Source organism: Jaculus jaculus, chromosome X (assembly GCF_020740685.1).
Source record: "Jaculus jaculus isolate mJacJac1 chromosome X, mJacJac1.mat.Y.cur, whole genome shotgun sequence".
Lineage (NCBI taxonomy): Eukaryota > Metazoa > Chordata > Mammalia > Rodentia > Dipodidae > Jaculus > Jaculus jaculus.
In genome coordinates this window covers 45151300-45223388 of record NC_059125.1, presented here as the reverse complement: position 1 = coordinate 45223388, position 72089 = coordinate 45151300, and positions in this window count along the sequence as shown.

Genomic DNA, 72089 nt, shown 5'->3' with positions numbered 1-72089 from the left:
ACCATGCAACGATTATCTTTCTGTGATTGGGTGAGTTTATTGAGAATGATATGTTGGTTTGCATGTTTAGTAGTTTAATTATAACATGTGAGGAGAGGTTCTTTCCAGGTTTTGACTATTTGGTGTTCTAAAACCTTCTTTTATCTGCATTGGCATTTATTTCCCAATTTAGGGAAAAATTTCTTCTATGATTTTGTTGAAAATGCCTACTAAGCCTCTGAACTGAAATTCCTGACCTTCTACTATACCCTGAATTTTATATTTGATCTTTTCATAGTGTCCTGGATATCTTAAAATTTGCATTCGTACCTTCCTATTACCTTGTCTTTCTCTTTGTTGGACTGTATTAGGTCTGCCACCTGGTCTTCTAGTTTAGATATTCAGGTCTCTTCTTCATCCATTCTCCTGGTGAGACTTTCATTGAGTTTTTTATTTGACTGACTTCAGAGCTAGAATTTTAGCCTGATTATTCTTCAGTATTTCTATTTTCTTATTCATGTCATGTAATTATCTCCTTATTTCATTAAGCTGGTTTCCTGTGTTCTTTCCAGAGTTGCTTGACTTCTTTAACTCCTTTATTTTCTTCTTTGATTCCTTTGATTTATTTGAGTTTAGATACAGTCATTTTTTTGATGTCTTTGTTAAACATTTCATGTAAAATGGCCTCATTGGTGATGATTTCTGATGGATTTATAATTTTTGGTGGGATTGTATTGCCTTGATTCTTTGTGTTTCTTGAATTATAATGTAGCAAATTTTCATCCTGAATTGATTTTGATGTGTGGGTTTTCTGCTTATCTGCAGTGTTCTTAGAGGTGGAGATCCACCTTTATATACTTTCAGAATATCAGATTAAGGTACAAACTGTAGCTCTTGTACCCCAATCCAACTGAAGAAATAATCCTAACTGTTGAGTTTGCTTCATAAGCCAAGTATTCTGGTGAACTGGTTGGGACAATTTACTGGCAAATTCTAAACTTCAACTGAGCCATATGCCCATTCAATAAAAAACCAGCAGAGAGTATTAAATTATGAGAATTAAAACAGTCTTATAAAGCCAAAATTCCTAAAGGTATGTGTTGCTCTTCACCCTTAATCTTTCATCTTGTAGGTAGAGAATTCTGTTTTGAATTGGGTTCCAGGTCAGCCTGGATCTGATTCATACCCTGCCCCCAATAATGACAGAAGCAAAAGAGAAAGGCCCTATAAATCTGAAAGCATCAAAGGCAACAATATTCAATACCCAAACACAGCATTTTTGAAGATGGTAAAGCCAACCAAGAATTTGTAACCCACAACCTGCTCTGACATGGAAATAGAAATTAGTACTAACATTGCACATGTATGTACATTTTTTTTTGTCAATTGGCCTCATTACCTTTGGGGGTGGCTTCAAATATTACCAATGCTGAGAACCCACCTTGATCCCTCTGTGTTGTGTGGCGGAGCTGGAGTTCTGATCAGCTGTGCTGTATGCACTGCCACAGGGGGCTGAATGCCAGAGGTTAGCAATTCTGATGGATATGGAATGGGAGAGTGCAGAAAGCTTAGAGTTGCTCATGCAGTTTTGCCTATATCCCTTTCAGTAGCTCTGTAGTTGATTTCAGCTGTATTTCCTTCAGATTTCTTGACTTTGCAAAGAGGCTGATGAGGTTGAAAAATCCCATTGTTTGGTCTCTGTTGCTTCCATTTGGCTTGCTTGGTGCCAGGTGTGTGCACAGATCTGAGATTAATCTTTATCACTATGTTTGGTTTCTTAGAAACTCTTTTCTTTGGCTTGTAGGAAGTTGTCTTCCTGAAAGTTCAAATGGTCACCTTTCTATGAGTGCATGTCTGGTATATATCTAATTTTCTTTTTGTAAGGACAAAATTCATATTGGATTAAGGACACCATAACAATACAATTAAAATTTAATCATCTTTTTAAAGGAGCCATCTCTAAATGCCAGTACATTCTGAGGTACTAGTGATTAGGGCTTGAACATATGAATTTTGGTATGATGCAGATAATCTAAAAACACTGACTTTTGTGTCAACTCCTCCTTTGTTTATATGTGCATACATTCATGTATGTATATACATAAACATGATATAAATTTGCCAGTTTTTTACAAGATGCATATAATGGAACAAAGATTACATTCCATTGGGATATATTTCTGTCATATCTAGTTATATTTTAAGATTACTTTACTGTAGCACTTTATTACATGAATGTGATATTTTATTCTTGTATTCTACTATTAATGACATTTTATTGTATTTTTGATATTATGGACATTGATCCACACTTTCTTATCAGCATTCCAAGAAGTTCCTCAAGGTATTTATGTCATGAGATTTGTATAAGGTCAATTTTACTCAGGTTGCTCTTTCTTTCTGGGTCTATTTTAGTATTTCCCCTCAGCTTTAGTAGCTTCTTACTAGATTGACTGTCTTCTCAATCTTTCTTTCATGAAACTTCAATTTTTAGCTAGAATCAGGGACATGTAGAATATATATTATATTTATTCACTTTTAAATTAGCATACAAAACAATGAGATTCATTACACATTTCCTACATGTGCTTTGTTTATTCACTCCCACATCATTACTCTTGATCTACTCTCTCCTTTGCTGAATGAAAGCATTCAGCATTCAGTGAAGAATTTGGGACGGCTTCTTACACAAAGCTCATTGCTGGAATTGTATAGTTTTTTTGCTCTTTCTGCTAACTGGAATGCAAATAAAGTAACAGAGGTCCAGCAACCACCTTCAAATTTATGTATGGGAGCCAAGTACACAGAAGACCAAGAAATCCTGGTTCCCTAAGAACACGTTAAACTTCCATATAAGCCCCAGGTTTCTAAATTCATGCTCTGTTACTGTGGGAGAATAAATCTTGGTTAATTGGAGCTATTTTTTTCACTTTCTATACTTATCACTAGAGAAAATTCCTAAATGAATCTACTTGCAAATTTAACTTGTTAATCTATACCTGATACTGGTGTTACAAAAATATTTTGTATTTCTGTTTTCAGTTGGTTATCTCACAGATGGGGCCATTTCTTTGTTTTAATATTTTTATTTATTTATTTTAGAGAGAAAAAGAAAGAAAGAGGTAGATAGAGAGAGAAAGACAGAGAGAGAGTATGTGTGAATGGGAGGGCCAAGGCCTCCAGCCACTGCAAATGAACTCCAGATACATGTACGACCTTGTGAATCTGGTTATATCAGTACTGGGGAACAGAACCTAGGTCCTTAGGCTCTGCAAGCAAGTGCTTTAACCATCAAATCATTGCTACAGCCCCACGATATGGCAATTTCTTGATACTCTTTAGTGAAAAAGTTAATTTCAAAATGTCAGTTATGTCCCCAAGCAATGAGAGATCATTGACAGGCATACTTGACAGTCCTGATAAGATCATAGCAATGATTCTTTATCTATCAAGAAGCTTCTTGCAAAACAACTACTTCTATACAATGAATTATTATCTGAAAATTTGTAATTAATCTTATGCACAAATTTCCCATTTGTTTATAACTTCCCCCAGTCCAATCCTTTGAGTCTTCTTAGAATTAACTATCATTAATTTTTAGTCACTGTATAGCTCTGAATATAGGTTTCTTAAGCAACATATTTTTAGAATTACTTGCTTTTGAATATATAAATTACAGCTTACTATATTTTGTCTTTTGTGATCTACATTTTTGTCTCAAAATTATGTTTCCAAGATTTATCTATGATTTAATGAGTTGCTAAAATCTTGATTTAGGGTATAATTAGCAGCCATAATAGATAACCCTTCAAATTTCAGTATTTCAACTCAATAGTTTCCCTCCTGTATAATGTTGAAAATGTATGTTTTAATAGTGGATGGCTCTCATCCAAGTGGTGAATAAGCAACTTATTATTTCTTTACCTTTTCCTCTTCTATTTTTAACATATGGCTTCCATCATTGCCAAGCTGCTGGAGGAAAACAGTGAAGGATATGTATAGGATGCTTTCATGGGTAAAGTCTGGAAGTGACATTGATTACTTCCTCTCATGTTCCATTTATGTAAGTTCATTTATATGGTGCGATAGACATGAGGGTATGTTGCTCATACTTCCCTCCACAGTATAAACTTCTAGGAGAGAAGCAGTGATCTAACAGCTTCCAGCTTAGTATCATCCGGATCTGCCAAGTATTTGCATTGAGGCCAAGATTTTCCTCAGCAGTTTGCAGCTAGTTACTGAGCCCAGTTCAGAATTCACCTGTGAGCAATCTTTATGCTAGGACTCAACATTGGAGTGGCCCAAGCTTTCTCAGAGCTGAAGTACAGCTTGAGGGTTTCCAAATCCACTCTCTTTTTGTTCCTTTCTCATTTCACAGGGGTCAGCTAGCATCCCAATCTGGGCTTCTCTCTACCTATAATTGCTCCTTCTGCCCTTTGTTATTCACAGGGCCTCCCTCAATAAAACTCACATATTTCTAATCTCATTTTTCAGTTGGCTTTCCAGAGGACCAAAACAGACAAGTATGACCATACATAAATACAAGGGAAGCAATAAAATGATTTTTTCTATGTGCCCCAGAAGAAGAAGAACTAGCTTCAGTGAACCATCAATCAATATCTGCTATCATTTAGCTCATTAATTCCCACTGTTGTATGATTGTCCCTTTGTGAATATATCACAATCTATTTTATTCATCCTAATGTCGGTGAACCTTTGGGTCATTCAGTGCCATACACACACACACACACACACACACACACACACACACACACACAAGAGTTTCTTTTAGCTATATGTACTTACATGTGGAATTCCTATAGTATTATACATGTACATGTCCATGTTTGTAATATAATGAACAATTATTCTGTAAAGAAATATATGTAATCAGAGATGGAGAGATGGCTAAGAGGTTAAAGGCACTTGCTTGCAAATGCTGCTAACTCAGGATTCAATTTCCCAGTGCCTACATAAAGCCAGATACCAAAAAGTATGCAGGTGTCTGGTGTTTGCTTTCAGGTGCAAGAAACCTTTGCCTGGATATGCATGCATGCATGCAAATAAGTAAGTCAAAAATATAAAAGAAGCTGTATCCATTATACTCATTGCAGCAATGCACAAGGACTTCCTTTGATCCATGAATTTCCTTTCTTGTGTTTTATTATACTTCTAATTTTTGCTGTTATTGATGTGATACCACATAATATTAAGTTAAATACTGTTTTTCCTCTTTACTTACAGTTTCTAGGATTGTATATAGATGATTTATAAGAAGAACTACCTAGTATAGCTAGACATTGTCATTTCTGTTCACACATCCATTTCAAGAAGAATGGGTGTGTTTTTCTTAACTGATACTGTGCATCACCTTTTGCTTCCACACAGACAGCTCTTCACTTTGTATTCCTTTTTAATTCTTCCCTTCTTAGCAATTTCACCTGATGCTTTATTTTGACTAATATTGATCTCAAAACCTTCTTCCTTTAACTAAAACCTATTCTAAAACATGGGAGTAGCTAGATAGCCACCATGGATGCAAGTAATGAATATATGCAAAATAGCATAATTTTTCATTACCAGCACTCATGGAATACAAACACATATATAGACACGCAGACATGTGTGCATAAGATATATATATAGATAGATAGATAGATAGATATAGATATAGATACATGAATATACCCATGTACATTCTATATCAAATATAGATATGCATTATATATTTATAAAATATATACATTTAATTCATGTATATTCAAGGCACTAATTATTGAGACCATATTAGTATAGCATTCAATGTGAAGCCTTGGAATTTGTTGACAGAAAAAGAGATACTAAACTACAAGAGTTTCAGCTTTAGAGACACTTCCACCCTGGCCAGCTGTTAGAGGCTGTCACTTCTTTGCATTGTTTAGATGTATCATTGAACAAAATTGGAAACTTTCTTCACCCATATGTTGAGAAAAAATTTTAAGGGAAGTTTTCTGTTAGGTAGACTTTTATATTGTTATGTTTGTGGTCAAACTTAATTCCTTCTCCTCATGTCAAAGGCCCAAGTTTTGGAGCCACTGAAAAGTTAAAAGATTACAACATTATTAGAGATTGTCACTGCATGGGAGAGAGTCATAAACATTAGAAGAATGTAAGGGAAGCAGTTGGCCAATGCCTAAGGTAATGTCATGAGAGATAGAGCCCTCATAAGTGTGTCTTATGAGAGTTGCCACCTCCCTGGAGTTCAAAGCCAATAGGCTAGAACAGAAATTTAAACTAAGTCACAAGAGAATTGTAACCTCACCATGGCCCACTTTTTAATGGCATACTAGGCCTTTTCTTAACCTTTATTTCCTACAATGTATAGCAATGAATGCAGAATTGAATGTGTTTTTAAGAGTAGAACTTGGGGATGGAGGGATTGCTCAGTGGTTAAAGGTTCTTGCTTGCAAAGCCTGTTGGTCTTGGTTCAGTCTGTCAGTACCCATGAAAAGCCAAGGTGCACAAAGTCACACATTTTTCTAGAGTACATTTTCAGTGGCAAGAGGTCCTGGCACACCAGTATACACATTTTATCTCTCTTTCTATTAGATACATAAATGTTTTAGAAAATTAAAAAGAGTAGAACTTGTGCTACACCTCAGACCCCTAGAATTCCTTCCATACAAGCTGACAAGGACACATTCTTTTCACTTAGAAAAGAGAAAACACTTTAAGTGATTATGGTATTCACTTTATAAAATTAAAAGAACTTTTCAAGCCATAAAAACTTGAATCATGGGTTTAAGAGATGGCTTAATGGGTAAAGTGTTTGCCTACAAAGCTTAAGTCCCCAGATTTAATTTCCCAGTAGCCATCTAAGCCAGATGTACAATGTAGCTCACAATTCTGGAATTTGTTTGCAATGGCTAGAGGCCTTAGTGTTCCCCTTCTCTCCCTCTCTCAAATGAACAAATTCTAGGACTTCCAGGTAAGTGGACATCATAGGAGCCATGCCAAACCAGCATTGGGAGGGAAATAAGAAAAAACAGCAAAGTAAACTCTTCTGAAAAATGAAGGTATATAATGCATTACCAAGCACAGCAGACAAACAAGAGAGATTAGATCTTCCAGAAAGTAGGAAATTGGCTAGAATCCCACCAAGGCACCAGTGGCCCAGGTCCAAACAGGAGCTTGCCCACCCAACTGTTACCAAGATTCAGGAGCAGAAACCAAGTGAGGGGATATTCTGCTAGCATCAGCCTCAGCAAAAAGTCGAGAAATATGAAGGGGAAGACAGCAGAGACCAGCTGAGCAGCTGTTGAAGGAGAACATAAACAGGACCAGCTGAACAACTCCAGTACAACTCCAGGCATCCTGCACTCTCTCATCCCCCAATTGTCAGGGCCATGAAGCTCCATAAAACTCATTCATCACCTGGCCACAAGGAATCCAGCACAGGTGTTTAGAACACCAGATCCAGAGGACAACACGGGTGGCCACTCAGCATTGGTGAGATTGGAAGCCATCCCAAAAGGTAACAGGGCCGACTGACAAAAATGCAGGTACATAGCCCTGCACTGGAGGTGTTAATCTATTTTTCCATGTCAGGGCAGGATATAGATTACATATTCTTGGTTGGCTTTACCATTCTCAAGTAAGCTGCATTTGGGGGTTGACTATTGCTGCCTTTGATGCTTCCTGATTTATAAGACCTTTGTCTTTTTCTTCTATCATTACTGGGGACAGGGTCTGACTCAGATCCAGGCTGAACTGGAACCCATTTCAGGACAGAAATCTCAACCTCCCAGATGATAGGATTAAGGGTATGAGGAAACACACAACCTTAGGTACTTTAGCTTTATTAGATTACCTGTTTGTTTTAATTCCCACTCTTGCATAAATACTCTGTGCTGGTTTTGACTGAATGTTTATATTGCTCAGTTGAATTTTAGAATTTGTCAGTAAATTGCTCCACCAAGCCTAATAGAATGCTTGAATAGCAGGCAAACTCAACACCTAGTGTTGCTTCTCCTGTATTCTGTGTGCACAAGAGCTCCACTAGGCACCTTAAACTCCTGCATTGAAGGTATATAAAGTTGGATTTGCAAGGCTAAGCACATGGCAAATAATTATAAAATCAAAGCATCAAATTAACTCAGTATTCAAAAGTCTCTACATTATAATCCAAGATATACAAAGAATCAAGACAATACAATCCCATCAAAATTATAAATCCATCATAAATTACCCCAGTGAGATTGTCTTAGATGAAATGCCTGACAAATATTTCAAAAATGATTTTATGTGTATTCAAAGAAATCAAAGGAATCAAAGTAGAAAGAAAAGGAGTTGAAGAAAACAAACTCCTAAAGGAATGCCAAGAAAACACAGGAAACCAACTTAATGTAATAAGAAGCTCATTACAAACAGGAGTAAGGAAATAGAAATTTTGTAGAAAAGCCAGGCAGAAGTACTAGCACTGAAAAACACCATCAGGGGCAAAAGAGATGGCTTAGTGGTTAAGCACTTGCCTGTGAAGCCTAAGGACTTTGGTTCGAGGCTTGATTCCCCAGGACCAATGTTAGCCAGATGCACAAGGGGGTGCATGTGTCTGGAGTCCATTTGCAGTGTCTGGAGGCTCTGACATGGCCATTCTCTCTCTCTCTCTCTCTCTCTCTCTCTCTGCCTCTTCCTCTCTCTGTCTGTCACTCTCAAATAAATAAATAAATAAATTAAAAAACACCATCAGTCAAATACAAAACTCTGTGGAAAGTCTCACCAATAGAAGGGATGAAGAAGAGAATAGAATGTCTAAACTAGAAGACCAGGTGGCATACCTAATATAGTCCAACAAAGAGAAAAACAAGCTAATAGGAAGGTATGAATGGGAACTTCAAGATATCTGGGGCACTATGAAAAGATTAAACATAAGAATTCAGGGTATAGCAGAAGGAAAAGAATTACAATCCAGTGGCATAGCAAGTGTTTTTAACAAATTCATAGAAGAAAAAGTTCCCAAAGTTCTGAAAGAAATGCCAGTGCAGATAGAAGAAACTTTTAGAACACCAAACACACAAACACCTGGAAAGAACCTCTCCTCGCCATGTTATCATTAAACTACCAAACATGCAAACCGAAGACAATATATTGAAAGCACTTAGAGAAAAGGAACTCACTTATAAAGGCAAGCCCATCAAGATAACAGCAGTTTACGCAACACAAACTTAAAAAGCCAGAAGGACTTTGAATGATGTATTCCAAGTACATAAAGATAACAACTGTCAACCAAAGTTACTTTATCCAGTGAAGCTTTCCATCAAAATTGACTGAGAAATAAGGGCATTCCATAACAAAAACAGGCTAAAGGAATAAATGACAACTAAACCACGCTGAAGAGAAAGCAAAGCACACACAGGAGGAAACAGGAAAAAAAAATATAAACCGTACTCAAATAACAGGTAAAATAAGAGAATAAAGGGAAAACAATAAGCACTACAAAACAAGATGAATGGTGAGAACAAATACATACTTTACAATAATAACTATTAATATCAATGGCATCAATGCCACAACTAAGACACAAATTAGATTAAAAGGCAGGATCTTTCTGTTTGTTGCCTCCAAGAAACTCACCTCTTAATAAAAGGCAGACAGTATCTTAGGCTAAAAGGATATAAAATGGTATTTCAAGCAAATGGGGCTAGGAAACATGACACAGTCTTATAGACTGGATTAAAAGTCAGGATCCTGATATGTGTTGCCTCTCAGAAGCTCATCTCTCAATAAAAGATAGATACTGTCTTAGGTTAAAAAGATGGAAAATGGCATTTAAAGCAAATGGGCCTAGCAAGCAAGCAGGAGTTGCTATCCTAATATCTGACAGGATAGACTTCAAACCAACGTTATTGAGGAAAGATAAAGAAGGTCACTTATACTGACTAAAGGAACACTCCAACAGGAGGACATTATAATCCTAAATGCATATGTACCTAATATGGAGACTCCCAATTTCATCAAACAAACACTAAAAAAAAACAAGGTTGATAAACCTTTAGCTAATCTGACCAGAAGAAAGAGAGAAGCTATACAAATTAACAAAATTTGAGATGAAAAAGTTACCACTACTACAGATAACAAAGAATTTCAGAAAATCATAAGGGTGTACTTTAAGATTATATGCTCCTCTAAGCTTGAAAATATGAAATAAATGGATGATTTCCTTGATTTATATGACCTACCAAAATTAAATCAAGGTGATATAAATCATTTAAATGGAGCTATAACAGGTATTGAGATCCAAGCAGTTATACAAAGAACAATCTTCCAACTAAAAAAGTCAAGGCACAGATGGATCCATTGATGAATTTTATGAGACCTTCATGGAAGAACTAACACCATTGCTTCTCAAAATTTTCCATAAGATAGAAAAGGAAGGAATTCTACCAAACTCTTTCTATGAAGCCAGCATCACCCTGATACCAAAACCAGACAAAGACAAAACAAATAATAATGATGATAATAATAAAATTAGACTAATCTCCCTCATGAACATAGATGCAAAAATTCTCAACCAAATTCTGGCAAACAGAATACAAGGATATATCAAAAAGACCCTGCCCAAGAAGGCTTTATACCAGAGAGGCAGGGATTGTTCAACATACACAAATTGATAAATGTAATACAGTATATAAATGGACTAAAGGACAAAAATCACACGATCATCTCAATATAACCAGAAAAAGGCATTCAACAAAATCCAGCATCCCTTCATGGTAAAAGCCCTATGGAAACTAGGATAATAAGGATATATTTCAACTTAATAAAGGCTATTTATGACAAACCGACAGCCAACATAATACTAAATGAGAAAAAACTTGAAGTTTTTCCACCACTAAATTCAGGAACAAAACAAGGGGTCCACTGTCCTCACTTTTATATTATGTAGTACTGGAAATCTTAGCTATAGCAATAAGACAAGAGACACTCATAAAAGGGATACAAATTGGAAAGGAAAAGATCAAATTATCATTATTTGCAGATGATATGATTCTATACATAAAGGACCCAGAAAACTGTTAGAGCTGATAAACAGTTTTAGTAATGTAGCCAGATATAAAATAAATACACAGAAATCAGTAGTTTTTCTATATACTAACAAATAAACATCCAGGAATCACTCCCATTCACAATTGCCTCAAAAAGAAAGAAAGAATGAACCTTGGAATAAATCTAACAAAGGCAGTGAAGGATCTCTACAATGAACACTTTAAAATACTCAAGTGAGATATTGCAGAGGATATTAGGAAATGGAAAGATATCCCACATTGTTGGATTGGAAAAACCAATATTGTGAATATGTCAACCTTACCAAAAGCAATCTACATATTTAATGCAACCCCCATTAAATTTCAATGTCATTCTTTGCAGAAATAGAAAAGGTAATCCTAAAATTCATTTGGAAGCACAAAAACCCTTGAATATCCAAAACAATTTTGAGCAACAAAGATAAGCATATAGATCAAGATCAATGGAACAGAATACAGGACCCAGATGTAAATCAAGACCACTATAGCCATTTGATTTTCAACAAAAATGCCAAAAGTATGCATTGGAGAAAAGACTTTCTCTTTGACAAATGGTGCTGGGAAAACTGGATATTTATATGTAGAAGAATGAAAATAGATTCTTATCTTTCTCCATGCACACGAATCAAGTCCAAATGTAACAAAATCATAATATTAGACCTGAACCTCTAAAACTGCTAGAGGAAATAGTAGGGGAAACACTTCAACATATTGATAGAGAAAATGACTTTCTCAATATAACGCAGTTGCTCAGGAAATAAAACTACTGTTCAACCAATGAGACCTCATGAAATTACAAAGCTTTTGTACAGCAAAGGGCATTGTGAATAGAGCAAAGAGACAACCTAAATAATGAGGGGAAATCTTTCCCAGGTATACATCTGACAGGGGATTAACAGCTAGGATATACAAAAAAATCAGAAAGCTAAACAATAAGAAATCGAGTAACTAAACTAAATATTTGCTAAGGAACTAAATAGAGAGTTCTCAAAAGAAGAAATACAGATGGCATATAAACATATAAAAATTGTTCTACATCCTAAGCCATCAGGGAAATGCAAACTACTCTGAGAATGTACCTCACTCCTGTCAGAATGGCTATCATCAAGGAAACAAATGCCAATCAATGTTGGTGAGGATACAAAAAAAAGAGGAACTATTTTACATTGTTGGTGGGAATGTAATCTGGTAGTCATTGTTGAAATCAGTGTGGAGCTTCGTGAGACAGTTAAATATACATATACCATATGAAACAGCGATACCGCTGCTAAGTATATATCCCAAGGACTCTTCTCCCTACCTTAGAGATACTTGCAGAGCCTTGTTTATTGTCACTCTATTCACAGTAGCTAGGAAATGGAACTAGGTTGGATGTTCAATTGAAGAATGGATTGTGAAGATGTGGTACATTTATACAATAGAATTATGCTTAGCAGTAAAGAAAAATGAAATTATGAAATTTATAGTGAAATGGATGGATCTGGAAAGGATTTTACTTAGTGTGGTAACACAGGCCCAGGAAGCAAAACATAACATGTTTTCTCTCATATGTGGAACCTACTTACAAATGTTCAGACTTGTATGTCAGTTGGAGTAAAAGTCCGTAGCCGAGTCTAGTAAGCCAGAAAAGGGCTATAAAGGAGGGAAGATTGGGGTGGAATTAAGGGGATGGTATTGCATATATGTAAGTAGATAAACATTATTGATGGTAGAATTGCCTAAGAGAGGTCAGGGGAAGAGATTGAGTAATAGAAGCATAGGGGGGAGGGCTAATCCAAATTCAGGATATTGTGAAGAAGCCATATGATAAGCTACATTTTTGGATAATGGTACACCCAGAAGCCATGGACTGTTATTAGACAAATTTCTGTGCCAAGGATGGGATAACTTCCAGTCAGTTGTTGGCTAGGGATGTCCCTGATGCCTCCAAAACATTACTGGCTATTGCCAAGGCTCTTTGTTTCCCACCAAGAATAGGTGTTAAGACCTTATTGCTGAAGATTCCACATGCCTGGGCTGAAAGGTCACTGAGAAATAAAACAGGGGCTGTGTTGAAAACCTTTCTGTAGACCAGCTGTTAGAAATCTGGAAAAGGCTGCACTACATATAGCACCATGGGAGACAGAAGCCATCAGTAGTGAAAAATGTGGACCCTGCAAGCCTCAAGTTTGGCCAGCCAGGTAAAATGAGCCAATGGTGCAATAGTGGCAAGTCTGTTATGGGGGAAACAAACTGCTCTCTAATTGGATTGGAGACCAACTCTGTCTGGTACTGAAAACCTAATCAAAAGCCTGTAGTGGGGTGGTCATGAGCCTTAGGAGTATAATGCCTGCTCTTGTCTGGCTAAATGCATATAGTATTCCCACGAAACTGCCCTGTAAGCACCTTCCTTAATGTTCATAAGCATATATTAATGCTACTCTTATTTGGTTAGAGAAGCATCTCTTTTCTGATGGCAGTGACCACTGGGAAGACCCAAAAGGCACCATAGTGCTGAGAAGATGGGACAGAGGACTGTTCAGCACTGAAATATCTCTATCACACCTTCCAAGACTCAGGGTCCATTGCAGAGGAGGTGGAGGAAAGAATGTAAGAAATGAAGGAAGGGCTGGAGAGATGGCTTAGCAGTTAAGCGCTTGCCTGTGAAGCCTAAGGACCCTGGTTCGAGGCTTGATTCCCCAAGACCCACGTTAGCCAGATGCACAAGGTTGTGCATGCATCTGGAGTTTGTTCACAGTGGCTGGAGGCCCTGGCACGCCCATTCTCTCTCTCTGTCTCTATTTCTCTCTCTCTGTTGCTCTCAAATAAATAAAAATAAACAAATTTAAAAAAAAATGAAGGAAGGGTAGGACTGCTTACAATGCCATAATCCAGACAGAGATTGGTCTTGATATCCACACATTACAGTGCATAGCACTAACTTCACAATACCCTCATAATAGGAAGAAAAGATGATTACATCAAAATAAAAGAGAGATTATGGAGATAGCAAGGGGATATGATGGAGTTTGGATTTGTGAAGGGGAAAATAGGGGAGGGGAGGGATCATCATGGTTTATTTTCTGTAAGTATGGAAGCTGTTAACAAAATACAAAAATAAAATAAAAAACATGAAACAAATTGGCCTAATAATTGCAAATGGGTGGAAAAGCATGGGCTTAAAATATAATAATGTGTCATAACATTTTAGTCAAGGACAAACTGCATATGTGGTAGAGGTCTATTGATATTATAGCCATATTAACATATATAAATACACTCATTGAAGCTCATACAACAATAATTGCCTACTGATGTCTTCCTAAGACCATATATTTTATATATAGCTGAATTACTAATCTCAGTAATAAATGTGGGATTAAGAATACAATTGCAGGGCTGAAGAAATAATTTAGAGGTTAATGTGTTTGCCTGAGAAGCCTAAGGACCCAGGTTTTATTCCCAAGTACCCATGAAACCAGAGGTACAAGGTCACTCGGGCCTCTGGAGTTTGTTTGCAGTGACTACAAGCCCTGTCGTACCCCCCTTCTCTCTCTCTCTCTCTCTCTCTCTCTCTCTCTCTATATATATATATATATATATATATATATATATATATGTATATGTATATATATATACATATATGTGTATACATATACATATATATGATATATGTATATATACATATATGTATGCATATATATATGATACATACATATGCATGTATATATACATACATATATACATATATATATATGATCTACCCTCTCTCAAATAAGTAAATAAAATATATAAATGAACTACTTTTTAGAAAAGAATACACTTGCAGACAGTAATTGAATAAATATCTAAAGAGCTGAGACCCTTCATTGGATACTAAAATATTTCCGTGAGGATAAAATATTTTTCTAAGTTAATTTGCCACAGTAAGAAACTTGGACTATCAATGACTTCAGTTTTTTGTTTTTTCAATTCGAAAATTCATGGCTTCATTTATGTAATGATTGCTTGTTTTTGAATACTTTTTGTAAGCTTAGCACTCTGCTAAGCAACGGAAGTACATTATGGTGGTTAAAGTCACTTTTCTAATAGTCTGCAATTTGGTTATTACATTTATTTATAACAAAATGTGAAAAGGATTGTCACAACTCAAGAGCCAGTCCTTGAATGTAGGAGGGATGCTGAGACTACAATTGGAGAAGTCTGCAAGCTGCTTCTAGCAGGGGAGTGAAAGCCTGGTCACTAGATTTAGAAGAGACAAAGGGCGAGTGTGTTTCCTTGCTGAAGTTTGTGAGTACTTTCAAGGTGAGTGTGTGCACGTATGTGTGTGTGTTGAAACTGTAGGGTCGTGTGTCCATACAGACATCATTTTCTGGCTGCCATCTGGTGGACCTGATCAACATGATCATGTTGGAGATTAATGGAAGAGAAGGAGCTAGGAAAGATGTAGTAAACAACCAGAAAGTAGAAATGGTTCACATCACACTTCCAACACTCAGTTCTAGAAGACTATGTCTTTCAAGATCAAAAGCTGAAATTTATCTCTGAAGATCTCTCCGGTTTCCAGGGCTTCCTGTGTTTTTCCCAATCTGTAAAATGGTAGCTATGTGGGAGCAACAATGTGGCTAAAATAAAGCTGGGAAACAGAAAGGGATCACATTGCCTAAGGTGTTAGAAAATAAACAGATTTTGTTTTCTGTTAAAAGCAAACTAGATCTCAGTCATTTGAAACCATTTTTGTTTAAAGAAAATGAGGCATCAACATGGGTGGAGAACATGACTCTCCTGGTTCCAGGGTAGTCTCATAGGAAAATTATAGTCTGTATGTACCTAGTTCCTCTGGGAAATTGTTACAGAACCAGCAAGATACTTGATCAGTTGAAGTTTGATCTCTTTTTTCTGAAGCCATGATATGATACTTTCAAGAGCATTCTTTTTGTTTGTTTGTTTGTTTTTTAAGGTAGGGTCTCACTCTAGCTCAAGCTGACCTGGAATTCTCTCTGTACTCCCAGGGTGGCCTTGAAATCATGGTGATTCTCCTACCTCTGCCTCCCAAGTGCTGGGATTAAAGACATGTGCTACCATGCCCAGCTTAAGAGCATTCTATTTTTAAATTTAGGTTCCCATTTCATGAGCAGCTTAACTTCAGTTCTGATGAAGAAAGGTACATAGTCTCCCACACAGGGACCTGGTGTACATTCACAAGGACAAAATACAATAGCCTTCCCCTTTTAATTAAATGAAATATTTTACTAACTTTCACTCTCATAACAGAACACTATGAAAAGATCATAAAATGGGCTTAAACGAAACAACGAAACCTTAATTTTTTTCGGTTTTGGAGGTAGGAATTTGAGATATGATCATCAGTCTAGTATGTGTGCTAGGCAGTATTTTGTCTTAGTGACAAAATGTCTCCCTGAAGACAAACAACTTAAGGAGCTCATAGTTCCATAGGTTTCAGTCAATGATTGGCCACCTCTGTGACATCATGGTAGGGAGTGCCAGGTACAGCAAAGCTACCCGGTCATGAGAGAGAGAGAGCATTGAAAGGGTATGAAGACAAGATAAAACCTTTGAAGATATGCCAAACAGAGACCTATTTCCAGTGAAGTCCTCCTTCCTAATAACCCAATCAGTTACTTTTGGTTTTGTACTTTCATGATCAGTCACTTCAAAATTGCTACAAGCTAAAGACTAAGGCATTCATCACACAAGCCTTTTTTAGAGAAATGCATAGCTAAACCACATTTAGGTGGCCAGGTCTCTCTTAGTGACATCTGTCAGTTTATTATATGTTCACATGACCTATTTGTATGTAGGGAGAGAGTGAGAGCGAGAGAGAAAGAAACATTATGCCTGACTGTGTTTTATGGTGTTCTCACAGGGCACTAATCTTATCATGAGATCACCATCTTCAAGATTTCTCTAACTCTTAAAGACCCATATCCAAATTTTATCACATTGGGTAATTCAGATTGAACTAAGGGATTTTGAAAGGACAAATTTGAATCCATAGCTTTTTGTCAAGTTTATGTATAGTTAAAGTGATAGAGATATGGGAAATTTTAGCTATTTTCATATACTAAAGTATGGACATTCACACAAACTCTAGATATACCTAATAATATACAGAAGTGATTTATATGTAGGGTACAGTGTTAAGAGGCACATTCTTCCTCTGTCTTAACTCAGTTTTGACTACCAACTGTCTCTAATTTCACTTTAAGGCATACTACTATGAGTCAGGAATTGGAAAACAGTTTCACATTCAGAATTGATCTAGCATTCACAGCTAGACCTCAGCATTATTTATAAGCTGGTCAGGTGCTCAAGGGCATCTTATTTTGTTAAACTGGACATGTACAATTTTCAGAATACCAAGTGTAGGCAAAGATACTCTTAGAACACAATAAAATGAAATAAGCAAAGTGACATTTATTCTTTTGTAAAGAGATTTATTTTTACTAAGAAAATATTTTAAAATATTTTGTTATTGTATAATACCATTGTCTTCAATATGACTTTTGCAATATATATATATATATATATATATATATATATATATATATATATATATATATATGTGTGTGTGTGTGTGTGTGTGTGTGTGTGTATGTGTGTGTGTACATACATACATATAGATAGAGAGAGAGAGAAATTTGATTATTTTCACTAAGTACAGATAAAATCAAGGTCACTATACCACCATAAACACCAAATGGTACTATTGATCACTCTTTCAGCATTGAATATAGAGTGAATCCTTGCTCCTTAGACTCTCCCCTAAATTACCTAACTAAACCCCCGATTCTATATGAAGCACTATTAGTCTCTTACTGAATGAGACAGCTATGGTATGAGTTCCCTCTCATTGTAATGAATCCATTTGTTCAAATACAGGTGTGAATCTGGTTTTGTTTAGTTGAAAGGTATTGACAGCTATATGTTTCTCAGAAAGAAATCAAGGCAGAAACCCTGTCTTTAGTGGATATCAAATTACATTCTATGAATGTTCTCCCAAATCCCATTTCTGAAATGCTGTGTTTCTATTTGTTTGATTCCTGCTACTGTGTTCAGGAGATAAACTCTGGCTCCATCAACTTATGCTGGGTTTTGACAGTCTTCTGTCAACCCTGCAGAGATAGTGATGAATATACATACCCAGGACTGGCTCTTGGGAGGTCAAGAAGCTATTCTATAAAGTTCAAGCAATGTTATGTACCTACTTGAGTTCTAAACTCTTTTTTTTTTTTTAAGATTTGATTTCTGTTTATAGCTTGGGCGGGTAGCACCTATTCACTGCAGCAGGAAAGCAGACGCCCCAGTCAAGAAGCCATAAACGTGCCCAGCACTTTCTCCTTTCCATTCTGGCACAGACCCCAGCCTATGGGTTGCTGCCACCACCAGTTAGGGTGGGCCTTCCATCTCAATTAGCCTAATCTAGAAATTCTCTTACAGACATGGCCAGAAATTTGATTACTAGGTGAGTCTAGAGCCAATCAAGCCAAACACTGGAGATTAACCACACAGTTGGTAAATAGGAAACAAAGAAATGAGTGATTTGAGTAATCAAAGGTGTATTTACTAAGGTTGGCTTATGAAACATTCAGCTTTCTTTCTAAATGCAACAACATCTCGAGATATCAAATAAACAAACACACCTCAGACGCATTTATATTGGTGCAGCCTTAGGATATGATGGGGCTCTTAGAGACTGAATCTTATTTTTAAATGAGAGTTCTTAGGTCATTCTTGGAATCTAGGCTGGACTCTTATTTCCATTTTATTCAGCTACTTTGATCCTGTGTTTTTTTGTCACTAGGTGAAAAGTAGTATCTAGCCCAAGATTGCCCTTCAGACTTAACTGCTCATACTTGCACATATGTCCTCTGCCCCTTCCAGAGTGTCCTATGTTCTTTCGGATGGAATTCTAAACTCTTTATGACTCTATATATTGTTATCAAAACCTTTTACTGAAAATCCAAGCTAAATGAAAGACAAGACTGTCAAGCTATCTGTGAATAAAATAAAATCTAGAAACCAAGCTTCCTAATTCCTACTCCACTTCTTTTGGCACTAACTCTCTGTATTGTAAGTGCAATAAGAGTTGTAATAATCATTCAACCAGTTACCACATACTTCTCAGGCCCATTGAAGTTACATGGAGCTGCTTAAAATTTTGGCCAAAGAAATATGACCAGAAGGAATATGTGTTACTTCTGCTTTGACTTTTTCTGAGCCAGTGTACAATTTTGCACATTCTCTGTTGTGCTTTAGCAATTATGCAAGAACAGAGGTAAAGCCCCCCACTACCTTGATTACTGGCTGAATGAGTACAACAAAGATTAGGATCTTCCTATAATTTAGGGTAAACATGCAATAAGGGAAGGAACCTTTGCTACTTTAAATCATTGAGATTTGGAGGGTATCTGTATATCATAACCTACCTTCTCACATGAATATAAATATAGGTGTTTGGTAGCATGTACACACACATACGACACAGATGACATGACTGAGGGAAGTTGATATTCATATGAAATAGTATTTACTCCAAATGAAATAGCATTGTTTAAGGGGAATATTCTTCTTCCTTATTGTGTATACTCTTCATGCATACTAAAGTGCCAGGGAAACTCTAATGCAAGCCCAAATTTGCTTCCAAGTCAAGATCATCTTGGGATAGATCCCAAGATTTTAACTACTAACAAATGTGTTGTTTTTTAAAGCTCCTATGATGGTTTGATTTAGGTGTCCGCCATTAATTTATATGTCCTCAATGTTTGATCACACAGCTGGTGGAAATTTGAAAATTATAGCATGCTGGAGGTGGTGTGTTGTTGGGGGGTGGGCTTATAGGTATTATAGCCAACTTCTCCTCCAACAAACCCTTTCCTCCAACAAGCTACTCTTATTTGGGTATTTTCTGTCTAGAACATGAAGTTAATTGCAACAGCGCCCTAGGTACATCAAAGGGTAAAGGAAGGGGAAAATTGAAAAATAACCAGTCTGTTTACTGCAAAATGGTCTCATCCTCTAATTAAAACCAGCTTGGAAACGCCACGCTCTGCACAATCTGCTAGAGTCAAAATAGCGATAGATGTTCTTGACTTTATGAAGATGCTGAGGTTGGATATCACGACCCCTTGATTTGTGTTGTCTCTGCACAACGCTTGTTCACAAGTGGTTCTGCTCACTCCAAAACTATTGCTTTGCTCCCCTCCCCCACTTACCTCCACTGAACCACCCTCTTCTTTTCTACTATTTCCCTCTTCTCTTTTGATGCCATTTTTGTCCTCCTCTATTATCTGTAGCAAACAGTTGATGGGCCCAATATTATGCAGGTCTGTGCAGGTATTGACAGCCTCTGGGAGGCAATGAATGCAACAAACCACTGGATACAATCTGGGAGACAGCATTCCAAAGCACTCTTCCCATGCTTTGGCTCAAGAGAGAGTTCCATGTTTTTTGTTGTTGTTTTTCCTCTAAACAGAACCTCAGCTTGCTCATTCCTCTTACTACCACAATGTATTCAGAATAACTGTTTTGTTTCAAGCTTTCCTATGCATTGGAATAACCTTTGAAGTAACAAAATTATAGATGACCAGATGATTAAGACCTTTTTACCTTTTTATACAAATCATCTTATGCTTACCATGAGCTTGAGATGTTTCTTCTTGTCCTAAAATGACCCTTTGATTATGCAAATATCTATCTGTCTCTGTTAAAACTGTAAGTTTTCCTTGGGCTGGAGAGATGGCTTAGTGGTTAAGCGCTTGCCTGTGAAGCCTAAGGACCCCGGTTCGAGGCTCGATTCCCCAGGACCCACGTTAGCCAGATGCACAAGTGGGCGCATGTTTCTGGAGTTCGTTTGCAGTGGCTGGAAGCCCTGGCGCGCCCATTCTCAGTCTCACTCTCTCTATCTGCCTCTTTCTCTCTCTGTCACTCTCAAATAAGTAAATAAAAATAAACAAAACTGTAAGTTTTCCTTAATGGAACCTATTTCATGATACAGATATACATATACATACATATCTGTTTACTCTGCCTCCAGAGTGCTGGGACTAAAGGCATGTGCCACCATGCCCAGCTAATGATGCAGATATTTTAATTTGACAGGTTCACACATACATTCAAAACATATTTATCCCACTTTCCCAATTACCCTCTCTAATCCCCCTTTTATTCCCATTAAACCTGTATTCTTTTAAATTCCCATTTTACATTCTGCATTATTTTGTTTGTTTGATGATCCACTATTTTTAATTAAGAAAACTTTCATAATCATTGTTTGGGTGGGAGGATATTTGCTGGAGAATGGGCAACCCACTAGTAGATACACAACTAAGGGACACATTTCTCTTCTATGAGAAATTATCTGTTACCACAATTTATTCTGGGAGGTATGGGGTTTCATGGACCACTGCCTCACCTGTGATGAATTATTGACAGGCTCAATCTGGTGTAGAAAACCCCATCTGCTGTGAGTTCATAAATGTAGTACAGACCTGTCATACTCAGAAGACAGCATTCTATAGTCTGCTTCTCATCTTTCTACTCTTTCTGCCCCCACTTCTGAGAAGTTCCCTAAGTCTCAGAGGATGTGGTTTAGATGTAATGTTCAGTGTTGAACACACACTGGTCTTTTTTTGTTTTTTTGTAACGTTTTCAGCTATACCTCTCTGTATTAACCTCAGCCCTTTACATAAAGAAGCTTCTTTGCTCCACGTGGCAAGTTCTACCAATATATCGGAATAAAGAGATATTTCAAAGGCATTTTAAAGTGCTATTCAGTTGGGTTTCCCCTGGGACCTAAGTCCCTAGCCATAGACTTTAGGTAATATGGACAGTACCAGATATGATTTCCTTCCTGTTTATCAGGCCACAAATGCAATCAGAAAACAGTTGGTTACTCTTGTAACTTTCATGATCCTTTTGCACCTATGGAAATATCTTTCCTTGCAGGTTGGTTACAAAGTCCACAGAATCCATAATTGGGTACAATAGTCAATGACTTTTCTCCACCATCAGCTTGCAAAATCCCTTCTGGCATGAAGAAATCAAGGCAACAGAGAGAAAACCTTCAGTTCGGGTCCAGCTTTGTGTCTTTGTGTCCTGAAATGAAAACCTGTGGTGCCTTCAAGTGTCATTCAGTTCTGGAAAATATCCAAGAGAAAAGGCAATAGGCAATATTGTGTAAGGGGCTTCTGAGACCTCCCTGACCAAAAGCTCAAAGATAGGGATCTTATCCCTGATACTGAGATATTTGATTGATACACAGTGGGTTCTGGGAGCAGCTATATTCACCCAAGAACAGGACTTTTGTTTAAACTCTTTTTTTTTTTTTTTTTTTTTGCTTTTCAAGGCAGGATCTCACTCTGGTCCAGGTTGACCTGGAACTCACTATGTAGTCTCAGGGTGGCCTTGAACCCACAATGATCCTCCTGCCTCTTCCTCCTAAGTTCTAGGATTAAAGGTGTGTGTCACCACTCCCTTCTAAACACTTTTTTTACATATTTATTTTTATTTATTTACTTATTAGAGACAGAGAGAGAGAGAGAAAGAAAGAGGGAGACAGAGAGAATGGGCCCAATAGTGCCTCTAGCCCTGCAAATGAACTCCAGATGCATATGCCACCTTGTACATCTGGCTTAAGTGGGACCTGGAGAATTGAAGTTGGATCCCTAGGCTTCATAGGCAAGCACCTTAACCACTAAGCAATCTCTCCAGTCCTGTTTAAACACTTTTTAAAAATATATGTTTTAAGTTTTCTTACCCAGTAGTGTGTTCTTGTACAGCCTATTCACATGTCCTTAGTTCTGGTTATCTTCTAACCACCAACATTCTCCCTCATCCCTCTCCCCATGCTTAATGAAACCTTTCCCTCCCACTATTACCCCCTTAACTTTTGGGTCCCCAGTATTCTACTATCCCTCTGCATAAGCTCTCCACTGCATGGCACTTTTCTAGCTTCCTTGACACTATAGACAATCTTTTGGACTTATACCCACTACTCTAATTCAAAGCTAAGATCTACATGTGAGAAAGAACATGTGGCATTTGTGTTCCTGAGTCTGGGTTACCTCATTCAGTATATTTTCCTGTATATTTAATAATTTTAATTTTTAGGCAGATTTTATTTATTTTTTTATTTGCAATACACACACAGAGAGAGAGAGAGAGAGAGAGAGAGAGAGAGAGAGAGAGAGAGGGAGAGGAGAGGCAGATAGAGAGAATGGACATGCCAGGACCTTCAGCCACTTGAAATGAACTCCAGACACATGCACCACCTTCTCCATCTGGCTTATGTGAGTACTGGAGATTTGATACTGGTTCCTTAGGCTTCACTGGCAATCACCTTAACCACTAAGCCATCTCTCCAGCCTCATGATTTTAACTTTTAGCCCTGAAAACAACTTCATTGAATATATATACATCTTCAAAATCCATTCAAGAGCTGATGGAATCTGTTGCTGACATATTTCCTAGCTATTGTGAAGTGGGCAGCTGTAGTATGCCTGATAAATAGCAAATATCTCTGAAGTAGAGTGTACAGAAATTATGGTATATGCCCAAGAGTGGTATGGCTGGATCATATGGTAGTTTGGCCTTTAGCTTTTGGAGAAACTGCCACATATACTTCCGTAATGGCTGTGCCAGCTTAAATTCATATCAACAGTGAACAAGGGTACCTCTTTCCCCATATAACATTTGTTTTCATTTATTTGTATTTCTTTCTTAATTATAGCCATTCTCACTAGAGTGAGATTAAATCTCAGTGTAGTTTTAATTTGCATTTCCCTAATGGCTACAGATGATAAACACTTTTAAAGATATTTGTTAGTTGTTTGTATTTTTTCTTTAAAATGTTTTTTTTATATTGTTATTTATTTATTTGAGAGTGACAGACAGAGAGAGAAAGAGGCAGAGAGAGAGAAAGAGAGAGAGAGAATGGGCGCGCCATGGCCTCCAGCCACTGCAAACTAACTCCAGATGTGTGCGCCCCTTTGTGCATCTGACTAACGAGGGTCCTGGGGAACTGAGCCTTGAACCGGGGTCTTTAGGCTTCTCAGGCAAGCGATTAACCGCTAAGCCATCTCTCCAGCCCTGTATTTCTTCTTTAAAGAGCTCTTTGTTCAGTTCCATAGTCCACTTTTGATTGGGTTGATAATTGTTTTGATGTTTAGCTTTTGAGTCCTTTGTTTATTATAGATATGACTTGTCTGTCATATGTGCAGCTGGCAAAAATTTTCTCCATCCTGTAGACTACCTCTTCACTTGGTCAACCATTTCTTATGCTGTACAAAAGTGCTGCTTGTAATATCTCAGAACACAGGAAAGAGAAAACTTACCTAATTATATTTGTAGAATAAGTCTGATACAGATTGTACAAAATGCAGCCATAGACCAAACTCAGTAAAAACTGTTAATGCAAAATAATAAAATATTAATGTATAACATTCACATCAACTTTTAAAATATCACACACCTTATAGCTTGGCCAAAAGGAACTTAATAAAAATATAATTATGACATTAGTAGAAATCAAAGAAAACTTATGTAATTATCTCCACAAATGTTGAAAACATCATTGGCAAAATTTAACACCCATTCATTAAATGAAAGAGGAAATAGTAACAAGATAAAAATATGCACATATATGTATTTTATAGTGTTTATATTTTCTTCAAATGGTAACAGTGTGTGTGTATACCAGTCCTCAAGTAAGAAAATTACACAGTGAGAAAGTAGGGACATTTGTAAAAGAGTAAGAAATGAAATTAGAATTCATATTGTCTCCTTTATTCTCTTACATTCTATTGAAAATATTAGAAATGAAATAAGGAGAGAAAAATTAGAGACATAAAATTGAAGAAACATGTTCTCAATTTGCAGATGACATGAGAATATACTTTAAAAAGTCAAAGGAACTGGTGATAAAAAATAGCCCAAATACAAAAGGAAATTGATAGGTTAGTAGGTCATGAAATTACGAAACCTAGTTTCAAATATATACATCCAGTGAAATTACTTAGTAGAAGAAATAGTGTAATTTATAGTAAAAGTAGGAAATATAATACTTATGAGTACACAATGAAATATTTCAAAACCTACACAGATAGTATTAATCAATAATAAATATACACAGTAGGTATACAAGTGCAAAGATAGCTTTTCTCTTTTTAAAATTATTTTATTTATTTATTTATTTGAGAGTGACAGACAGAGAGAGAGAGAGAGAGAGAGAGAGAGAGGGGGGTACCAGGGCCTCCAGCCACTGCAAATAAACTCCAGACACATGCGCCCCCTTGTGAATCTGGTTAATGTGAGTCCTGGGGAATCGAGCCTCAAACCAGGGTCCTCATGCTTCATAGGCAAGTGCTTAGCCACTAATCCATCTCTCCAGCCTGAAGATAGCTTTTTTTCTTTGTAAAGTGACAAGATATATATTCAAATTGCAAATAAAATTATATGCTTTTTTAAAAAGTAGATCAATTAAAAATGCAATATTATTCCATAAGAATTTTGGTAACCCCAAAAATGAAAGACAATGAGCAAAATAAGTCCTGTAAGATATTAAGCCATTATGCATCTTCTAAAATGTCAACAGTGTTAGTACTGGCAAATGAAAAGACAGATCAGTAGGACAGAGTAGAGCAGCCCAGAAACATATGCAAGAACATATGGCAATTTAAAATAATAAAGGCAACATTTTTCTTCACTGGAGAAAAATAAGATTCAAATTGTGTGAAAAATTAAATGGGTAGTCATTTGTGGAAAAAAAAATGTTGAATTATTGGGTCTGAGAAGATGGAAGTCTGCTAGCACTGGTTCAAGCCGCAAACCATCCATGCAATCCTGATTCAAAAGTAGTATAAGAGTCTGGTATTCATTTGCAGCAGCACAAGGCTCTGGTATGCTCCACCCCCAACACAAATACAGATCTATAAAATGATCACATTCATGCCTGTACCATACACCAAAAGTTACACTGAATTAATTAGAAACCTGTTAAAAAATAACCAAAACCACGCAAGTGGTGTAAGAAAGCTTGACTAGTTTTTTTTGTTGTTGTTGTTTTTTACAATCTGGTTGTTAAATTCTATGATTCACAATACAAAGGTAGAAAAAAAAAAACCTGATAGGACTAGCGTTGTAGCTCATTCAAGGATTGTTTGCATACAATGTGCAGGACCCTGAGCTCCATCTTCAGCATCCCCAAAAAGAAAAGGAAGAGGAGAAAAGAAAAGGAAAAAAGGAAAAGAAATGAAAAGAAAAGAAAAGAAGAGATCCTTCCACATAGGAAGTATATAAAATAATCAATGTCAAAAGACAACAACCATGGCAGGATGACCATACTGTATACTTCTTTTTAGCTATATATAAAACATGAGCCAAACAGGGTGGTGCATGCCTTTAATCCCAGAACTCCAGGGCTTGTAGTCACTGCAAACAAACCCTGTCGTACCCCCCTTCTCTCTCTCTCTCTCTCCTTGAGGTTAGAACTTTTAGCTCATCTCCACAATCTTTAAACCTTTTACTGTCTTTATAATGTTTTGGAAAGCAGTTACTAAAATTCCTTCCATGTACTTTATTTTCAGTGATTATAGGTGACAATTTAAGTGGTCATTTACTGCAAGGTCTTATGAACTTCTAAAGCCCCATTTTTTTTTAATATTAGACAAGTATTCCAACAATTAGAAAGAATTAAAAAACATCAAATTGGCTAGAGAAGAGTGCATGTCAGGTATAGTCAGTCTTTAGAGTCTAAGAACATTTTTGCCAGGCCAAGGAGGAATCCTTGGGATAACAAAGTCGTTCTTGTTGGGAGGTCAATGATACTGATGAACTCAGCTTAATGTCAATTGGCCAAGACATGTTGTCTGGCTTACTTTCAGTCATTTTCTATGGCAAATGCTTTATGATGATTCTTAAGGTATGACACTAAAATGTTCACTTTTGTGTTTTTCCCTATCCATCAATATACTTGATTACCTCAAGGTGTGATCTTTCCTAAGACTGTCAGTGAACCTTGGTGTATCATGTTCTCTTCTTCCGTCACACCTGGCCTTGCTACTACATTCCTGGCCACCATGGTAAATGGAGAATCATCTGGTTTCTGCCATAAAACACACGTCCTCTAGGTGAGTGTTTTGGTTTCATTTAAGGTATTCATCCCGGTATGTCCATTTATCTCAGCTGTTTTATTTTTCCTCTAATGTCTGCCAGGGAATCTCAGACATTCATTTCACTTCCCATATTATTGTCCATAACTCTAGGCATTTAAAAGTAAAGTCACAACATGTTTGGTTTCCATCTTTTAATTGTTCCGTTCCTATTAATTTGAGCTTATCTAGTCGTATGTCTCAGCCCCTCTCTAACACATTCAATGTCTAATCGCACAAATATTCTGGCTCCTGTAGTGTGTACTAAATCATTATTGAAGCTACTGCTGTATTTAACATCTTTATTTGATTTTGGGCCTTATAATTCCCCATGCAGGTTATTTGGGGAATTCTTCTTTTTTTTGTTTGTTTTTTGAGGTAGGGTTTCACTCTAGCTTAGGCTGACCTGGAATACACTATGTTGTCTCAGGGTGGCCTCAAACTCATGGTGATCCTCCTACCTCTGCCTGCTGAGTGCTGGGAATAAAGGTGTGTGCCACCACGCCCAGCAGGGGTTTATTCTTAATTATCAGCATAGCTGACAGGAATGCAGGTGGGGCAAGTACTGATAAAGGAATGTTAGATATGGACCTGATATGGACTTCCTGGTGCCTTGTAGGGTAGACATATTCAGTGTCTACCATATTAGTGGGGATTCTAGTTCATACTCAAGAGAGGATAGTTACTTCTGAAGCACTCAGTGCTTGGAGGTATCTGTAGAGCAATATTCCTCCAAGACATCCATTCTGATCTTTCTACTACATATCTCTTGGGTCTATATTTTACTGTCTGTGATCTTGAGATTCATATAACAGTCTTGTTTTGACTTATTTAAATACTTCTTGACCTCAGGGACTCAATCAGGTCCTATGTCCACTCCTATCAGCTCTTTCTTCTCCTTCACTGCAGTGGTAAATCCTCTTTGTCATGCAACCAGGAGGCACTCTAGTCCTCATAATATTTAACTAATAGTTTACAGTGGCCCAACATCTTCCTGGATGATGTCAATAGAATTTACTCATTATCAGCTTGCTCCCCTGCATTTATGGGGACTATTTTACCAACATCTTCCAAATATCTGAGTCTTCAAACCATCCTGGATACTCCTCTCCACTTTGAAATATCCCCAGGTAAAATTCTCAATAACTGGGCTGATTGATTGTTTCAGGGACTCTCCATGCTCACTGGCATTGGAATTGGATGAGGTTCCCTTTACCAACTAGGTTCTGAGGGAGAGTCAAAAAGTTGTTTTAGCACATTGTCTCTGATTATTCCCAGCTAGATTCTTGGCAAGACCAATGTCAAAATGGGGTCAGAGGTGAGAGATGTATACAAGAATGTCCCCAGGAAGGGTAAAGTTAAAAACCAATAGAGCACTAAATCTGTTGTGCAAGTAAAGAAGTAGGAAGAGTCTGAGAATTCAAGGACGTTCTGATAAAGTTTCTGCTTGGATGATGAGGAGTCTCCATACCAAATTTGCTCCTCAGAGGAATTATGGATTGAGGCCAGAGTAGGCAGATCCTAGTGCCTCAGCCAGGCTGAAACACTAGCTGAGAGAAATAGCAGCTGGAAACTGTCAGTCACTGGGCACTCTGATCCACACAGCATGTTCTCTTGAAGGAGAGCTGAGCAGCACGTTTCCATGACTGCAACACAACACAAACATGAAACTTCCTCTTTCTCCAAGGGATTTTTTGTTTTTTTTGCCTGCAACACCACCTGGTTCAAATTTCTGTATTTTTCTAAATTATTTGTTGTGTACACTAGAAACTGACTGTCTGGATAGGCAAAAGGAAGTTTCTTTAAAGAAATAAGGCACTGGACAGCTAATAGAATTGTTGGGAATGTCTTAGGCTAAGTTTCCATGACCAATACCAGAAATCAACCTATAGCATTAAGATGATGAAGTAAAAACAGCTGCTTCCCCAGCTACTACCAAAGCCTGGATGCTATAGCTTGAACAGCTGCTGTCTACTAATCTTGACTGAAGTAGTAGCCATGGCTATTGGCCCCAAACTTAAACTTCTGTACTAGCAATTCAAAGATTCCATTGTTATTCTCCTTGACATTCAGGTTATTCTTCTTTGGCTCTTCTCACAAAAGCAGATTAAGCATGAAAGTTACTCTTGAAGAAATCAGATTTTTAGCATGAGTGTGTCTAAATCACACAGTGGTGCTGAAAGGAAAATCTAGAGGCAAGTTGCCTGAATTCTCTTTCTGAGATGAAACTTCAAATTCTGTCCACTTTTCAAACATGTTCAAAAACTTCTGGGAAATGTCACTTTTCACTGTTCAATTTCATGCCTGTGACATGTAAAGTTATACAATACATTGTTTTAGTCAATCTTTAGAAACAACCTAAATATATCATCGTTAAAGAGATGGTTAATTAAATTATGAAAAATTCTTATTTTTGTATAGGATATAATAAAATTAAGAGTAAGAAATTTCAATATATGTTGCAAAGCAATACTATCTAGACAAACGCTCTATCTCTGAGCCATATCATCAGTCCAAGGAATAATATCGATTTTCTGATTTTCTTTCTTCAAATGAATATATATATATATATACATTTATATATGTGTGTATGTTGTGAACATTAATAGCATTCTATTTCTCATGTTCAATAACATCTATGTAAATATATACATATTGTTTTTCTATGTACATTAAAATGACTGGAAAGATCTACATCAAAATGCTAAGTTTGATTACATTTAGGTTGGAGAAATTATGGTGAATGTTAGGGATACAGTTAATAGTACATTAACTTTTAATTCCCTGCAACTCTCAGTATATAAATATATTGCCATTTGAGTATATTTGATTATTTATTTATAGTCTGAACCATCATCCACTCTGTAAATTTAAATTTTTCTGAAATTTGCTAAACAACCAAATAAATTCTTCAATACATGAACATTTGGAAGAATACAGCACGGCTTCTTTATGGGTCAGATTAAATGACTCAAAATATATATTTATTTTGTTCCCCTTCACTGTAAATAAATTCTACTAAGCTCTTCTTATGTGTAGAAGAGAACTTGAATAGATGCTGTTGACATTCTGTTTCATATGTCCTTGATTTACTGGGTATGATAGTTTGAATGTGCATCCCCATAGACCCAGTTGTTTTATTAAAGCTTGTAACTTGTATATCCAGCCACCTGGTTAGAGGAGGTGTCACTGGGGATGGATCCCAGGGTCTAGCACAAAGGTGTGTTATGGGGCAGATCTGAATTCCAGCCCAGAGTTATGCAGAGAGGTTTGAGTTCTGCATGGGTTTTACTTGCTGCTAGTTCCTTGCTCAGTGCTTTTGGTTTTGCTTGCTTTTTGGTTATTTCTCTCTGTTTGAATGTATGGAAGCACAGGTTCCCGGTGGCTCGCCGTGATCGTATAGTGGTTAGTGCTCTGCGTTGTGAATGTATGGAAGCAGTTTCTTCTGCCTTTGTTGGAACTTCCCCCTGAATCTATAAGTTTGAAATAAATCCCTTCCTCCCATAAACACTGTCTGGTTGATTTTTCATACCCAGCAATGCTGAAACTGACTACTACAGTTCAGTTTACCTGCAGCAGTAAATAAAGATAAATATCAGTGCCCTCTAGCTTCCCAGCTCAAGCAACTGTCTGTGCCTCTCTGAATTACAACTTTCTCCAGCATGAAAGTCTAGGTTTCCATATTACAGAAGGACATAGAAGATGGGGGATTTATACTCTATGAGACAAACTCAATGAGTGAGATATGAAGTGTGTGATAAATGCTCTGAATTCTGTCCCAACTCCCAGTGCTTTAAAATGATATTTCGAACATCTCCTACTAATATCAAGGCTAGTTACCTACAGCAGAAACCTGTTCATAAACTTCTTTCAACTTTTTCCTTCCTTCTCTCCATCCTCTCTTATTTTTTTTCTTTTTCCTTTCTTTCTGAAATAGTTTTACTATGTATCTCAGAAAATTTGTATTCCTCCTTGTCTCAGCTTCTTGCATGCTGGATTATAGATGTGTACCATCAAAATTGGCTCCTCTTTTCTTCTGTCATTGATCCCTATCTTCCTATAGGTCTTTACAAAGAAATTTCACCCATGATCTCACCTCAGACTCTGCTTATAAGGAGTGTAAAGGAAGAAAAAGAACACTTAAGCCATGTGATTATTTTAAAAATTGATTTCCAGCAAATTAGAAGAGACTAAAATGGCTGATGTCAAGTTCTTAGGCAGAAACCATAAGGTCTCTAAGGGATGAAAAAAAGTTTAAAAGGATATCTTTAAAAGCTTAGGAATCAATATCTAACAGTGTAGTGAAAACACAGAAACTATATTTCTCGTAACAACTGTTAGGGCCTCACTCTGAAAAATCTGTTTTCCCTGTGAACATTTCTCAAATCCAAGTTAAAGATTATACCCCTTTGGAGACCTTGTATTGAATGAATAAAGAGCCTGTCTTCATCATTTCTTCCAATCAATCTTCTTTCCTAAAGAGGTGATAATCTTACAAAAGAAAAATGCAGAGCACAGTGATTTATTTAAATATTATCTACCAGATGATTACTGCCTTTTTGGAACTGGAAGCAGCCCAGAAAGTTTCTGTTCTCTTCACCTCAAATGAATTCTGTCTCGGTCTTTTTGAAACTGGAAGCAGCCCAGAAGGTTTCTGTTCTCTTCACCTAAAATGAGTTCTCAGGAACAAATTTAAAAAAATGCTGTCTTGGCTTTTGAAACTTTAAAACACACAGTGATGTATGAATACCTGACCACTACCCTAGGCTTTAGAGGTAGCTGAGAATAAAAACATATGTTACTTTTAAAAAATAAGGAAAAGGATATTCAGAGAAGAAAATCAAATAAAAAGAGAGTGTCCAACATTAGAAAATGTTTTGTAGTCAGTTTGATAAAATTATGATCTGTCTGTCCATGCTTTGCAAATAGCCAATATCCATAGCCTGACACTTGCTTCTAATTGAGAAACTTATGTTCAAGGGTTAGAAAAACCCGTTCTGAATGTTGTCATAGAATTTTTTTAATTGACAACTTTATGAACATATTGCATAATGGTCATATTTCCATCAGGCTATACTCTTATGTTGTCTTTTCCTTTCCCCCATTTCTCTGAGGATTCTCCTCAGTGAAGTAATCTGTATTCACTATAAGGTTATGAATGCACATTCATTCTCTGTGGTGGGGACCACACATAGAATATTCCCTCCTACCCTGTGATTCTTGCTTTGTTCACTAAACCTTGGAGGGAGGGCATGTTATAAGTCTAGTTTAGTGAGTAGCTGTCAGCAGCCTCTGATTTTCTGTTTTGATGAATTTTGAGTATCCTCAGTATCTACTGCCATATCCTTTGTGGATTTTCTCAACCTAATTAATCTGTCATTTCCTCTATAATGTTTCCTGGGTTCTGGTGTGTGTGGTAGAGGTGACTTATATGATGCTAGGCAGTGGTTTTTTTTCCTTTTCAAACTAATGAGGCTTGGGTCTCTCAGGTATTGGTCACAAGGTTTTAAAGGACAAGTGATTTGTTTTACTCTTTTAACTGCTTTTTATTTTGAAAACAGACCACCTCCCCAATATGCCCCCATTTAACATACAACTCAGCCTTTGAAATTTGTGAAGACAATACCTGTTTGGAAATAAATGCCCAGCTGATCAAGATCTATTGCAGTTGATTTCTCCAAGCTGTTCTATTTTAATTTCCCTGAAAGTAAGATTGCTTGAATGGCATTTTTAATTGAGGATATCAGTGACCATTCTACATCTTTGGTTTAATAAAATGTTAATTAGCATTCAAAGGGTGGCAGGTCCAACACAGAACAAAGCCTCAAAATTATGATGGAAGAGAAACTATTCCAATGATACTACTAGTTCAAGCTTGGAGTAGGGAGATGACTAAAAGGAAGGAGAATCTTTTTATCCTGTTGCTATTTCCCATGCATTAGTATGCTTGGATGGCATATCTAAATTATTCACCATCCCTTTTGTGCAAGTTTGTTTCCAAATGAATGTATGTAACATCAACCTACCTATGCCAAAAAGTTGTTGGAAAATAGTGAGAAAATATTTCCACTGGCATTTTAAAAATATTTTATTTATTTATCTATTAGAGTGTGTATGAAACAAGCAGATACAAAGTGTGTGTGTGTGTGTGTGTGTGTGTGTGTGTGTGTGTGTGTGTGTGAATGGGAAAACCAGGGCCTCCATCCCCTGCAAACAAACTCTAGACACATGCACAACTGTGTATTTGGCTATACATGGATACTAGGGCATCAAGCTTGGATCCCTAGGCTTCACAGGCAAGTGCATTAACCACTAAACAATCACTCCATCCCCTTCCACTAGTATTTTAGTGAAACTGAATTATATGAAAAATAATCTTGAGGAAAAAGCTATAAAAATCATGAAAAAAATGCTTTGATACTGGCATGCTGATATATACCAAAAATTCCAACAGTGAAGAGGTTGAGACAAGAAGATCATGAATTCAAGACCAAGCTAGGCTTCATTAGTGAGACCCTATCTCAAAGCAACATTAACAACCAACAACATCACTTTAGGTACCTTGAAATAAGACCTTCAATTACTATTTTAATAGTATAATTTTTCTGATAATATATATTCTCTGTTAATAAACATTTTTATGAAATTCAAGGGTTCTCAAATTCCATTTAAGGAAGGCAACACACATGCAATGGATATACACAATTCTTTAGATAAGAAGAAAATTTAGGCTTGTATGATGGTAAAAGGAATATCATATAATTTTGTTTGTATACCAAGAGCACATCCAGAAATTTGAAAGTGGTAAGTTAAACTTCATCTCCAATTTCTCTGTTCTCAAACATCCTGGGATAACAGAATGGTCAATTAGACAAGTCTTCAATTCTTTCAGTCTGAGGAATCAAAAGGATTGATTAAACATGCTGGGAAACCCATTAATTACCAAAATGTTTCACATCTATTCTTTTTTAAAAAATTCATTTCCCACTTTTAGCATGACATTTGAAGCTACCAACACAATCAAGACCCAGAATAGTTCCATCTACCTGTTAAAATTGACCTGTTGCTGTCCTTATATACTCACCACCTCTGACCCTCATCCCTAACTTCTGGAAAGCACTGGTCTATTTTACCTTTCTGAAATGTATTATAAATGTATTATAAATATGTCAATAGAACATGCTACCTTCACAGATTTGCTTCATTCCTATTTATTGCCTTTGTGATTCATTGTCTGTATTTTATTCTTTGTCACTGATGTGTAATATTCTATTCCATGTACATATTACAGTTTGTCCATCGTTTGGAAACAACTATGCTAACACTATACCACCAAAACCTCTCCTTGTCCATCGTTTGAAGAATATATTTCTATTTCTAAAAACAGGTACACTCACCTGCTGCTGTTGTTCACCCATTGTTGCCAGAAAGTGATGTCCACCATCTGTTCATACCATCATTTCCTCCTGCCATCATGGAATTTCCCATCAAGTCTGTAAGCCAAAATAAACCTTTTCTTCCCACAAGTTGCTCTTGGCAGGAACTTGAAACTAACTGCAATATTGGCACTAATAAGTGGGATCATTGCTGTGAGAAACTTAACTGTGTTGCTTTTGGCCTTTTGGAACTGATTTGAGGAATGGATGTGGAAAGATGCCTTTCAGTGCTGTAAGTACAACTTGATGGACTATTCTGGTCAGAGTTAAAGGACTGAATGCAATAAAGAACTATGGACTGTGAGATTTGGCTTTGACAGTAAGAAAGAGCTTTGCCTGGACTGGGCTACAAACAGTTTGTGTGAGAGGCTTGCTGTTATGTCCATGTCCTGAAAACTTGTGCAGGGTTGCATTGCATAGAAATAGCCTGGTGTGAAGAGAGGGATATGGAACAGAAAACAAATCTTTGGGCCGTAACTGCTGCCCATTCACATTCAGCTGTAATTGTTGCAGAGATTACAATCATTGATATTGGGCCAACTGATCTGCTTTGGGACAAGAGGAAGAATGCAGAGTCTTTTGAAATAAGGGACCTGAGTACTGTAGGAGTGTTCTATTCTTCAAAATCTGTTTTATCCGCGCCCCCCCCCCCCAGATTAACAACTTCACACTGCACCTGGTGTTATGGAGTATAACAAATGCAGTAAAGAGAGGCTCATTAAATTTTCAACGTGGTTTTGTATTTTGGCATTGGCCATGGGCAGTGTGAAGCTGGCTTGTTGGATCGCCTGTGGGAGGCCAAATAGAGCCATGAGAATAAACCATGGGTTACAGTAGAGACCCAGTAGAGATGCCAGGACAATAGAATGACTGCCAAGGAGAGCTGCCAGCACCTTGTGTTTTCTGGGACTGTGAGTAGCCTAGTTGGAGGGGTGAAATTGGAACTCCAGAGACTAGTTAGAATAATGAAACTTGGAGACTTATCACTGGCTGGAGTTGTTGGACCTAGTACTACAGCATTTGATGTTTACCTTGTTGGTTTAAATATTAAATTTGTTGAATATTTCTTTGCTATTCCCAATGCCATATTTTGCATTATGAATGTTTAGTCTGTGCCCTTATTATTAATAGTAGCATACTGCTATTATTGTTTAGTTAAAAAACTTGGGACTATGGCAATGTTTGAACATTACTAAGATTGTTAAAAAGATTATGGGGAGTTTTATAGCCAGGCATGGTGGCACACGCCTTTAATCCCAGCACTCAGGAGGCAGAGGTAGGATTGCTGTGAGTTCAAGGCCACCCTGAGACTCCATAGTGAATTCCAGGTCAGCCTGGGCTAGAGTGAGACCCTACCTCAAAAAAAAAAAAAAGATTATGATGACTTTCAAAGTTGGATGGATGTACATCATGTATGGTTATCAGTTTATGGGGCCAGGGGCAGAATGTGGTGGTTTGATTCAGGTATCCCTCATAAACTTAGGTGTTCTGAATGCTAGGTTCCCAGCTGAGGGAAATTTGGGAATTACTGCCTCCTGGAGGCAGTGTATTGTTGAGGGTGGGCTTATGGGTGTTATAGCAAGTTTGCCATTCCCAGTGTTTGGTGTACTCTCCAGCTATGGTTGTCTATCTGATATTGGCCAGGAGGTGATGTCTACCCTCTGTTCATGCCATCATTTTCCCTTACCATCAAGAAGCTTCCCCTTGAGTCTGTAAGACAAAATATACCCTTTCCTCAAAAATAAAAGAAAATAGAATTATTCCAACAAAGGAAACAATTACCCAAGTAAAGAGACAGTGAGCAGAATGAAAGTCATTAATACCCATACTTCTGATAGAGGTTTAGTATCTAGAATCTATGAATACCTTAAAAACTTAAATATACTTCAAACAAAACCTTTCCATCAATTAATGGAAAAATTAATTGGACGAACAGTTCTCAAAAGAAAAAATCACAAATGGTTAATAAATACATGGCAAAATGTTCAATGTCTTTAACAAAATACATATAAGAACTACACTGAGATTTTATCTCACCCCAGTCAGAAGGGCTATGATGAAAACAACAAATGTGGGGGCTGGGGAGATGGCTTAGCAGTTTTGGCCCTTGCCAGTGAAGCCTAAGGATGTAGGTTCATTTCCTCAGCATACATGTAAGCCAGATGTACATGGTGGTGCATGTGTCTAGAGTTCATTTGTTGTGGCTAAAGGCCCTCTCTCACACTCTCTCTCAGATATAATAAAAGGGAAAACCTTTAAACACTCTGGTAGGAAGTTAAACTCCCATGTGCATAGTGTTCCTTTAACCATCTTCTGAAGTGGTCATGAGCTATATTTCTTAGCCTAGACTTGTCTTGAAATGCATGCATTTCAGTGAAAGAAAAACAGTAAAAATCAATTCAAATAAGAATATTCTGATATATAGTATAGATTGGTGTATATATCACCACAATCATGACAATGAATAGTTCTGTCACCACAAGGATCCCTATTGTTACATTTTTGTAAACACACCTATACACATCTTGTGTCAATGTCAATATCCTGGCTATAAACTTTTATTGAAAATTATTACCATAGAAACAGAGTAAAGTGCACAAAGGATCTCTCCACATTATTTTTATAGCTACATGTAAACATATAATTATCTGAAAACCTGCTGGAAATATTTCAATGCACTGGGATGTACAAAATAAAAAGATGGCATTCAATATCTGAAAACTTTAGAGAAATTTAAATTAAAAGGATGAGTTGTCTAACTTGATTTGTAAAAGTTCATGTGGTAAAGGTTTATTCTCCAGTGTGGCACTATTGGGAGGTGCTATGGGCCTTTAGGAGGTGGGACCTTGTAGGAATTCCTTTGATCATTGGAGCTGTGCCCTTATAGCTTCTAATATTGTTTGTTTGCTTTGAGTTTTTAATATCTTGAATATAATATGCTATGAAGATCTCTTATTGAACATATTTCTTTTGAATACCCAATATCCAGTACCACTCAGTGAGGAAGAATCAAACTGCTATAGCACCAACAACATCAAACCATAAACAGTATAGAAATGCTCTTAAAATCAATTGCAGCCCACTGGTACAACCACCCCGGGTGGTTAATGGTTTGGTTGGAGATTGTGTCCCATGTGCATTGTAGTTGTGAGAAGAAATCATAACAAGTTCAGTACAGACATAGGATGTGCCGTTGTGCTTTCAAGACCTCTTGAGTATTAATCACTCTGCTGGAAGGTAGCATGTACGTCCCTGTGGTATCATGTAGATTCCTGGAACTTCAGAGATCTTGGTCTCTACAGCAGTGAAAGCCAGATAGGAGGCTCCAGAATTTGACCTAAACAATAATGTCAAGCTTAGAGCTATGCATCTCCAGGGTAATTCTCAGTTGATGAGATCTGGTTCCAGCTGTTCAGGGCAGGGATGTATCTTTTTATATACTTTTCAGCATGAGCCAGCCTCCTGCTTCCTGAATCCTCAGCTAATCAGCAGTGTTCAGCTCCTGCTCTCCATAATTGTTGCTCTGTGATTTCTCTTATCTTGGACCTATAGCAGGACAAACTGAGGATTCCTGACCTGAAGATATTCGCTGCTCTCAGTTCCTCAGAGTAGCTCATTTGTTAACATTAAATTCTGAGGATAGAAGCTGGCCTATGCCATGTAAGCCATATATTGTGGAAAAATAAAAGAGATTTCATTGCTTTAACCTGTCAGCCAGAGGAATCAGTGTCTCACCAAGACCTACAAATGGATTTGAGACTTGTGAAGGTTTGTTCTCAGAGTAGGACTGCCTAGCTTTCATATGGCTTCCTTAATTTCAGGAGCAGCATCTGAGCCACTTTGCACCTGCAGGCAACTACACAGCTGAGGCTGTGTTTCAGCTTTTCTGCATCATGTCTTTGTTCTGTTCTTTTCTCAGTGTCCCTTCACTTCTTCTGTGGATTTCCAACTTTTCATCTATTTCTGCCCATACATATACATATACATGTATACACACACATACACACACACACACACACACACACACACACACACATATATATATATACATACATACATATATATATATACATATACATATATATACATATGTATATATAGACACATACATATATAAAACCATTTTTTCTTATTCTGAATCATTCACCAGCACACACATAGACAACTTCTTTTATGCCATTTTACCTGGAAGTTCTCTCTTTCTTCCTTTATATTGTTGACCACAAATATGTCACAGAAAAACCATTCATCTGCTGAAGAATATCTGTGACCATTCTAGTTCCTGAATATTATGAAAAAAATATTTGGATAATTCATGTCCAAGCCCTTATAACTTTGTGATAAGTGCCCTGTTTCATTTAATTAAAGGGGATTTGTTTGGGAAGTTAGCTTACATAATTATAGAGGTTGACAAGGGTCATAATATGCCATATGCTAGCTCAAAGACCAGTGAAGTTGGTAGCATGGCTTCATCCATATCCATACCTTAGAGCCAAGCACACCAATACTGTAGTTCTTAGTCAGAGGCTGAAGGCCTAATAACTCTAAGTGGTGCTTGTGTATGTACTGGCATCCAAAATCTGGAGAAATTGGAATTCTGGTGTCCAATAGAGAGACAAGAAAATTGTCTTAGCTCTAGAACACAGAATCATTTTTTGTTTCCTCTTCCTATTTTTCTGAGAACTTGGCTAACTGGATGGAAAACCTATGTTGATTGAGGGTTGATCATCCTTACACTTCTTTCCTTACATTTATTCAAATGTGAGACTCTTCTGGAATCATGCTCAAAATCTGTATGAAGGACTATACCTGTAACACAGGAGTACCTCAGGAATACTTCAAGTTCAAGGGTAGCCTAGGCTAGACAGAAAGACCTTGTTTTAAAAAAGCTGAAGTGAAATGAAACTACCATCATTGACATACCCCAAAATAATAGCTTTCTGTATTTTTGATTATTCCTTAACCCAGATGACACTTAAAAATAAATCATAAGAACAGCATTTTTATTTTAACCATTCTTATACATATATAATAATATTTTATTCCTGTATTAATGCATTTCCCTGCTTAATGGCTTTATTTTCCCTATAAAAATCTCATTGGTATTTTTTTCACTTTTCCCTTATATTTTAATTCTTTTGCTTGCGTTTTAAAGTTGGTTTTGGGTTTTGGTGAGGTTTTTTATTCTATATAATAGATCTTTATTAGATATGTGTTTTTCAAATATTTTCTCCCAGTTTGTAAGACTGATCTTTCATCTTTTTCACATGGTCTCTCACTGAGAAGATTTTAGTGCTGATAAGGTACACTATATCAGCTTTTAATTTCTTTCTATCATATATTTGTTCCTGAGACTAAAAACATCTTATCTAGTATTATATCCCAAATATTATTCCATAAGAATTTGTAATTTATATTTCTGCTCATTATCTGTTTTAGCTTAGTAGTTACATGTTGCATAATTTAAGTTTTCAGCTAGGCAAATCTCTTATCTAGCTAATGGAATCAAGTTTCTCCTATTTGTGGAAAAGGTTCTCCTTCCTTTACTTGATTACATGATCAATTTTGCAGGAAAAAAAAATCAGTTGATTATACATGCATAGAAGCCATTTCTATGTTCTCTGTTTTATTCTACTTACTCATATCTCTTTTTACCAGTACCACATTGTCTTGATTGTTAGCACTTTATACTAACTCTTTAAACAATTATTGCTTCCATTCATACAGACAGTAAACCATGATCATTCCCTCCTATCCCCCACTTTTCCCTTCACAACTCCGCTCTCCATCATATCCCCTCCCTCTCTCTATTAGTCTCTTTTTTATTTTTATTTCATTGTCTTTTTAACCTGTAATGAAGGTCTTGTGAAGGTATTGCTAGCACTGCAAAGTCATGGATATTAAGGACAATTTATGTCTGGACAATTGCATTGTAAGGAGTGGTACCCTTCCTTTGGCTCTTACATTCTTTCCACCACCTCTGCAATGGACCCTGATCCTTGGAGGATCCCACTGTGGTTGGATAGCATACAAGGGATTTTTTCAATTTTCCTGTATTTGTTGAGGTTTGCCTTTTGTCCTAGTATAGTGTCTATTTTAGAGAATTTCCATGTGCTGCTGAGAAGAATGTATATTCTACAGCATTGGATGGAATATTCTGTAGATATCTGTTAGGTCCATTTGTTCCATGATGCCAGTTAAATCAGATGTCTTTCTGTTTATTTTTGCTGGAATGACCTATCAAGTAATGAGAGTGGGGTATGGAAGTTACTCACTATAACTGTGTTTGGTGTTATCTATGACCTTAATTCTAATAGTGTTTGTTTGATGAAGTTGGGAACTCCCATGTTAGATGCATATACATTTATGATTGTAATGCCCTCCTATTGGAGTGTTTCTTTAATCAGCATAAAGTGACATTACTTATCCTGACTCACTAATGTTGGTTTGAAGTCTATCATGTCATATATTAGGATATCAACCACAGCTTGTTTCCTAGGCTGCTTTACTTGAAATACCATTTCCATTCTTTTACTCTAAGACATTGTCTATCTTTTATTAAGAGATGAGTTCCCTGGAGGGATCCTGCCTTTAATCCAGTTTGCAAGCCTGCGTATTTTGGTTGGCGCATTGAGGCCATTGATATTAAGAATTGTTATTGAGAGGTATGTGTTTATTCTTGCCATTCTTCTTGTTTTGTAGTGATTCTTGATTTCCCTTTATTCTCTTGTTTTAACTGTTATTTGACTGTGGTTTATTTTTTCCTGTTTTCTCATGTGCGTGCTTTCTCTTTAGCCTGAATAATTCCTTCACATATTTTCTGTAGATCTGGTTTAGTTGTGATAAGTTCTTTTAGGTCTTTTTATTTTATTTTTTTCTGTGGAACGTCATTATTTTTCCATCAATTTGGATAGATAGATTTGCAGGATAAAGAAATCTTGGTTGACTGTTTTTATCTTTCAGGACTTGGAATACATCATTCCAAGCCCTTCTGGCTTTTAAAGTTTGTGTTCAATAATCTGCTATGATACTGATGGGCTTGCCTTTATAGGTGACTTGCTTTTTCTATCGAATTGCTTTCAATATATTTTCTTTCCTTTGTGTGTTTAGTAACTTAATTGTAATATGCTGAGGAGAGGCTCTTTCCAGGTTTTGTCTGTTTGGTGTTCTAAATGTTTCTTATAACTGCATTGACATTTCTATCCCAATTTGGGGAATTTTTTCTTCTATGATTTTGTTGAAAATGACTCTGGATTGAAACTATTCTTCTGCTTTACCCTGAATACTTAATATTTAATCTTTTCATAGTGTCCCAGATATCTTGAAATTCCATTCATGCCTTCCTGTCTTTCTCTTTGCTGGACTGCATTATATTTACCATCTGGTTTTCTATTTTAGATATTCTTTTCTCTCCTTCAGCCATTCTACTGGCAAGACTTTCCACAGTTTTTTATTCCACTGTGTTTTTTAGTGCTACTATTTTAGCCTGTTTTTTCTTCAGCATTTCTGTTTCCTTACTTAAGTCCTGTAATGACCTCCTTATTTCATTAAGTTGGTTTCCTGTGCTCTCTTGGAATGCTTGCAGGAGTTTCTTTTCTTCTTTAATTTCTTTGATTCCTTCTTTTATTTCTTTGAGTAGAGATAAAATCATTTTTACATCTTTGTCAGGCATTTCATCTCAAACAATCTCACTGGGGGCCATTTCTGATGGATTTATAATTTTTGGTGGGATTATATTATCTTGATGCTTTGTGTTTCTTTTATTATAATTATAGATTCTATTATTATTAATTATAATGCTGTAATTTTTGCATCCTGAGTTGATTTGATGCTTGGCTTTTCTAATAATCTGTGGTGTTTTAGATTTAGAAATCCAACTTTATGTCTCTGCAGGAGTTTAATGTGTCAAGTGTAGCTCTTGTACTCCAGTACAATTTCAGTACATCCTAGGCATTGATTTTACCTGCTGTTCAAGTATTCCAGTGGCCTTGGTGGAGCAATTTACTGGCAAATTCCTAAATTCAACTGAGTAATATACACATTCAATAAAGACCAGCACAGAGGACCAACACAGATTAAGCAATTGTGGGGATTGAAACAAACAACCTTATAAAGTAAAAATTCCTAAGGGTGTGTGTTGCTTTACCCCCTTAATTCTGTCAGCTGGGAGGTTGAAATTTCTGTTCTGTAATGCATTCCAGTTCAGCCTGGGTCTGAATCAAACCCTTCTCCCAATAATGATAGAAGAACAAGACAAAGGCCCTATGGATTTGAAAGCATCAAAGGCAACAATAGTCAATCCCCAAATACAGATTAATTGAGTATGGTAAAGCCAACCAAGAATGTGTAACCCATAACCTACCCTGACATGGGCCTTTAGGTTCCATTTTCTTATTTTTTAATTTATGTATTTAAATTTTTGAAAGTTATAAGCTGAGTAAAAATAATCTAGAAATTATTTAGACCTTCTATTCTAGCTAGCCTCTTCTGACATTTTGGAGGGGAAGAAAGATTGACACCTATTTAATGTTAGTTTCATCACTGAGTCTTGATTAACACTGAAAGAAGGGGGAGCTCTGTGTTATTGCTGGAAGGAGTGGGAAATTCAGCTTCCTGCTAGGCTTCCACCATATCCCCTCTGGCTTAGATTGCTAACAATGTGTTTAGTACCTTAATTGAACTAAATCAGGTCCTAAACAGAGGTCCAATTCAGTGGATTGCAGTATGTCCATCCCAGCCACATGCCCCAAATAATGCAAATGGATGTAAAGGTGAAAGGGCAGGAAAAGATTTTAATTAATGCAGCTATGTTAGGAAGATGGAAAGTGAACTTTTCAACCCATCCTCAGGAATGAAGGAAAGAATAAGATGTATGTATAAGTAAACAGTAATGGCCTTGCTCTGCAAGACATCCTAAAGAACACCTTATTGCTTGAGAAAGTAATATGGTTTCATGAAATGATTGCTTTTGTTTCGTGGTGAACGTATCATAGATTACACATTTGTCTGTGAAATTAAGCTGTTCTGGAATCTAAGGTAGCTTCAAGTTTGAGGCAGTGACTAGAGACTTTCATTTGCCTTTTGGTGTGTCTCCATCATGACACTGTAAAAGCTGGAAGTAAGATGCCCCAGATACTCTTTTTACCTTCATCCTTGAAGAAGACTGAGATATATTAGTAATCATCAGTTATTAGGTGGACACACCTTACTTTATTAATAGTCCAATGTATGTAGTTGAACAGGTGTCTGACCCCAAAACTCCCTCCCTCTGTCTCTCCCTCACTCCTTTCTCCTTCCATCCTTTCCTTCATTCCTTTGTTCCTTTTAGTACTTGGGGATTGAGCTCTGTAACTTGTGAATTCTAGGTAAGTGCTCTACCACTATATCTGTGGCTTTTGCCTCAAAAGTTTTATGAAAAATGATACAAATGGAAACTGAAGTCTGAAATGGCAGGTTTCAGTATCTTTTAGTAAATTCTGTTTCTATTTTCTGCTTTCCACATAATTTCCATTGACACCAATGGGCAGGTAGCCTTGATACTATTGGACAGTATATGTCCTAACCCTTCATTTGGGTTTCCCCAATTCCAGTTCTGTGTGGAAGAATAATGGTGCTTCATTTTTACCAGGTGTTGGAGGAAGTCCCAGAACCCACATGGTTTCCAATGCCTCGGTGATGAGATGAGAGGGTAAATGTTATGTCTTTTTTTAAAAATTTTTATTAACATTTTCCATGATTATAAAATATATCCCATGGTAATTCCCTCCCTCCCCACCCCCACACTTTCCCCTTTGAAATTCCATTCTCCATCATATTACCTCCCCATTACAATCATTATAATTATATATATACAATATCAACCTATTAAGTATCCTCCTCCCTTCCTTTCTCTATCCTTTATGTCTCCTTTTTAACTTACTGGCCTCTGCTACTAAGTATTTTCATTCCCACGCAGAAGCCCAGTCATCTGTAGCTAGGATCCACATATGAGAGAGAACATGTGGTGCTTGGCTTTCTGGGTCTGGGTTACCTCACTTAGTATAATACTTTCCAGGTCCATCCATTTTTATGCAAATTTCATAACTTCATTTTTCTTTACCACTGAGTAGAACTCCATTGTATAAATGTGCCACATCTTCATTATCCACTCATCTGTTGAGGGACATCTAGGCTGGTTCCATTTCCCAGCTATTATAACTTGAGCAGCAATAAACATGGTTGAGCATGTAGTTCTAAGGAAATGAGATGAGTCCTTTGGATATATGCCTAGGAGTGCTATAGCTGGGTTATATGGTAGATCAATCTCTAGCTGTTTTAGGAACCTCCACACTGTTTTCCACAATGGCTGGACCAGATTGCATTCCCACCAGCAGTGCAGAAGGGTTCCTTTTTTTCCACATCCCCACCAACATTTATGATCATTTGTTTTCATGATGGTGGCCAATCTAACAGGAGTGAGATGGAATCTCAATGTAGTTTTAATCTGCATTTCCCTAATGACTAGTGACATACAACATTTTTTTAGATGCTTATATGCCATTCGTATTTCTTCCTTTGAGAACTCTCTATTTAGCTCCATAGCCCATTTTTTGATTGGCTTGTTTGATTCCTTATTATTTAACTTTTTGAGTTCTTTGTATATCCTACATATTAATCCTTTATCAGATATATAGCTGGCGAAGATTTTTTCCCATTCTGTAGGGTGCCTCTTTGCATTTACAGTGTCCTTTGTGGTGCAAAATCTTTGTAATTTCATTAGGTCCCGGTGGTTAATCTGTGGTTTTATTGCCTGAGCAGTTGGGGTTGTACTCAGAAAGTCTTTGCCAAGACCAATATGTTGAAGGGTTTCCCCTACTTTTTCCTCTAGCAATTTCAGAGTTTCTGGTCTGATGTTAAGGTCTTTAATCCATTTGGACTTAATTCTTGTGCATGGCGAAAGAGAAGAATCTATTTTCATCCTTCTGAAGATATATATCCAGTTTTCAAAACACCATTTGCTGAAGAGGCTGTCTCTTCTCCAATGGGTATTTTTGGCATTTTTATCAAATATCAGGTGCTATAGCTACTTGGGCTTACATTTGGGTCCTCTATTCAGTTCCACTGATATACATGTCTCTTTTGGTGCCAGTACCATGCTGTTTTTGTTACTATGGCTCTGTAGTATAGGTTAAAATCAGGTATGGTGATACCACCAGCCTCTTTTTTGTTGCTCAGTATTATTTTAGATATTCGAGGTTTTTGGTGATTCCAAATGAATTTTTGGATTGTTTTGTCTATTTCCATGAAGAAAGCCTTTGGAATTTTGATAGGGATTGCATTAAATGTGTAGATTGCTTTAGGTAAGATTGCCATTTTCACAATATTGATTCTTCCAATCTAGGAACAAGGGATGTTTCTCCACTTTCTAGTGTAGAGATTATTTACTTCCTTGGTTAGATTTATTCCAAGGTACTTTATTTTTTTTTGATGCAATTGTGAATGGGAGTGATTCTCTGATTTCATCCTCTGTGTGTTTGTTGTTAGCATATATGAAGGCTACTGATTTCTGTGTATTTATTTTGTATCCTGCTACATTGATGTAGGTTTTGATCAGCTCTAACAGCTTGCTAGTAGAGTCTTTAGGGTCCTTTATGTATAGAATCATGTCATCTGCAAATAATGATAACTTGATTTCTTCCTTTCCAATTTGTACCCCTTTTATGTGTGTCTCTTGCCTTATTGCTATGGCTAAGACTTCCAAAGCTATATTAAATAAAAGTGGGGACAGTGGACACCCTTGTCCTGTTCCTGATTTTAGTGGAAAAGCTTCCAGTTTTTCCCCATTTAGTAATATGTTGGCTGTAGGCTTGTCATAAATAGCCTTTATTATATTGAGATTTGTTCCTTCTATTCCCAGTCTCTGTAGGACTTTTATTATGAAGGGATGTTGGATTTTGTCAAATGCTTTCTCTGTGTCTAATGAGATGATCATGTGATTTTTGTCCTTCAACCCGTTTATGTAATGTATTACATTTATAGATTTGCGTATGTTGAACCATCCCTGCATGTCTGGGAGAAAGCCTACTTGGTCAGGGGGAATGATCTCTTTGATATACTCTTGTATTCTGTTTGCCAATATTTTGTTGAGAATTTTTGCATCTATGTTCATGAGGGAGATTGGTCTGTAATTTTCTTTTTTTGTTCTATCTTTGCCTGGTTTTGGTATCAGGGTGATGCTGGCCTCATAGAAGGAGTTTGGTAGAATTCCTTCTTTTTCTATTTCCTGGAAAAGCTTAAGAAGCAATGCTGTTAGCTCTTCCTTAAAAGTCTGGTCAAATTCAGCAGTGAATCCATCCGGGCCTGAGCTTTTATTAGTTGGGAGATTATTGATAACTGTTCGGATCTCCATGTTTGTTATAGGTCTATTTAAGTGATTAATCTCATTTTGATTCAATTTAGGTAGGTCATATAGATCAAGGAAATCATCCATTTCTTTCAGATTTTCATACTTTGTGGAGTATATGCTTTTATAGTATGTCCCTATGATTTTTTGAATTTCTCTGGAATCTGTTGTGATGTTACCTTGTTCATCTCTGATTTTATTAATTTGTGTCTCTTCTCTCTTTCTTTTGGTCAGATTTGCTAAGGGTTTATCAATCTTGTTTATCCTTTCAAAGAACCAACTCTTTGTTTCATTAATTGTTTGGATTGTTCTTTTGTTTCTATTTCATTAATTTCTGCACTAATCTTTATTATTTCTTCCCATCTACTGATTTTTGGTTTGCCTTGTTCTTCTTTTTCCAAGGCTTTAAGGCAAAGCATTAGGTCGTTTACTTGCGACCTTTCTAATTTCTTAATATAGGGACTCAAGGCTATAAATTTACCTCTTAGAACTGCCTTCATTGTGTCCCAGAGATTTTGGTATGTTGTGTTCTTATTATCATTTGACTCTATAAATTTTTTGATTTCCTTTTTGATTTCTTCATTGACCCATTCATCATTTAGTAGTGTATTGTTTAGTTTCCATGATTTTGTGTATGCTCTATAGCCTTTCTTGCTACTGATTTGTAGTTTAATCCCATTGTGGTCAGAGAAAATGCAAGGAATTATTTCAATTTTCCTGAATTTGTTAAGATTTGCTTTGTGTCCTAATATATGGTCTATTTTAGAGAATGTTCCATGTGCCGCTGAAAACAATGTATATTCTGCAGCCTTTGGATGAAATGTCCTGTATATATCTGTTAAGTCCATTCCTTCTATGACGTCATTTAGTCCAGATGCCTCTCTGTTTATTCTTTCCCGGGATGACATGTCAATTGATGAGAGTGGGGTGTCAAAGTCATCCACCACCACTGTGTTTGGTGTTATCTGTGACCTTAGTTCTAATAGTGTTTGTTTGACGAATTTGGGAGCCCCCATGTTAGGTGCATATATGTTTAGGATTGTAATGTCCTCCTGTTGTAGTGTGCCCTTAATCAATATAAAGTGACCTTCCTTATCTTTCTTGACTAATGTCGGACTAAAGTCTGCCCTGTCTCATATTAGGATAGCAACCCCTGCTTGTTTTCTAAGCCCATTGAACCCTTTCCCCACCCCAACATAGGTAATCTGGCGACTTAGTTATTTTATGTGATACTTAGGATATACCTCAACTTTCTTCCATTTACACCCAGAACTAAGGTCTAGAATTCCATGGCATTTTTTAGGACCTCTAATCTTAACCTTAAAATTGCTCCAAAGAAAAAATGCTTTGTCATTTTCTTTTCAATTTGTAGTGTAAGGAAAATTTTAAGTGGGGCCCTGAGGCTTCAGTCTTGAATCCAGGGATCATACATATAACAATCAGACTAAAACAACTGAAATCACATAAAATACTATACATATAAGGGTTTAAAAAGGGTAAATTCAGCCAAGAGAAAGAATTTATGGTTGATTATTGGAAAATTTAGTTATGTCTAGGAGCAGCTAGTCCTCAGAGTCCTCAAAAGTAAAGGATGGATTTTGTATTTATGTCATGAAGAGAAGATGTAAGTCACTGGACAATCTTTTCTATTCCACTAGTCACAACTAACTAGACTGTGTACATGACTAAACCAGGTGTAAATCAATGTATAGATCTGTAAACAAAGTAATGAACCAGCACAAGTTACCTCTAAGAGAATTTGAATGTTAAGCAGTACATTGTATAGATCATTAACTAGCACATTTATCTTTGAGAGACTTTTAGGCATCCTCTAGGCATATATAACTATCCCCATCCAGGTGCCAGTAGTTCTACCCTCACATAGGTGAATAGCCAAGTACATATACATTAGTTTTTACAGGTTTCCCCATATATCACCTAGTATAACATTTTAAAGGACACATGTCAAACCTCACAACATTTTCTTGGGCCATTATTATTATTATTACTCTACTCCCATAAAGGTGCTTAGCTATAACTCTATAGCTTTGGCTTTATTCCTTTTTGTCAATGTGTTAGTACACTCAGACTACTGTAACAAAGTACCCTTAAACAGAACTTGGCCCATGTTTGATGCACCTCAGGTCCAGCAGGCACTGTTCCTGTACCATGTCTCACCATGTGCTGGATATAGGGGACCCTGAATTGGTCCACTGTTGGTTGTACTTCTGGATAATCAGGCCTGTGACTAGCCTATGCCACCATTACCTGAACCCCTTGAGTAGGATGCTCTGTGCCTGTCACCACTTTCCACACCTCAGCTCCTCTAGAACCTGTGCCTGTGAACTTCTCCATGTGTAGTAGACAGCTTCAAGTTCACTAGATGAACTTCCAGACCAGACACAGTTATGGAGGAAGGGATTTATTGAAGCTTACAGATCAAGGGGAAGTTCCATAATGGTAGAAGAAGTCAGCCCTCTCTTAAAGGATCAGACAGAGAGCAGAGAGAGAGAAAGCCATACAGCACACTTCAGGAACTATAGGCAGAACTAGACACTTTTCATATTTGTGTATCTTTAGATTGGACTTTCAAACCCATTACCACATTTTAATATCAGCCCAGTGACACCACCTCCAGCCAGGTGGCTGCAGATCCAAACTGAAATCTAATAAAACAATGAATATATTGGAGGCTATCTATTCAAACTACCACACCCTGTGACCTAGGTAGACACTTGCACATGCTTCTGTTGGCTGAAGCTGGTGAAGTGATTAGGAGACTGTGTGTGCACCAGTGTTTACTAAGTCCATAAAGAAGGAATTCTGGGTTTAGGAAGTCTTGCACTGGCACTGCCTCTCACTGTTCCCTGGTTCCAGCAGGCTCCACACTCATACAACCATGTACTGCTCCCACTAATACAAGGCTCTGTGCCTGCACTACCCCAACACATGCCCCTGGTAATGAAGGCACTGATGCATGTCACCATTCACCATGCCCTGTGAGTAGAAGGGTCTGCACCAGAGCCATATAACCCTGTTCCTGGGACCAGGAGTCTATGCACATGCACAACCTCTCCACATGCCTCTGACAATGGAGGCACTGTACCTGTGCTACCATTCACCTTGTCCCATGAGTATGAGGGTCTGTGCCCAAGCCATCTAACACTGTGTCCCAGACAAGGAGGCCCTGCACCTGTACCACCTCTTGCTGCATAAGAAGTTTTACACTGGTGACAATATTCTCAGCACCACATGCTTAAGAGGCTCTGCACCTGTGCCAGAGCTTGCTGAATCCTTAGTAAAAGAAGTTCACTGTTCACCACACCTTAAAATCAAAATGTCCTGAGATTGTCCCATCTCTCAATAAGCCCTAGATAAAGGAGGCCTCACACATACACCACAATTTGTTGCACCCTGTGTCTAGAAGGCTCTGCACTTGACCCCCTTTCCATGTTTGTCTGATAAAGGAGGACCTGTGCCTACCTCACCATTCACTACACCCTATGACTAGGAGGCTCTGTTCCTGTACTACTGCTTGATGAATCCTGACTAAAGGAGGCCCTGTACCAACACTTCCACACTGTTCCCTATGTATGGGTTCACAAGGGTCTGAATCGAAGCTATTTCCTCCATGGGCTGGAGTGATGGTTTAGCGGTCAAACACTTGCCTGTGAAGCCTAAGGACCCTGGTTTGAGGCTCAATTCCCTGGTACACATGTAAGCCAGATGCACAAGGGGGCATATGCATCTGGAGTTCATCTGCAGTGGCTGGAGGCCCTAGCTCGCTCTCTCTCTCTCTCTCTTTTTCTCTCTCTCTCTATCTATCTGCCATTTTCTCTCTGTGTCTGTCTGATGCTCTCAAATAAATAAATAAACAGAATGTCCTTTAAAAATATTAAAACTATCTCCTCCAGTACATGGGGTAAAGGAGGTCCTAAGCCCACTCAAACATTAGTTGCACCCTTTGACATGGAGGCCCTGTACCTATAGCACTATTCACTGTGCCTAGAATCCAGCAGGTCCTGTGTCTACCTAACTCTCTCTACACCTTGATTCTGGAGACGCTGAGTATGTACTACCTTTCATTGCTTCCTGGGTAAAGGAGATTCCCCATCAGCTGTGGCACAGATCCAGCATGCCCTGACTCTGCCCACTATTCACCTTTCCCCAGATTCAGGTGTTATTTCCTGTTGATTTGCTGAGTCTGTTTTTGTTGCTGGTATGCTGGACCATTATTCCCTCTCTTTTGTCTTTTTTATTTAAATATTTCTCTGTTGGATTACTCATTTGTCTTATCGTTTTTGTTGCTTTTTTCTTTTCTACTTCCATTGCCTGGCTCTTCTCATTCACTCATTTTCTTGTTAGCCCTCATGATTGATTTTACACTTTCCTTACCTTATATTAATATTGCTATTGTTGTTGTTTATTAATACAGATGTTTAAACACTAGTAGTCAAGCCACTCTAACATTATGTTGTGATATTAATAACCAGATTCTTATATATTAAGTTGATATTATGCAAAGGTTTTAGACCAGTAACAGAAAAGGTTCCATTCAGCTGAGAAAATAAAACCTACCATAAAATCTGTGGGACTAAACACAGTCTGCCTCCTAAAACCCTCATAGATACATAGTTCCCAATGAAACTAACAGAATTACACAAGATGGAAAACAACAGCAACAAATAGACTGGAGGGGAAAAGAGCAGGACAAATAAAAGAAGGAGTAAAACATCTATTTCCACAAATGTCCAAGTCACAACAACTAAAAGCAAGGGACAATAAACCATTACAACATATCTCCAAACTTTCAATGCCTCCATAATGGGAATTGAAGATGAAATAGCAGAAATGACAGAGAAAGAATTTACAGTTCTACTTCTAAAATCAATTAACAACCCCACAGACTTTTTAAGCAGGCAAATGAATGACCTAAACAGAAATGAATTTAAGATATCAACAAGAAAAATCTCCAAAGTGAAAGAAATACTCAATAAATTGGAGGAAAATGTCATAAACAAGGAGGAAAATTTAGCAGGGTAATTGAAATTCAGTAAAATAATTAAACAGAAATTATGGAAATCAAAGCATTGATCAATCAAATAACAATATCAGAATATAATACTAACAGACATCATTATGCAGAAAAGTGATCATCAGGTTAAGAGGACAAAGCTGAGACAATAATACAGGCTCATATTAGGAAAATAATAAAGAATTTAATTGTTGCAGTCAGGTAAATATTGCTGGTAGAAATTACCCAACCAAGAGCAGCTTTTGGAAAAAGAGGTTTACTTTAGCTTAGAGGCTCAAGGGGAAGCTCCACATTGGCAGAGGAAAATGATGGCATGAGCAGAGGATGGACATCACCTCCTGGCCCGCAATGTTGGACAACAGAAACAAGAGAGGGTGCCAAACACTGGCATGGGGAAACTGGCTATAACACCCATAAGCCCAACCCTAAAATTACACCCCTTCCAAGAGTCATTAACTCCCAAATCTCCATCAGCTGGGAACTTAGCATTCACACCTGAATGTGTATGGGGCACACCTGAATCAAACAGCCACAGTAAATAATATTTCTAAGAACTCTTGGATTAAACTCAAGAGACCAAACCTCAGAATACATGGGCTAGAAGAATGAGCTGAAATATATACAAAAAGAATTCTTTTCCTCTGTTCAATTAAATTGTAAGAGAAATTTTCCAATCTAGGAAAAAGAAATTGATATCTCAAAACAGAAGGCATATAGAACTCAAGTAGATATAATTTTTGGTAGGACCTCTGCACATCATAGTAACCATGAGAGAAATCCAGAGCAAAGAAATGGTACTGAAAGCTATAAAAGAAAAGTGCCAACTCACAAAAGTATGGAATTTTAGAATAACCTTATACTTTTCATCAGCAACTCTAGAAGCCAGATTGGAGTGATTCTAAGCTCTAACCAAGAATGCTATACCCAGTTGTCTTTCAAAACTGATGGAAAATAGGGATTTTTCAAGACAAACACAAACAATTATAATTTATGATAACTAAGCCAGCTCTACTGAAAATTATCAAGGAAAACACTTCATAGGAAAGAAGAAAGACAGCCCTATCTGTGAGAACATAAAATGGGATACATGTCATTAAAGAAACAGATGAACAGAGAGGAAACAGGAAAAATTTGACTAAGACTAACTCATCATCAAACTTCCAGTGGAAAAGGAAATGGAAATTCACTAATCTAGAGAACCACTCCCCAAAATATTAGGGAACAAAAAGTTTTTATAATCCTAAATGCAAATAGCTTCAACTTACCAATAAAAAACCTGCAGACTAAATGATTGGGTTAAAAACCAAGACCCAACCATTTTCTGCCACTAAGAAACCTATCTATATAGAAAAGATATTCACTAACTGAATATAAAGAGTGAAAATCAAAAAACCAAGGAAATGGAAGCTACAAATAAGCAGGAATGGCCAACCTTACATTGGACAAAATAGTCTTCAAACCAAAATGATTCAGAAAAAATAAAACTCTTTTTGTCATATATCATGTTAATAAAGGGAATAATCCATCAAGAAATTATTAAGTTTGAAATATTTATGTACCAAATATTGGGGCTCTTAACATCATAGAAAACTCTTAAGTCCAGATGCAATAATAGTGGAAGACTTTAACACCCCACTCTCTTATTTAGATAGGTCATCTAAGCTAAAAATCATTTTAAAAGGCCTGGAGAGATTGCGCAGTTGGTAAAGGCAGTTGCTTCCAATGCCTGATGACCCAGGTTCTATTTCCCAGAACTCATGTAAAGCCAGATGGAAAAATGGTGCATCATTTTCAGCAGCAAAAGACCCTGGTGTGTCATTCTCTCTCTATATCTGCCTCATTCTCTCTCTCTCTCTCCCTCTCTCTCTCTCTCTCTCTCTGCCTTAAATAAAAATCAGCAAACTTGAGAGTTAATCCACACCATAGATCAACTAGACCTAACAGACAGGAAATTCAAATTCTTCTCAGTAACATATGGAACAGTTTCCAAAATTTATCACATAGTATGCTACCAAACAATCCTTACCAAATACAAAAACACAAAAATAATTGAAGTATTCCCTTGTGTATTACCAAGCTATAGTAGAATAAAAGTATAAATTAACCAATTGAGAGAGTACAGATGCCCTACAAATTCTTGGAGATTGAAAAATACACTTTTGATATAACAATAAATTATTTATGAAATCAAGCAGAAATTAAAAATACTTTCTAGAAACAAATGAAAATGACAATTCAACCTATCAGATTCCCAGGATATACCCAAGGCAGTATCAAGAGGAAAGTTTATAGTGCATATATCAAGAAATTAGAGAGCTCTCAGATAAATAGAATAATATTCTCAAAGCTCCAGAAAAACTAGTTTACCCAAAACCCAGTACATGGAAAAAAATAATAAAAAAGTACTGTAGAAACTAATGAAATAGAAACTGAAAGGACTAACAGATGAAGAGTTGCTTTATTCATCAAATACAAATAATCAATAAACTCTTAGCCAAGATAATGGAAAGAAATGGAAGAAAACCCAAATTCAAAAAAAAAAAAAAAAACAGAGATAAGATGGGGTTGTTACAACAGATCCCAATGAAATCCAAAATACTACTAGAAAATATTCTGAAATTGTATACTTCAAAAAGCTGGGAAATTTAGGAGAAATTGACAAATTTCTACACAAATAGAAACTTCCAAAAATAAAATAGATGACATCAATAACTTAAAAAATCCATTTTAAGCAATGAGATTGAAGATGTAATTAAAAAATTCCCACACAGAAAATCCCAAGATAAGATAGCTTCATGATAGAGTACTATTAAACTGTACAACTCTTTGCAAGGTGTTCCATAAGATAAAGATAGAAGGGATACTATATTTTATTTATTCAAACAAAATAAAATGGAGTCTGACAGTTATTTCTGCTGGTTCATGTGAATTATATTTTCCTATTTTTTAAAATTGAAAGAATTCAAACAAGTTTAAAGTTAGACACAGAGCCAGATTTTAGATTACTGAAGCTGCTATTGTTAAGCAGATTACCATCATTAAGGATAGACAAACTGCTTTACTTTGAAATGATGAAAGAAGATGCCTAAGGTGAATTCTACTCAGTAAAACCAAATGATAGGAATATGAACTCTTTTGAAAAGAGATGCCTGAAAAGAAGAAACCTGCTCTTCAAGGTTATAATTTATTTCATCCCTGGATTAACAAAATGGTTGTGTTGTTGCACACCTGACATTGGTTTTGAAAACACGAAAGATGCATATAAGTGGTCATAAAGCAAACATGGTTCCAGGAGCCACTGTTGAAATATGGCATGGAAAGCAGGGATAAGTCCCTATGTTAGAAGCTAGTGAAGACATGGTTTACGGTGGAAACCCGAAGGTGTTGGATATACCCGTACTGTGTAAAAGCTACCATGAAGCACTATTGTTTCAGGACAGATATTTTTTTTTCCATCTCCTCAGCCCAGCTGGTGGGATAAAATTTAAAAACCAGAGACTGTAATCACTGTGGATGTTGAATTGAATTGCAGATGTTTGAGGTTTACCTAATGGTTATTGATGTTTACCTAATGGTCCAATCTCTCCTATTATGCCTTGTAACAATGGAAATATTTACTCTGTACCATTATATGTTAGATGTATGTAACTTATTTTGATTTTACAGGACTCACAGTTAGGGACAGTCTTGCAGTTGGTAAAGTCTATGGGGACCTTTAAAATTGAACTGAATACAATTTACATGGTGATATAGTGTTAAGTCTGGGAGCCAGGAGTGGAATGTAATGGTTTTAATTACATTAAATGGGTGAATGTATGTCCCCCGTAGACTCAGGTGTCTTATTAAATTTGTATCATAAGTATCCAGCTGCCTGGCTGGAGGAGGTGTCAATGGGGGCACATCCCGAGGTCCAGCTCAAAAGTGTGTTCGGGAGCTGATATAATTCCAGCCCAAAGGTGTAGAGAGCAGTCCAAGCTCTGGGTATCCTTCTTGGGGCTGGATCCTGTTTTCCTTTTTGTAGCTCTTTTATTTTTCTTTGCTGAGTGATGGTGATTATTCTCTTTCCTTGGATCTGTGAAAGGGAGCCACATTGAACAAATCTGTCTCTGCTTTTTGTTATGAAATGTTCATTTAATTAGCATATTGAGGATGAGTGGCTGGCCTAGCTTGTGGGAGTCATCAGTGCCTAGATTTGTGCCCTTAAAATTCTTGAATAACACAAATATCACATCCAGAGCCCAGATGTATGTTGTTACCATCCACTGTGGTCTTTAAGTCCAGTTATCTCACTTAAAAATCAATTCTTCTTCCTCTGAAATTGCCTACAAACCCACTTCCCTCTCTTTATTGAATAAGATGCATAAATTCTAAATTTCATTAGATTATTGGGTAGTCAGTTTCTGGAGACATGCCTATGCACACATTCAATTTTCATGTCCCTTTTCTTGTTAATTTGTCAACAGCCAATTTATTTCTTTTTTGAATTTTTTTGTTTTATGTTTACTTATTTATTTGAAAGTGACAGACAGAGAAAGAGGGAGAGAGAGAGAGAGAGAGAGAGAGAGCAAGAAAGAATGGGCACACCAGGGCCTCCAGCCACTGCAAACGAACTCCAGATGCATGTGCCCCCTTGTGCATCTGGCTAACATGGATCCTGGGGAATCGAGCCTGGAACCGGGGTACTTAGGCTTCACAAGCAAGTGCTGAATCACTAAGCCATCTCTCTAACCCAGCCAATTTATTTCTGAGACTCTGATATCAAAGCTCCAGAGGGGAAGGAGAATATTCTTTTGCCATTATGTTTCTATTGAGTAGTGATTACTTGCTATAAAGTTTTCTACAAATATCTTTAAAAAGATAGAAATCTATGCATTGGTTTGATTGAAATATTGGTGGAAGGATGATATAAAGCTTTTACACATGCTTATAAATTAACTTGTCACAAACCAGAGCTAACTGAAAGGGACTGCCAAGGTAGACTGAATGTGAAAAGAATACAAGACCTAATTTATCAGCATACCTGTATTTCTATCAGCTGTCGTTGCCCCAAGCAATAATCATTCCCAAGCAGAAAACTTTACTCACTTCTAAAACTTTCTATATTGATTTCTTTTCATGAACATTGCTCATTTCTTCTATGAGGTCATGGGACATCTAGAAGTCAATTAGTTCATGTATGTGTCCCCAGAAAAGTCAAATGTATACTGTTCATTTGCTGAACGATTGCCTATTGCATAAGTAGTATAGGAGTGAAGATAATAGATCTGTGTGACTCATTATAGAAACACAAATAAAGCTAATTTTTAAGACAATAATTCCCTTTCTTCTTTGATGGTTTTCATGTGCTTATTCATGAAAAGGGAAATCCTGAAAGGGAGCTTTCTTGTAGCAGCCAAATCTCCTTGTAGAAATTGCCTGGCTAATCAGGATTTCAAAGACCACCTACAATGCTTCTAGTCTTTTGTCTCTTGAGTATTAATGTCTTAGTCTCTTGCTTTACCCTCCCCAAATAATTCTTAAATCACATTAGAAGGTTCTGGCCAAGATGGTGACCGCCTAGCTGCGCTGCAAATACCAGGGAAAGAAAGGCAAGAAATTAAGGGTTATTAGGGTCTTCTTGCCAGTGGGAGGGCACAGAGTGGGGAAAAACAGGGAATTACGGATCCACTTTTGGGTGGGTGGTCTACCCCCCCATACAGCTGCCACGCCCCACACCCCAAGCGGCTGTGCTCCAATGGTGCGCCCACCAGCCCGCTGTGCTGTGCCCCAATCAAACACCCACGGGGACCTCCACTGCTGTGCTCCGTTCACATACCCATGGGGACCTCCGCCATTGTGCTCCAATTGCACACGCAGGCCCACCACACTGTGCTCCGTTCACACACCCATGGGGACCACTGCCTCTGTGCTCCAATTGGGCCCCCACCAGACCCACTGCTGCCGTATTCTGATCACGCGTCCGCTGGCCAGCCTCCACTGTGCCCCGATCCCGTGCCTGCTGCAGCTGCCTCTGCACTACAATTGCACATGCAGTGGGCTCAGACCCACAGCAAGGGCCACACAAGCCCAGACCAAGTCACTAGGGCCAGCTCAGGTGCCATCCCCTAACTGACTGTCGCTGCACATCCCCCACTCCCCTTTGGCGGGGGACGACAGACTGTTTGCAGGTCCCAGTGTTCCCAGCCAGAGTTTTGGCAGCTTAAGGGATTGCTACCTCAGTCTCCCTCCAAGCTCAAAGGCTGGCAGCTTTGGTGCATTACTGGGTGAGAATTCAGGCAACTTTGGCACCCCTGTCAGGCAGTAAATAGGCAGCTTTAGCAAGAGATAGCTAAAACCCAGGCTATTTGGCAACTGCCCCAGGCTGCCTTGGATTCCCATTGTGCTGGATCCCAGGCTGGTCCACCCACATAACTGCCCATACACTGTCATGGGTAGACCACAGCACAAAAGAAACAAAATGAAAAAAAAATGCAAGAAAATCCAGACAGATCACCCAATCCAACAAAGATTTCATCTAACCAATACATAGAAGAGTTTTTAGGATCAGAACATCAAGTGGAAGCTATGAGCAATGCAACCCTGACCAACCTACTGCTAGAACTTGCAGGAAAGCAACAAAGGACCGATAATCATGTGGATGCTACCATCACTAAGCTAGAGCAATATGATAAGACATTGGAAGGAATTCAAAGACAGTTAGGAGAGTTGAGGGAGAGTGAAAAAAAGAGGACCTTAAAAATCAGCTGGCCACACTAAATGAAAACATAAAGAAATGCAAGGATGAATTCCAAGAATCATCAAGAAAATCAGAAAATGAGGTGAAAATGGAGCTGGAAAGAGTGATGGAAGTGATACATAGGAAAGTAGTAGAAAATGAAAACTTAATTGAACAAGTCCAAAACTCTCTAGAGGCTCTCAAGAATAGAATCAGCAAAGTGGAGGATAAAAACTCTGATCTGGAAGACAGGATGGAAGAAACAGTTCAAGAGTTCAAAAATTTCAGTAAGTTCAAAAGTTCCTGTGAACAGAACATGAGGGAATTGTGGGATACACTTAAATGTCCTAATATCAGAATCATTGGAATACCAGAAGGAGAAGAATCTCAGACCAAATGCATGGAGAACTTATTTAACAAAATAATTGAAGAAAACTTCCCCAGTCTCTTAAAAGAAAGGCCCATCAAGATACAAGAAGTGAGCAGAACTCCAAACAGACTGGACCAAAGGAGAAACTCTCCAAGACATATTATCATTAAGAGTCTAAACATTGACACCAATGAGAAAATCCTAAAAGCAGCTAGGATAAACAGCGCACCACTTTCAAAGGAAACCCCATCAGAATTACTTCAGACTTCTCAATGGAAACCCTGAAAGCTAGAAGGGCCTGGAATTAAATTCTCCAAACTCTAATAAACTATGGCTTCCAACCCAAACTACAGTACTTGGCAAAAGTCTCCCTTATAATAGATGGTGAAAGAAAAACTTTCCATGACACAACTCAGCTTTATAATTATATGAACAACAACAACAAAAAAAAAAAAACCCTACAGAAAGTATTCCAGGAAATTCTCCACAGAGAAGAAACATATAGCCAAACTCAAATGCCTACAAGAATCAGAACACAACAACCAAACCCAGAGTAGACACAAAAAATTTCAAATTCCATGAAAACACCAACACACATCTACCACCACAATATGGAAGGGATCAAATAAAATCTCACAGTCATTGCCCTAAATATTAATGGCCTTAATTCACCCATCAAGAGACACAAGCTAAGAGGGTGGATCCAAAAATTAGACCCCTCAATCAGCTGCCTTCAAGAAACCCACCTTACCAATAAAGACAGAAACCTCCTCAGGGTGAAACGGTGGAAAACAATATTCCAAGCAAATGGGAATAATAATCAAGCAGGTGTAGCTATATTAATATCAGATAAAATAGACTTCAAACCAAAAATAATCAAAAAAGACAAAGAAGGGTACTTCCTACTTATCAAGGGGACAATCCATCAAGATGATATTACAATCATAAATTGGTATACACTAAACACAGGGCACCATAGTTCATAAAACAAATCCTCCTTGACAATAAAATAGAAATAACCACCAACACCATCATAGCTGGGGACTTCAACACACCATTATCAGTAATAGAGAGATCATCCAAACAGAAACTCAACAGGGAAGTAAGAGAGCTCAACAAAACCATAGAACACTTAGACCTAACAGACATCTACAGAAGTTTCCATCCCAAATCCACAGACTACACATTCTTCTCAGCAGCCCATGGAACATTCTCTAAAATAGACCATATACTGGGTCACACAGACTGCCTCCACATATTTAGGAAAATCAACATAATCCCCTGCATGATATCAGATCACAATGCTATATTGCTAGAAATCAACAACAAAAGACCCACCACAAATCCCAATGGCACCTGGAAACTGAACAGCACACTCTTAAACAATAAATGGATAGTGGATGAAATAAAAAATGAAATTGCAAAATTCCTGCAATTGAATAAAAATGAGAACACATCATAGCAATACTTATGGGACACAATGAAGGCAGTCCTCAGGGGAAAATTCATAGCACTCAATGCCTTCATAAAAAACACAAAAAGGTCCCAAATCAGTAACCTAACCATCCACCTAAAGGCACTGGAAAAACAAGAAAAATCCAACCTAAAGAGCTCCAGAAGGAAAGAAATAATTAAAATCAGAGCAGAAATTAATAAATTGGAAACCAAGGAAACAATTAAGACAATTGACAAAACAAAGAGCTGGTTCTTTGAAAAAATAAATGAGATTGACAAACCTCTGGCCAATTTGATCAAGCAAAAAAAGGAGAGGCTTGAAATTAACAAAATTCAAAATGAAAAAGGGAGATCACACCAGACATAAGTGAAATTGGGAGAATCATCAGGTGTTATTTCAAAAACCTCTACTCCACAAAACTGGAAAATGTGGAGGAGATGGATAAATTCCTGGATGCATATCATCTACCAAAGCTAAACTCAGAGCAGATTAATCGCCTCAATGAACCCATCACACTCATGGAGATTGAAAAAGTAGTAAAAAAAACTCTCCAAAAAGAAGAGTCCAGGACCAGATGGATTCTCAGCTGAATTTTATCAAACCTTCATGGAAGAACTCAAACCAATCTTCCTAAAACTGTGCCACACAATTGAAGAACAGGGAAAGCTACCCAACTCCTTTTATGAAGCTAGTATCACCCTAATCCCAAAACCAGCAGAGATGCCACAAGAAAAGAAAACTACCGGCCTATTTCCCTAATGAACATAGATGCAAAGATCCTCAACAAAATACTCGCAAAACAAATCCAACAACACATCAAAAGCATTATCCACATCGACCAAGTGGGATTTATCCCAGGAACACAAGGGTGGTTCAACATATGAAAATCTGTCAATGTAATACACCACATAAACAAGCTTAAACATAAAAACCACATGATCATTTTCATAGATGCAGAAAAGGCCGTTGGCAAGATACAACATCACTTCATGATCAAAACATTGGAAAGAATCGGCATGGTCGGTTCACATCTTAACATAAAAAAGGCAATATGCAAAACTCCAAAGGCCCAAATAATACTTAATGGAGAGAGACTGGAAGAATTTCCATTAAGATCAGGAATAAGACAGGGATGTCCTCTCTCACCTCTGCTTTTCAAGATAGTTCTGGAAGTCCTAGCTCAAGCAATAAGACAGGAGAAGGAAATAAAAGGATACAAAATTTGGAAAGGAAGAAGTTAAGTTAGCTCTATTTGCTGATGACATGATTGTATATGTAAGAGACCCGATAGACTCTATCCCAAAATTGCTGAAGGTGATTAACTCCTATAGCAAAGTAGCAGGATACAAAATCAATGCACAAAAATCGGTAGCATTTCTGTATGCAAATGAAAAAGATACAGAAAAAGAAATAAGGAACATAATCCCATTTTCAATAGCAACAACAAAAGAAGTACCTTGGAATAACTTTAACCAAGGAAGTAAAAGATCTATACAATAAAAATATAACAACTCTCAAAAAAGAAATTGAGGAGGACTTGAAAAGATGGAAAGACCTCCCATGCTCCTGGATGGGCAGATTTAACACTGTGAAGATGACAATCCTACCAAAGGCATATATAGATTTAACACAATTCCAATTAAAATCCCTACAGTGTTCTTCACAGAGATAGAAAAAAATTATCTCAAATTTCATATGGAAAATCAGAAGGCATCATATATCCAAACATATCCTCAGCAAGAGAAATACCTCTGGTGGCATCACCATACCTGATCTAAAGCTATACTACAAAGCCATAGTAATAAAAACAGCATGGTACTGGCATAAAAACAGGAGTATAGACCAATGGAATAGACTTGACGACCCGGATTTTCGGTCAAGCAACTATAGCTACTTGATATTTGACAAAGGCCAGAACAATATAGGCTGGAAAAAAAAAAGATAGCATCTTCAACAAATGGTGCTGGACAAACTGGATAACCACATGCAGGAAACTGAAACTTGATTCACACATTTCACCATGCACTACACTCAAATCCAAATGGATCAAAGACCTCAACATAAGATCAGAAACTCGAATACTACTGGAAGATAATTTAGGAAGTACTTTCCATGATATAGGAATGAAAAAAGACTTCCTAAACAAAACCCCAGTGGCTCACATTCTTAAACAGTCACTCAACCAATGGGATCATATGAAGCTTAAGAGTTTCTTTACAGACAAGTATATAATAAGCAAAGCCAATAGGTTACCCACAGAATGGGAGAAAATATTTGAAGGTTATCAAACTGATAGAGGCCTTATCTCTAGAGTTTACAAAGAACTCAAAAGTCTAAACAATAAGAAGACAAACACCCCACTCACAAAATGGGGCAAAGAGATGAACAGGCAGTTCACAGAGGAAGATATACAAATGGCAAACACACACTTAAGAAAATGTTCATCATCCCTAATCATCAGAGAAATGCAAATTAAAACAAATATGAGATTCCACCTTACCCCAATAAGGATAGCAAACATCAAAAAATCAAATGATAATAAATGCTGGTGAGCATGTGGAGAAGCAGGAACCCTCATTCACTGTTGGTGGGAATGTAGGATGGTACAACCAGTTTGGAAAGCAATATGGAGACTCCTGAAAAAGCTGACTATAGAAATACCAACAGACCCAGTTATACCCTTACTGGGCATCTACCCTAAAACCTTCAAACCACAGGCCAGAGAAATTTGATCACCCATCTTTATAGTGGCTCAATTCATAATAGCTAAAAGCTGGAATCAACCCAGATGTCCATCACTAGAAGAATGGATAACAAAATTTTGGTATATATACACAATGAAATTCTATACAGCAGTAAGAAAAAATGACACAAAGGAATTTGTGGAAAAATGGTTGAACCTGGAACAGATCATTCTCAGTGAACTTACCCAATCACAGAAAAAAAAAAAAATTGACACATAGTCTCACTCATCTACAGCACCTAACCTGAATCTACCCAAGATACCATACATACCCAGCAAGCACCTCATGGACTAGACACTAGGATGGATGGGGATGGAGGGGAGGGCATCTAAGGGGTGGGAAACACTAATCTGGACCCAAACAGCAATGGTACCATAAAATTCTACTTCCTAAAAGGCAGACCAAATGGCTGAAACTTCACTAGACCCTTACAGGAAATACCTGAACCACAAGACACTGGAGAGGGTAGGATCAAGTCTAACCTAAATCTTCTATATCTTCCCTCTCTCCCTCTCCCCCTCCCCTCTTTCTCTCTCCTCTCTAACTCTTGTATATTAGTTATTTTTTTCCTCATTTTCTTAGTGGGCATTGACCTACAACCCCCACTACCAGCATGGGGCTATCATCCACAATGAGCTTTTGATTAGAGAAACCTACAAGGTTTCCTAAAAGAATGACAGACTTCTGTCAGAGTACTTGATGACCCACCAAAGGTCAGTGGTAATACCCTATTGCTGAAGACTCCATATGCAGCTGACACGTAAAATGGAACAGCATGGCTGGAAGCCAGGAGAGAGTCAGTCCCCAGAGAGTCAGCATGTCTAGTGCCAGAAGGTGCTACATGGATGAGTGGGGGAAAATGACCAATATCTGTCCCAGCAAATCAAGGTCTATACTACTTAGCAACAAATAACCTGGTATGATGCCCACACAAGTGCAATAGTGGCACACAGCCATGGTGGGGAACCAACTGCTCTTGATTTGGCTAACTGAGCCCCTCAGTGGTATGGGACCCATAGCTGGAGTGGGGAAACAAGTCAGAACCATATCCAAACATAAGACCACTCTCCAGTATCAAGCTACCATCAATCATGGGGTACAAGAGGGCCTACACCTATTAAACTCTCTATCAAAAAAAGTAAGTGTTATCTCAATTTTCCAGGTGCTAACTTACTCTCCGTTGGAGAATCTGCTTCTCTTTTTCAGATAGATGCATATCCTAAGGAGAGAGCTGCCCATTCATACCTCAAAAGGGGCCCGACTGGAAACTAAGGACAATTGGCGAAACAAGCAAGTGTGCTGTTTTCCTGATGAACCGAATACCAGCACAAAGGGGAAGGAGACCAACGCAGAGAAAAATCAACTCCTACCAAATCAGAGAGCCAGAGCCTCAGTGGCCCCCAACACTGAAACAGACCAAAAATGAACCCAACATGGCTCAGGGAAATTTTGCAGAAGAGGGGGGCAGAAAGAATGTCAGAGCCACATGTTGGGTCATGATTTGCAGAGACATTTATCATTCCGATAATTGTGGGCTAACTCCACAATGCACGACCCATTTATATCAACAAGGTGGTGCCATTGGGAGGGGGTAGGTTATGGATGAGCATAAACAATGGTACCAAACTGCCTGTATTTGCTGAATATAAATTTTAAAAAATCACATTAGAAGATAGTAGAGATATTTTTAGGTGGGTATTTTAAAAAGTACTTTTGCAAAACAGAAAAAAAAAAAACCTTAATGGTAGCCTGTACAGGTAGAAAATATATGATGGACTACCTTTCCAATTTTATGAATTTACCCATTTAATAAACATCTATTGAGTACTATTCTTTGCTAATATTATGTGGGAAATCATGTAAAAAAGTATCCCCAGACATTACCCACATTACCCTTGGAACACTTGTGGGTCCTCCTCCACAATATTAAATGTAAAAACACATACAATATTAATGTGAAACAATCTGTTTTACTAAATTTTATCCACAAGAAAAATAACAAAAAATCCAGCATTTCCCTAGGCTAAATGTCATATCAATATATCACTAGTGTAAGGAAGGAAAATAATATTAGGTTCACAGCTGATAGCCATATAACAAAAGACAGATTCACATGCAAAAAGTATAACAAATTTATTTAGTAAGAGTTTGAGGTACCCTGGGAACCATCTCATAGATGAAGGCCTAGGAAAAGTATATATTTTTATCTCCCATTTTTAATGAAGTACATACAGTAATAGAAAGGAATAATAATTTGGCAACTAGAGTATGATATAATGGTGAAATGTAGAGAACTCAGCAGGGCTTGATCAGATTTTCTTCTGTGACTCTGCATGACAGCCTTTTTCCTGGTTAAAGGATAAATCAACTGTAGCATAGGAGTCTTTTAAGGAGAAAGGAAGATGTGAGAGTTTAACTTCTTATGTTTTACAGCTTTCTCTGGGAAGAAGAGTTATGGTTTCTATGATCAGCTTTGGGGAGGACATGGTATAGAAAAAGTCAGAGAGACCTTCTTTCCTTTGTGAATCTTCCATTCTCTTCTAGTTCAACATGTTTGGTGTACCAAGATGCACCACTTTAGGGCATCATGTTTAAGATCCAACATGATCATTAGAAGCAGATCATTATTCAAATAGCTAGCCAACACCATGTGTCTCAATAAATAAGAAGAGGTAATAGCTTCAAGATTACACCTAAATGTCCTGACTCCTCCCACCTCCCTGGTCTGGGTTCCCTAAGCTGATCTGTGCATGGGCAGGTGCTGTGGTCTGGAGTAAGTAGGCCAGGCCCATGTTTATGGGATCCTTCCACCTCCCTGATCTGGTCTCCCTTGTGGACATTGTGAAGGTGGGCCCAGTGGTGTGGAGTGAATAGGCCAGACCCTTTCTTCCTGGCTCCTCCCAGTTCCCTGGTCCAAGTACCCTGGGCCCAACTATGTGCTGGAGGGCTCAGTGTGGAATAAGTAGGCCAGATACTTGTTTCCTGTCTCCTCCCAGCCCCCTAGTCTTGTGATTTGCTTGGGGAGAGCTGGTCCCTTTGTGAGCTGTGGAATCAGGACTTTTGCTGTGGTCTCCTGACTGGTCCCTGGGTACCAACATCCCTGTTCACCTGAGTCAGAGGTTGCACAAACCAAAGGATTAAAAAATTGCTTCCTCATCAATAAAATAAAAAGTGTTCCTATAATGAGTAGACAAAAATGAAAAAAAGCCAAAGAAAGTCAGAAAACTGAGATATCTCCATCAGGGATGCAAAGTCCTACAATGTAAGCTTCCAATAAAATCATAAAGAAATCAACAAAAATTCATTCCCAAAATGAAAACACAACAACCAATGAGACCCTGATCCAAAAAATTGCTGAACTGAAAGCAAACCATCAAAAAACCAACTATAATATCAATGAAATTGAACAGAAGCATCTCTTAGAACATTCAGCTTTTGACAGTAGGCCTAACTTGATGGAAGAAAATGTTAGAACCCTCCAAAGTGACATGAACAAATTGAAGGTAAGAAATGGAAGATCTCAACAACCAGTTGCTTAAGCTTAATGAAGACTAGATCAAATGCTAGAATGAATTCCATGACGTATCAAGAAAATAAGAACTCGAATTGAAACCATGCCTAAAAAAAGATGGGCACACTTACTCTCCATTGGAGAATCTGCTTCTCTTTTCCAGATAGATGCAGATCCTAAGAAGAGAACTGCCCCAACATACCTCAAAAGGGGCCCAACTGAAACTAAGGACAACTGGTGAAACAAGCAAGGGTGATGTTTTCCTGTGAACCGGATACCAGCACAAAGGGGAAGGAGACCAACACAGAGAAAAATCAACTCCTACCAAATCAGAGAGCCAGAGCCTCAGAGGTCCCCAACACCTCATCACTGAAGCAGACCAAAAATGAACCCAACATGGCTCAGGGAAATTTTGTGGAAGAGGGGGCGGAAAGAATGTCAGAGTCACATGTTGGGTCATGATTTGCAGAGACATTTATCATACCAATAACTGGGGGCTAACTCCACAATGCACGACCCATTTTCATCAACAAGGAGGGTCCAATGGGAGGGGGTAGGTTATGGATGAGCCTAAACAATGGTACCAAACTGCCTGTATTTACTGAAAAGAAAACTAATAAATTAAATTAAAAAAAAAAAGAAGTGTAAGCTTGCATACAAAATAAATAATAAAAAGGCATATTGATACCAAAAAAAAAAGATGGGCACAATGCAAAATAACACAAGAGAAAACCAAAATCAGATAGAAATTGTAAAATACTCTCTAGAACCCCCTAACCAAGAGATTTACTTATGTAGAAGACAAAACCTCTGACCTGGAAGACAAGATAGAAGAAATTGATCTGGAGGCCAAAAACTTTGCTAAGTTCAAACAATCAAGTGAACAGATTATGAGGAAAGTGTGTGACACCCTAAAACAAAAATAAAATATGGATTATGTAGGACACCCTAAAACAAAAATAAAATATGGATTATGAGTATATCATGGGATCGTAGGAGAGGAAATCCAGGCCAGAGGCAGAGAGACCATATTCAACAAAATCATTGAAGAAAATTTCTGAATTTCTCAAAAGAGAGGCCCGTCCAGATACAAGAAGCCCACAGAACACAAACAAACAGGACCAAGAATATACTCTCCATGACACATCATAGTAAAAACCTTTAATAATCCAAGCAAAGAGAGTGTTGAAAGCAGTAAGAGAGAAACAATTCACAAGAAACAAAGGCAATCCCATAAGATTACATCAGATTTCTCAATGAAAATCCTGAAAGCCAGAGGGCCTGGAATGGTACACTTCAAAGGATGAAAAACTATGGCTTCCATACCAAGCTACTTTACCCAGCAAAAGTATCCCTCATAATAGATTGTGAAAGAAAAACTTTCCATAAAAATGTCAACTCTATGATTATATGAACAAAAAGCCAAACCTACAGAGAATACTTGAGGTAATACTCCACACAGAACATTCAAAGAACCAATCTCAAGAGAAAACAACAAGAAGATCACAATAACCAAAAGAGACCACATTCAAAATAGTACAAAACACAAGAGAGCAGAGCACTAAACCCCATAAAACATTTCATCAAAGGGATTAATTCAAACCTCACAGTAATAGCCTTAACTCATCCATTAAAGTATACAGGTCATCAGGATCGATCAAAAAACTTGACCCTTCTATCTGCTGTCTTCAAGAAACCCACCTTTCCACTAAAGATAGTCACCTTAGGGAGAAAGGATGGAAAATAATATTCCAAGAAAATGGAAATTTTAAAAAAATCAAGTAGGTGTCGTTTTATTAATATCTGATAAGAACAGAAACATAGATCAATGGAACAGAACTGAAAACCCAGACCTTTGGACAAGTAACTAGTGATGCTTTATCTTTGACAAAGGTGCCAATAATATAGACTCCAGAAAAGACAGCATCTTCAACAAATGATGTTGGACAAATTGGATGACCATATGTAGAAAAATGAAATTAAACCCATTCATTTTTCCATACACAAAAATCAAGTCCAAATGTATTAAAGACCTCAATATAACAAACATTAATAATTCAAATGAAAACAAATACTGGTGAGGATGTGGAGAAATAGGAACCCTTAATCACTGTTGGTGGGAATGTAAGCTGGTACAACCACTGTGGAAATCAATATGGACCCTCCTGAAAAGATGAATGTAGAGTTACAAATAGACGCTGTTATTCCCTTACTGGCCATTTACCATAAAAACTCGACATCTCAGTTCAGAGAGATTTACTCAACCATGTTTATAGCTGCTCAATTCATAATAGCTCAAAACTGGCATCAACCCTTGTCCCCATCATTGGATGAATGGATAACCAATATGTGGCCTATCTACACAATGAATTCTACTCAGCAGTAACTAAAAATGATGCAATGAAATTTTCAGAAAAATGGTTGAACTTGGAACAGATCATTCTAAGTGAACTCACACTCTCACAGAAAGACAACCATTGCATGGTCTCACTCATCTGCAGTTCCTAACCTGGATCAGCTCGAGTTGCTGAAATACCTGAATAGCATCTCAAGCCTTGGGAAATAGAGAAGGTAGGGTGGAGGGAAGGGTGGTGGGAGGACACAAAACTGAACCCATATTGAACTGCTACCATAGAATCCTATATCTTGGAAGTTAGACTAAAGGGTGGAATTCTAAAGAGGACCTTAGGGGGAGCACCTGAATCAATGGACCCTTTGTAGGGTGAGAAGAAATGTAACATTAAGTTTCTCCTGTTTGTCTTTCTTCTCTGTCTTTTTCTATTCTTCTCCCTTGGTTATGGTCTGTAGTTCCCTGTACCAGGATGAGGTTTAAATCCACAGTGAGCTGTTGATCAGAGAGATCAACTAGAGCTCCCAAAACAAATAAGACAGACTTCTGTCAGAGCACTTGATTACCCATCAGAGTTTAATGGTAAGTCTCTAGTGCTGAAGACACCATACACTCTCATTACAGACCATGAAGAGACCTGGTTGGCATCCAGAAGAGAGCCAGTACACATACAATTAGCCCATCTGCTGCTGGAAGGCTTTGCATGAGCTACCTAGGAAAGTGGCCAGAATCCGTCCAAGCAGCTGAAAATCTAAGCTACTCAGAAGAAACAAACTGATGTGATACTCACACAAGTGCAATAGTAGCACACAGCCATGGTGGGTAACCAAGTGCTCTCTGATTGGCTAACTGATTCTCTCAGTGGAAAGGAAACTGTATCTGGAAGTGGGAAATAAGTCATAATCATATCCAGATAAGGATTCTGCTTTCAATTGTCAAGCTCCCACTAACCTTGGGCTATAAGGGGGTCTATACCCTTTATTTTTTTAATTAAAATGATTATCACATTTAACTTGTACTCATTTCACTCTCTGTTAGAGAAGCTGCTTCTCTTTTGCAGATGGTAGCTGGACTTGGGGAGATAAAAGACCCAGTGCACTCCACCCTGGCCCCAGCAGAAACCACAGAGAAATTGTAAAAATGAGAAAGAGTGTTGCTTTCTTAGCGAATCTGATATCAACACAAGAATGATGGAGATAGATACTGAGGACACTAAACACCTACCAAACCAGAGATCCAGAGGCTCCTACTTGCCTATCACTAAAGTAGATTTAAAATGCTCTCAGCATGGCTCAGAGAATTTTGTGGAAGAGGAGACAGAAAGATTGTTAGAGCCACAAGTTGGGACATTTTGCACAGAGACATTTTTCTCCCCCCATCATGCATGGCCCACAATCCACATGGGTTTAACCTGCATCCCCAATGAGGAAGATCTCTTCAGAAAAGAGGCATGGAGGAGGTAATATATGGCACCAACATGTGTTGTTTACATACTAAATATGTTCATTTATAATGAATAAATAAATAAAACAAAATATTTTACCTAAAAGCATTTTCAGAAGTAATAATCATAATAAAACTCAGAGTTATAACTCCTCACACTTCAGCCAGGGCCCATGTGAATCCACAAAGAAATTGATGAGATTAGCAACAGTACTGCTTCAATAGCAAGCCTGGTAACCCATGCTCAGGTCATGGAGATAGACTCTGAGGATACTGAAAATACACCAAAACAGAAAGCCAGAACCTGCTGAAAGCATGACACTAAAGTAGACTTAAAACAACCCTCCAAAAAAGCTCAGGAAATTTTGGGAAAGAAGGGGCAGAAAAGTGTAAGAGCCACATAGTGGAAGAGAATGTCTAGAGCAACTACCTCTTCCCCTTACAATGACTGACTGCTGCTCTCAGAATCTATAACACACAACCCAGGGGGAATGCCATCAATCCCACTGAGGATGGCCCTCAGTGGAATGGGTGCAGGGAGAAGGTAAATTATGGTACCAACACACGATGTGTACATACAAGTTTTTACTTAATAAAACAACAAGAAGAACTAAGAGTTGACAGGTCAACCCATCATGAATATAAATATAGGATTGAAGTTACAGTGTGGTTCAAGAATTAAGACTCATTGAAATAAAATCTAAAAATCTAAAAGTAAGGAAGAACTGAGACAAAAAAGTACAGCCAAAACCTAATTGGGAGAAAGATTGTGGTGTCACTGTTGTCCTAAGTTCATTATCTATGTCTGACATACCTAGCATTGGCTATATGTGATAGGTATTAGAGAAAAAAAATAAAGTTCTGGATCTTCAAATGTAAAAATGTATGGTAAGATACTAATATGCTACAGACTGGTGGTCTCAAAGCAGTTATACAGGCACTCAATTGAAAAAGACTGAGCTAAAAAGAAATCTTCATTAATGTCAAATTTCCAAGGTAATATGATAAAATCATTGCCAAAACAGTATTCTATATAAAGGAAAACTTATTTCAAGAGTATGAGGAATGTGAAAAAATCTTTTAAAAAAGAGCAGGAATTTGCCATTAAGTACCCTCCTGTTAATAGAAATTCTGGAATGCATACCATAGGCTGAAGGAACATTTCCCGGCTGGAAGGTTTGATATACAAGAAGGAATAAAGAGCAGACAACATGGCTAAGCATGAATAAGCAGTGACTATATAGAGCCTTGTGACTGCACAGGACAATAATAATAAAGTTAAATGACATTTCTTTTAAATAGACTTAAAGGACAAGGGAATAACATGACAACAAAATTGGAGAATATGTGGAGTTAAAAAATATGGTATTTGGGAGGAACATAAATATCTTGATTAGCTTCAGAAATTTATGTTCAGTATACATGTCAATGTTTTTACAATAACAAAGAAAAGTATG